This window comes from Bidens hawaiensis, unplaced genomic scaffold, assembly GCF_021521415.1.
Source record: "Bidens hawaiensis isolate Kalapana, Puna unplaced genomic scaffold, B.hawaiensis_p1.1 tig00018320_1, whole genome shotgun sequence".
In the NCBI taxonomy this organism is placed as follows: domain Eukaryota; kingdom Viridiplantae; phylum Streptophyta; class Magnoliopsida; order Asterales; family Asteraceae; genus Bidens; species Bidens hawaiensis.
In genome coordinates, this window is record NW_027492770.1 from 658 (window position 1) to 72,746 (window position 72,089).

Genomic DNA, 72,089 nt, shown 5'->3' on the forward strand with positions numbered 1-72,089 from the left:
TTTATCTTTATATGAAGTTCAAATCCTCAATTGAGTTATCTCAACTTGCGAACTAAATGTTTTATTTACCATCAAATATTGTAGAAGACTATATAGCCATCAACGTTTTTCTTTTATTTCTTAAGTTGTGTAGACAAAATATCATGAAATCTAATGCGACTAAAATGGGGAGACGTAGTGAACATATAAATGTTATCTTTAAATGTTTTATTTACCATCAACCGGCCTATAAATTTTAAATGAGGTATTGGGTAGCTATGTTCTAATAAAAGCCAACATTTTTCTTCCAACCGCACTTTTCTATATATAGATATTTATACAGGTACATGTCGGTGCTTATTTATGTAATAAATTTTAGGAAACCAGGGACTGTATCTTGATTTCATGTAGAATTTCTACCATCGTTTGGCGTGTGGTGAGTTAATGGTGTAATATTTCTCCTATCTTTACAATCTCTATATGGAAATTTTGAATTAAAAATTTGTAGGTGTCTATGAGTAGAAGAAACATGTTCCAAGCGATTATTCTTGCAACTAGAAATGAGATCATTTTTAATAAAAAAACGACCTTTTCATCTACCAAATCATAGAAAAAGTAAAACAACTCGAGCTTATTATAGGTAAAAGATGAAGAAAAACCGTTACCATGGAGTAGGTGGATTGGGTTATTATCTAAGGTGGTGTTTATTTTTTGTCTGAAGATCTTTCTGGCCTCTTATGTTAGCCCTTTAGACTTGCAGACTGTTTGTTTTTCTGAAGACATTTCATTAAAAAACATCTGCACGCTCTTTTCTAGTTATAGACTTGGACCAACTGCTTCTAACATCTTCTTCTTCCGGCCTTTCTCATCTCTCATATCATCATCTGTTATATTTTCCTTAAACCCTAAACTCCAGACAAACTTTCCACCGCCATCACACCTCCCCCCGTCGGGCACCCTGCACGGCCGCTGCCTCTACTGCCACACATGGCTCTCTTTGTCTCAACTTCATCTTCTTCGTCTAAAACCTGCAATTTCAATGGAGACTGATAAAACATGCATCAATGCCATCAACCGTACCTTCAGAAAGCGTCATTCTCCAAAAGTTAATCACAGTGGTTTGAAACAAAGAATGAAGAGTTTGTGAAAATTGATGTTCCAGTTTCCGTTCATTTCAATCGGTTGATTACACGTTGTTGCACCTTCATTCGTTAGAGGTATTCGATTCGGTTTTATTAATTGTGTGATTTAAATATAATATCTAGGTTTTGAGATGCTAAGGCTTTTAGGTTATGAATTGGAGCTTGAATTTCATTTAGATTACCTATAATTCAATTCGGTTCAGTTAATTAGTTCCGATTCGTAATCGCATAAGTCGATTTCCAACGACACAATTTGAAAAGTATGAAGCTCAATTGTCTTCAATTTTTTCACTATTTAGCCCTAAATTGATTTAAGTCCTAAATCTGCTTGTTAATTTGCTATATTAGATTATTGTAATACAAAATTTGTTATTTAGATTGAAGAAAAGAGAAGGCCATTTCCTAATGACATGAAGCAAATCAAAAAGATATTACACCGGGAATGCGAGAGATTTTAATGGATTAGTTGGTTGAAGTTGTTCACAATATCATACATTGATAAATTCCTATCTTCACATTGTTTAAGCGAGAACAAGCTCCAGCTTTTTGGTGTATCTAGCATGCTTATCGACTCGTATACTCTTGATACTTATTGAATCCGTTGTATTTATTATAAATGTTTTATGAATATGTTGTTATTGACTCTTTGTTTGACTATTATTTAAATTTCAATATTAAAGATCTTTTTATGTTTAAAGAAATCGGTTTATTTAAATTTAAGTTTATTTTAACAGTCTATAGATGTTAAAAAACAAACAGCCTTCTTTTTGCAGACCGAAGAGGTTAGATGTCTACAAATGTGATCCGCAAACTGTAGACATTTTACCTCTGAAAAAAAAACAGCACCTAATTGATCTTTTGTAGTTTGTAATGTTTTATGCTCTTGGTAGGTTGTGTTTTGTCTAGATCTTACTAGTTTTGTTTTTGTTTTTTTTCCGAATGAAATTTGCCGTTTAAATAAATGCCTTTATAACTCATATAAATAGACACCGAAAAAGAAAGACAGGTTGCATTAAAGATGTTCGAGCACATTTATTGAGCTTTATAACATCTATAGAGATATTTTGAGTTTTTTCTCAAATTAGTGTTGGTGGAAAAACTATTTACCATTTTAATGTTCATTGAAAATTATTTACCAAACTAGTGTTTTTTATCTATTGTCATTTTTAAATTAACATATTTATGTATTTTTATTTTTTCTATTGGTTAATCAATTATCTATTTTATATTTCTTATATATTTTCATTTAATTAATCTGATAACTTCTTTTTGATATTTGTTTTGTCATTCAACTTTTTCTTATTTTTTTTTATTATTTTATTTCTTCTCTTATTTTTTTAATTTAATATATTTTCTTGTCCTTTTCTTTTTCTAAGCAATATATATTCGTTTTATAGAATTTGTTTTTTGGGTTTTAGTTTAGGCACTATAACTAACCTAATTAATAAAGCTTGAATTCGCGCCGAATAGTCACCGCAACACCTGGTTTTACTGATGGTTAGTATTTTTTTTATAAATATGTTAATTTTATGAAATTATTTTTCCGATTTAGTTCCTGTACCGTGAAACCTAACCGATACTAACGCAAATTCCATCAGTAACAGTTAGGTTCGCTATAGTACCAGAACTAAACCAAAAAACAAATTCGTAAAATATCATATTGAAAGGAAAAAAAAAGAAAAATACACTGCGGGCGTTGGTAAATCCAAAAATTACGGCGACTATTCGACGCGAATTCGGCCAGTATTAGTTACATTATACGGTACTAGTACTAAACATGAAAACTAAATTTGTAAAATGAACATATTTAATACAAAAAATAACAACTTAAATTGATAAAACTCGGACGTTGGTAAAACCCATGCATCATGGCTACTATTTGGCACAAATTTGATTGGAATTAGTTATGTTCGTTACGATACTGAAATTAAACCCAGAAAATAAAAAATTCATAAAATGATAAATATATTTTAAAACAGAAGGAAAAAAAATGATATATTAAAAAAATCAAATAAGAGAAGTAATAAAAAAGAAAGATTTAAAACAGTAAAGAAAAATAAAAAAGGTTGAATGAAAAATAAAATATATATAAAAAACATGTTGTATTTATCAGATGAAAATATATAAGAAAAATAAAATAAAAATAGATAATTGATTAATTAATAGAAGAAATAAAAATACACTAATATGTTGATTTAAAAGTAAAAAGTGAAAAATAGGTGGAAAACACTAGTTTGGTAAATAGTTTTCAATGAACACCAATATGATAAATAGATTTTCCACCAACACTAGTTTGGAAAAAATTCGAGATATTTTTAATATATGGTCTGACTATTTCGGTTGCAATTCAATATATTACAAAAAAAAATATAAATACACAAATTGAATATTTTTTATATTTAATATTTGTCAAGTTTTATTGTTTTATCCACAAATATAAAGTATATAATACTCAAATAAAATATTAAGTAAAACTTGTGTGCTACACACATAATTAAAAAAAGTATTTCGTAAGATTCCACCTAATATTTTACACGTTTATTCGTTTATGAGGTGCTAATCTATAACGTGAAACCAACATAAACATAAAAATATTTCGTTTATGAGGTGTTCATCTTTGACATGAACTTAACGTAATATTGTTAAAAAAGTAACCAACATAACATAAAATTGAGTCCATGTTAATAAGTGTCGAATCCGAGGAGGTGAGGACAGAGGTAGATAGACTGGTTGTGTTGGATTGACCTAACATAAATTATAAGTTGACCCGTAGTTGATCTTCTGGTTTAATAGCATGGGGTGATGGTTAAGCTTGAGACCTTATATTTTTATGTTTAAAACCTGACTCAATTGGGTTTTCTTGTTTTTCGGGAGTCAAGCTTGAATGCCAAAGTCAATATGAACGGTTGGCATCACGTCCTGGTATGACTCACTCAAATATCATGGGTCGAACGTCATTAACCTAAAAAAAGAAGTTATAACTAGTTTACACGTTTGATTCATTTAATTTTAAATTATGTACGTTTTGTCATAGCCCAATCAGATTTAGTATTTTAAAATATCCTTTTTTGATGTTAGAGCATTCCCAACCCATTCCTTAAAATTATGTGAGGAGGGTTTGTAAATTACTAGTTTTGTTTTTGTTTTTTTTCCCAATGAAATTTGCCGTTTAAATAAATGCCTTTATAACTCATATAAATAGACACCGAAAAAGAAAGACAGGTTGCATTAAAGATGTTCGAGCACATTTATTGAGCTTTATAACATCTACAGATATATTTTGAGTTTTTTCTCAAATTAGTGTTGGTGGAAAAACTATTTACCATTTTAGTGTTCATTGAAAATTATTTACCAAACTAGTGTTTTTTATCTATTGTCATTTTTAAATTAACATATTTATGTATTTTTATTTTTTCTATTGGTTAATCAATTATCTATTTTATATTTCTTATATATTTTCATCTAATTAATCTGATAACTTCTTTTTGATATTTGTTTTGTCATTCAACTTTTTCTTATTTTTTTTATTATTTTATTTCTTCTCTTATTTTTTTAATTTAATATATTTTCTTGTCCTTTTCTTTTTCTAAGCAATATATATTCGTTTTATAGAATTTGTTTTTTGGGTTTTAGTTTAGGCACTATAACTAACCTAATTAATAAAGCTTGAATTCGCGCCGAATAGTCACCGCAACACCTGGTTTTACCGATGGTTAGTATTTTTTTTATAAATATGTTAATTTTATGAAATTATTTTTCCGATTTAGTTCCGGTACCGTGAAACCTAACCGATACTAACGCAAATTCCATCAGTAACAGTTAGGTTCGCTATAGTACCAGAACTAAACCAAAAAACAAATTCGTAAAATATCATATTGAAAGGAAAAAAAAAGAAAAATACACTGCGGGCGTTGGTAAATCCAAAAATTACGGCGACTATTCGACGCGAATTCGGCCAGTATTAGTTACATTATACGGTACTAGTACTAACCATGAAAACTAAATTTGTAAAATGAACATATTTAATACAAAAAATAACAACTTAAATTGATAAAACTCGGACGTTGGTAAAACCCATGCATCATGGCTACTATTTGGCACAAATTTGATCGGAATTAGTTATGTTCGTTACGATACTGAAATTAAACCCAGAAAATAAAAAATTCATAAAATGATAAATATATTTTAAAACAGAAGGAAAAAAATGATATATTAAAAAAATCAAATAAGAGAAGTAATAAAAAAGAAAGATTTAAAACAGTAAAGAAAAATAAAAAAGGTTGAATGAAAAATAAAATATATATAAAAAACATGTTGTACTGATCAGATGAAAATATATAAGAAAAATAAAATAAAAATAGATAATTGATTAATTAATAGAAGAAATAAAAATACACTAATATGTTGATTTAAAAGTAAAAAGTGAAAAATAGGGGGAAAACACTAGTTTGGTAAATAGTTTTCAATGAACACCAATATGATAAATAGATTTTCCACCAACACTAGTTTGGGAAAAAATTCGAGATATTTTTAATATGTGGTCTGACTATTTCGGTTGCAGTTCAATATATTACAAAAAAAAATATAAATACACAAATTGAATATTTTTTATATTTAATATTTGTCAAGTTTTATTGTTTTATCCACAAATATAAAGTATATAATACTCAAATAAAATATTAAGTAAAACTTGTGTGCTACACACATAATTAAAAAAAGTATTTCGTAAGATTCCACCTAATATTTTACACGTTTATTCGTTTATGAGGTGCTAATCTATAACGTGAAACCAACATAAACATAAAAATATTTCGTTTATGAGGTGTTCATCTTTGACATGAACTTAACGTAATATTGTTAAAAAAGTAACCAACATAACATAAAATTGAGTCCATGTTAATAAGTGTCGAATCCGAGGAGGTGAGGACATAGGTAGATAGACTGGTTGTGTTGGATTGACCTAACATAAATTATAAGTTGACCCGTAGTTGATCCTCTGGTTTAATAGCATGGGGTGATGGTTAAGCTTGAGACCTTATATTTTTATGTTTAAAACCTGACTCAATTGGGTTTTCTTGTTTTTCGGGAGTCAAGCTTGAATGCCAAAGTCAATATGAACGGTTGGCATCACGTCCTGGTATGACTCACTCAAATATCATGGGTCGAACGTCATTAACCTAAAAAAAGAAGTTATAACTAGTTTACACGTTTGATTCATTTAATTTTAAATTATGTACGTTTTGTCATAGCCCAATCAGATTTAGTATTTTAAAATATCCTTTTTTGATGTTAGAGCATTCCCAACCCATTTCTTAAAATTATGTGAGGAGGGTTTGTAAATTACTAGTTTTGTTTTTGTTTTTTTTCCCAATGAAATTTGCCGTTTAAATAAATGCCTTTATAACTCATATAAATAGACACCGAAAAAGAAAGACAGGTTGCATTAAAGATGTTCGAGCACATTTATTGAGCTTTATAACATCTACAGATATATTTTGAGTTTTTTCTCAAATTAGTGTTGGTGGAAAAACTATTTACCATTTTAGTGTTTATTGAAAATTATTTACCAAACTAGTGTTTTTTATCTATTGTCATTTTTAAATTAACATATTTATGTATTTTTATTTTTTCTATTGGTTAATCAATTATCTATTTTATATTTCTTATATATTTTCATCTAATTAATCTGATAACTTCTTTTTGATATTTGTTTTGTCATTCAACTTTTTCTTATTTTTTTTATTATTTTATTTCTTCTCTTATTTTTTTAATTTAATATATTTTCTTGTCCTTTTCTTTTTCTAAGCAATATATATTCGTTTTATAGAATTTGTTTTTTGGGTTTTAGTTTAGGCACTATAACTAACCTAATTAATAAAGCTTGAATTCGCGCCGAATAGTCACCGCAACACCTGGTTTTACCGATGGTTAGTATTTTTTTTATAAATATGTTAATTTTATGAAATTATTTTTCCGATTTAGTTCCGGTACCGTGAAACCTAACCGATACTAACGCAAATTCCATCAGTAACAGTTAGGTTCGCTATAGTACCAGAACTAAACCAAAAAACAAATTCGTAAAATATCATATTGAAAGGAAAAAAAAAGAAAAATACACTGCGGGCGTTGGTAAATCCAAAAATTACGGCGACTATTCGACGCGAATTCGGCCAGCATTAGTTACATTATACGGTACTAGTACTAACCATGAAAACTAAATTTGTAAAATGAACATATTTAATACAAAAAATAACAACTTAAATTGATAAAACTCGGACGTTGGTAAAACCCATGCATCATGGCTACTATTTGGCACAAATTTGATCGGAATTAGTTATGTTCGTTACGATACTGAAATTAAACCCAGAAAATAAAAAATTCATAAAATGATAAATATATTTTAAAACAGAAGGAAAAAAATGATATATTAAAAAAATCAAATAAGAGAAGTAATAAAAAAGAAAGATTTAAAACAGTAAAGAAAAATAAAAAAGGTTGAATGAAAAATAAAATATATATAAAAAACATGTTGTATTTATCAGATGAAAATATATAAGAAAAATAAAATAAAAATAGATAATTGATTAATTAATAGAAGAAATAAAAATACACTAATATGTTGATTTAAAAGTAAAAAGTGAAAAATAGGTGGAAAACACTAGTTTGGTAAATAGTTTTAAATGAACACCAATATGATAAATAGATTTTCCACCAACACTAGTTTGGGAAAAAATTCGAGATATTTTTAATATGTGGTCTGACTATTTCGGTTGCAATTCAATATATTACAAAAAAAAATATAAATACACAAATTGAATATTTTTTATATTTAATATTTGTCAAGTTTTTTTTGTTTTATCCACAAATATAAAGTATATAATACTCAAATAAAATATTAATTAAAACTTGTGTGCTACACACATAATTAAAAAAAGTATTTCGTAAGATTCCACCTAATATTTTACACGTTTATTCGTTTATTCGTTTATGAGGTGCTAATCTATAACGTGAAACCAACATAAACATAAAAATATTTCGTTTATGAGGTGTTCATCTTTGACATGAACTTAACGTAATATTGTTAAAAAAGTAACCAACATAACATAAAATTGAGTCCATGTTAATAAGTGTCGAATCCGAGGAGGTGAGGACAGAGGTAGATAGACTGGTTGTGTTGGATTGACCTAACATAAATTATAAGTTGACCCGTAGTTGATCTTCTGGTTTAATAGCATGGGGTGATGGTTAAGCTTGAGACCTTATATTTTTATGTTTAAAACCTGACTCAATTGGGTTTTCTTGTTTTTCGGGAGTCAAGCTTGAATGCCAAAGTCAATATGAACGGTTGGCATCACGTCCTGGTATGACTCACTCAAATATCATGGGTCGAACGTCATTAACCTAAAAAAAGAAGTTATAACTAGTTTACACGTTTGATTCATTTAATTTTAAATTATGTACGTTTTGTCATAGCCCAATCAGATTTAGTATTTTAAATTATCCTTTTTTGATGTTAGAGCATTTCCAACCCATTCCTTAAAATTATGTGAAGAGGGTTTGTAAATTAGAGGGTGAGGTTGTGAGTAGTTGTGAGTGTAAATTATAGGGTGGAGAGAGAAAAGATAGTGATTTTTTGTAAATTTAGGAAAAAGGTAGTGATTTTTTTGTAAATTATAGGGTGGAGAGAGAAAACTGTAATGAAAAAGGTATAAAAAAAGTATTATTTAATTAAACAGGAGAGAGCTGTAGTGTTTTTTAGTATAGTTATATAATATATATGGATATAAGGATAAGAAATGGATGAGAATGCTCTAATAAATGTAGCACGATATACGATAGGAAAACTATTTTTTTCTTTTGATAAATTTCCATATTCAACGCTTCTAGAAGGAATAAGTAAGGTTTGTGTACAACACAAGCCAAATTTTGTACATATAAATATATTGATGTGGTTCCAACTAGGGGCACAAACGAGTCGAGTCGAGTCGAGCCCGAGCCCGAGCTCGATTATGCTCGTTTAATTTACACAAAGCTCGAGCAGGCTCTAAAACGATGGTGTTAGATGTTCAGTTGATTCGAAAATAGCTTCTAGCAATCAAGGGTAGAACTACACTAAAATGATGCGGGCAGGTATCATTAACAAAAAAAACTAGTGTGTTATATCTGGCATACCAATCGTTATACATAAAATTTTGATTAAGCCTCCCCATTGTCCATTGAAAAGAAATCTTAGGTCCACCACTACTAGCAATCCACATAGTTTGGAATGAAAGAACACAACTTAATGAGATTCTTAAATCCTACTTTATATCAAATCTTCGTTCAATAATTGTAACTGGTATATGACATGGCATGTTGTGCCGCAATTGTCTGACGTGTGCATTTTTCACTAGGTCTGTCACTACAGTTGTCACCACCACTGCCATCATTACCGTCGTCACCACCACCATCGTCGTTACCATTTTTTTTTTTGATAAATTATCATTATTTTAAGGTGTGGGTATTTTAATAATTTGCATTTCATTTCTTCTTTTGTTACTGTCAACCAAACAATACAAAGAAATAATTTATTCCGTCCTCATAGGTTAACGAAACTGAATATTGAAATTAGTATTTATCAACTGCATTCGCTTGTCCATTCAGTTCCATCTTCTATTCAATTTCCTCGTCCATTCTTTACTCCATAGTCCATACCAAACGTACTCTAGCAACGTAGAAGCAACATTAATGGTGAGGTAAAGTGGATTGTCGTGGCGTGGAAGGTGGTCTAGTGCGGAGGAGTTTTGCTAGATGTGTAATGATGTTCGTTTAGAATTGTTTGTGAATAGCTATATAGCGCCTAAATTTCGTTTCTTGAACGATGATAACTGTTTGATCGGCTTTACATAAAAATAATACGAACAAACACCTAACAAAACCAAGTATTTAATAGCACTTTATAGGTTCACGGGTGACGAAGGGTACAACTTGTAACCCGTCTAACTTATAATATGCTAGGCGGGTTTGTGGGTCTACCATGGCGCGTTTGACAGGTAAAACCCATGAAATGTTCATTCCTATCAATTTTAAAAACACAAAAAAACAAAAAAAACAAAAAACAAAACAAAAAAAAACTCATTTTGGTCCTAGCGAAGTACATGCGTGTTTTTACTTTTTCCATTTGGTAACACACCTTAATCTTGTCACCCATTTAGGATATTATAGTTTAGAAATATCTGGCTGTAAAATAAAGTTTGATATGCAGTGTTTATAACTTTGTCTTTTACTTCGATAGTTTTTCTACATGGGCAACTGAAGAAACGTGGATCGACTCACTGGTAGACGATCAACTTTCCTCGGGTGTGATTATGCTATTTCACCGATGGTTCTCTGGGATCTGGATTCTTCCACCTACAAAATGAACAGCACCGTAAACTTACCCCTCAGAAAGGGACAGAGGGGTCCTCTTTGGGGTAACCCTCCGGTGTGAGAATAAGAGATTGTAGGAGAAGATAATAATCTGAGGGTAAGGAATTGGAATGTATTGCTTAATAATGTGTAATACTGTGTAATAGGGCATACCTCTCCTTGTGGAGTTGATGTGGTATTTATAGTGCTAGGGTTTCCAATGATTTGGCTCAGACCCAATTAGGGCCTTTTTGGCCTCCTCCTATTGCTTCGCGCCACGTGTCCTTGAGACACCTGGTGCTTTTTCATTGATTATTCTCTGACCCAGGTATTTTACTTGACCCATGTGCAATCACGTGGTAGCACATGGGTTTTGCTGAGTTGTCCACCTTTCATTGGCAGCTGTCAACATCAGCATATTCTTATTCCTTAAAAAGATACCTTCTGGAAGGTTGTCTGACGTGCACAATCAAGGTTGTCCTTATCCTGATTTGGATAAGGACGAGGTTGATTATGTGCATGTGTGATATGCGCCTATCCTGAGGATGCGCGAGGTCTTCTCTTTATTCTCACGCGCAGATGTTTCATGCGCAGATGTGATATGCACGAGCATGTGATATGCGCCACGCGCGGATGCGCCACGCGCAGATGTGATATGCGTCACGCGCGGATGCGTCACGCGCAGATGTGATATGCGTGAGCATATATGGTGCGTGAGCATGTGATACGCGTGAGCATATGTGATGCCTGAGCATATGTGATGCATGAGCATATGTGATGCCTGAGCATGTGATGCATGAGCATATGTGATATGCGTGAGCATATGTGATATGCGCCATGCGCATAGGTTTTGGCTTTGTGCCTTCATAATGTCTTGATTTCAAGCCTCTTGTCTATATCTTGTGGGTTGACCCGCCTCGCTCGGTGTTGAGGCGGGTACATACCTCTTCAGAATCATTCATCCTACATGCTGCGCATCCTGACCATAAAAATACCTAAGCACAACTAAGGCAAAGCACATGCCAAAACATAGTTGTTAAGGTCTCAGGTCGAGGTCGCGCATGAAATTGTAATGGATATCAGAGTAACACATACTGACACGTAAAGGCTAAAAAACTCATAATTCCCTATAATAAATGCGCGATAACGTCGCGCAAAAGAGGAATAATGAAACGCCAAAGCACGTGTTAACATAGTCAGGATATTGCAAAATCACTTACAATATGACAAGGATTAAGTATAATAATTTCCTTACAACCTTGTTCTTATTTCAACGTGCAAGCATATCTTATATTCAACAAGCAAACATGCAATATAAAGAGATGAATGGGGAATGCGCAAGATGCGAATAAGGGAAAAACAAAATTTCATTCCAAAGCATTGAAATTTACAAGTTTACAAGATGATGAGATACAAACTACAAATAAAAAAAAAAAACATGAAGGGCTTCTCAAGTCTCCACGTCGACGTCAGCCTCTTCATCGTCCTCATCACCGCCCTCAGCGACTGCAATTTCTCCCTTTTGTTTCTCGTGGTCCGTGAACACATTGGGGTCCATGCGGATCAACTCTAATTATGGTGGAGGTATTATATAGAAAAATGCATTTTCGATTGTTTTTATATGTACCACTAGGAGTCTTTTATGTCAAGTATAACAATAATGCAAATTTTTTGGACATCAACGTAGACTCGTAGATACACCAACGATATTTGTTTTCTGGTGACTCTTTCTTCTTTGATCAAACGACTTGTTTTTCTCCGACAAAGTTTTTGGGCATCAACCCGATGTTTTTCAATTTTGTTATATAACCTGCCTAAAACCTGCACCACATCATCATCATCGTACTCAGTATATCCCACAAATAGCAAAGCTATAGTAGGGTCTGAGGAGGGTAAGATGTAGACGGCCTTACCTCTACTTCATAGGAATAGAGAGGCTGCTTCCAGTGAGACCCCCGACTCGATAGTGGTTTTGCATCAAGCCTCGAGGTGGTTTTGCATAAAACCTGCACCACATATATACCTAAAACCTATGTTAACCAGTTTTGGTTGATAAATTCAATAAACACTTAAAAAAGGCTTAAAATGTTGCTTGATAAATGAGAAAGATAGATAAATGAACTCTCATAACATGTAATATATCATTTATAAAAAAAATTAAGGTTGTTATGATATTAATCAACTCGCCGAGTAGCGCTACGATTATATTCACTTAGTTGTGGCAACATAAAAAAACTAGTTTGAAGAAAAAAGACACTAAGGGCGCGTTCCTTTCACGGACTTTTTTTAAAGGATTTGGAATTGGAATGGAATGTTTGAGAATCCCTATCATGTGTTTGGTTGGTTAATATGTATTAGAATTGGAATTGGAATTGAAATTGGCTTCTAGCTGACACGAGTTTTCGCACTGGACGTGTTGGGTTTCGGTTTCCTTTGTTTCTTTTTGGTCGGTTTCGGAGCACTGGACGGGTTGGGTTTCGGTTTCTTTTGTTTGTTTTTGGTCGGTTACGGATTTGTTTTCGGCCTTTTGTTTCGTTGTGGTCGGTTTTTTCAGTTTCATTTCTATTCGGTTTTAGTTTTTTTGTTTCGTTTTGATCGATTTTTTTGGTTTCCATCAATTCGGTTCAGTTTTTTTGTTTCGTTTTGATCGATGTTTTCGGCTTCCATCAATTCGGTTCAGTTTTTTTGTTTCGTTTTGATCGATTTTTTCGGTTTCCATCACTTCGGTTCAGTTTTGGTTTGTGTTTCGTTTTCGTCGACTTTCGGTTTCATTTCATTTCTTGTTTTTTTAAGAACGAGGGCAAAGGCTGAAACGTTTTAGTTTTTTTTTTTACATTTTTCATTTTTTATTTATATTTTGAGTTATGATTTTTTTATTAATTTTTTTGAATATTTTTTGGAGGGGTTTTTATTGTTAATAAGAAAATCTTTTATTTTCCATAACAATCCTTTGAAATAGGTGGGATTTTAAAATCCCATGAAATGTGGGATTTGATGAAATTTAGTTTCCATGAGCTGAGTTCAAATAAGAAGTTTGATTTTCCTATGAAGGCTAAGAGTATTTTTGTCTAATCACATAAATCTCAAGTAATTTCAAATCTCATATCCTTAAATCAATGGAACTTCATTTCACTCCCACTGCTACGTACAACGCATCTTTCTACTTCAAAGACCCATGTGAATCACCAACCCAGTGATGGATCCAGAAATTTTAGTCAATGGGTGTCAAAAATGGTTAATCTAGAAAGGGTCAAGTCAAAATGGGTCAATCTAAAATGGGTCCAACCAAAATGGGTCGGGTAAAAAAATTACATTAAATAAGTCATGTATAAAAATGTAAGCAACAAATTTCAATAAAATATAATAAACAAAATATATATTACAACTAATGAAAACGTTTCCATATGTATCATAGCTCAAGGCTTTTACTAAACCAATAAAAAAGTTACATGGTTAAATAGCGTAGAATAATAAAAAGGAAATGATATTTTGAATATCTCATATTTGGTCCAATTTTCATAATGATCCAATTAGACTCAAGAATTTATCGCTATATAAATAACAAATTAATAAAGTGGTTAGACAACTAAATAATCTGGGCTTAATTGTTATTTTGTGAAAGCAAAATTAAACTTACGTTTGACGAGTTGGGTCAAAATGGTGGGTTTGGGGCACTAGAAAAACATGGAAGGGGCACTTGGGATCTTTGAACCTAATATATTAGAAGTTTATTGAAGAAAATACGATCTTGAGGGATTCCTACGCTCCCCCTAACCCAACACTGAATCCGCCTCTGCACCAACCACCGTCACCGACCTCCGCCACCCGCCGTCACCCACTTGCCGTTTCCATCCACCATCTGCAAGGCTACAACCCTATTTCCCCGCACCCAACCACCGCTGCAATTCTAGCCGAAACCCTTGAACCACTGCTCACCGCCGTGCCGCGTTCGCCATCGGGTTCTTTTCAATCAAATCCATGGTCATGCCCTCTGTCGTGGCCTGTTGCTCCATCAATTGTCATGATGGTGGTGGTGAATTTGAAGGAATTTGGATTTGTTATAGGTGGGGGTTAAAATTGTGATTTTATAAAAACACAATTGTGTTTTATGTATCTTTGAATATGTTTTTGAGAATTTTGTGATTCTAATAACTAATAATTTGAATATATATTACAAGGGTGATTTACTTGTTTACATTTCTCGAATTTGTATCTGGTATGGCTGGGGTTGATATTGTGTTTTATAAAAACACAATTGAGGTTTATTAGATGTTATGAGTGATTGAGTGAAGGCTATGAAAAGACAATAAAAAGTCACAGTGTTAATACAATGTTACAAGTTAATACGATCACAATGTTACAAATTAATATAACAAGGAAAAAAACACAATTTGTAAAAGGTCAAATACAATATGATCTAAAAACACAATAACTATAAACTATAGCACAATGGATAAAAAATCCACTAATTTTATGTCTAACTAACACTTCTTATTAAACCTACTCAATATAATGAAGTAACTCAAAAACAAAATGAAATAACACATTTGTAAAAAACACTATTAAAAACACAATTTATATAAGACATGAAGAAAAAACACAATGCCCATAACTATAACACAATATATAAAAACCCATTTATTTATTTTTATATTTTTTTATAACAATAAGGTACTCATATTAAAGATAAAAAAACACTCGTTATTATGGTGATTATTTTTTTTATCAAAAAATGTCAAATAAAAAAGTTATGGATGTTTTAAAATGATGGGAAAATTGGCATGTGTCTTGCATGTGGATAGAGAAACTCAACAAACGTGTGTTATTTCTTTTATACCCTTCCCTCTATCTCACACATGATTTTGTCTCAAACAAATCTCAACCATCCAAATTCAAAATCAATGGCCTAGATTATTTATTATTCTTCCTACACAAATCATACTTCTTAGTTTAACTTGACCCTAGTTTCCATTACCATTCTTTCATTTAATGAAACGAACATATCAATTCATTGAATTTAAAATCCCATTCCTTAGAATTTCTTCCAAATCCTTGAAACGAACAGGACCTAAGGGTCTGTTTAGTATGAGGTAATGGAATGAATGAGAGATTTGAATGGACGAGGTAATGAAATGAACAAAAAAATAAAATTGATCATTGCCATTTCATTGTCTTGTTTGGTTTCCATATAAGAATGAAATTATTTATCACTTTATTATTATTTTGTTTAAATAGTAACCTACACATACATATTATTTTCGTCAATTAGTAGAGGGGAAATATCGTAATAACGATATAATAATAAAATAGTTATATAATAATAGTTATATTATAACAGAAAGAAAAATAATAACGATAATAAAATAATAATTATAATATAATAATAACAATAATAAATATTATTGTTTGTCGTTAATTTTTGAATTTTTATTCATTCCCTTCTCCTTGAATGAATAAAGGAAAAAAAAAAACTACATTCCCTCGAAGAATGAAAAATATTAAAAATGGAAGGAATTGCATTTTCTTGGAAAGATTTATTTCATTAATGCATGACAACGAACATGTTTTGGTTCAATTATTTGGAATGATCCATTTCATTTCATTCCATCTCCATTCCATCATACCAAACGCTACCTGGTTTCATATATAAAATTAAAAGAGGTATATTATAAAATAGAGGTGCACAAAATACCCGGTTCTAAACTCGATCCTGATGCGGTTCCTACCCGTATCCGACCCGCGGGCACGGCTTAGTATTGGGTCTTTCCTCGAACCAGACCCAGACCTGCTGGACCGGTTCCAACTTTACCCAGTCAAAACTCAACCCGACCCTACCTGAAACCCGAAAAACCCAATCAAATACCCAAAACCGGTTTTCACCCGACCCGGTTTTGACTTTTTTTGATCATACCTAGAACTAGTTCCTAAAAACACGCAACTTGTGCACTAAAAACAATCTCATATTGCAACTTGTCAAAACAAAATCTAATTTGGGCTTTTACTACATTTGTATGGGCCGGGCCGTTTCTCTCAGTCCAGTCCAAGAGCTAGGGTTCTTCTTTCAACCTCTGTAGCCACTTATATACAAATCTATATACCCTAACCCCCTTCGTTAGCACCTCACGCCGCAGCCGCCGTTAGAAGGCTGATCCGGAGGAGCTTAACCGGAGAAAATGAGCTACAAGGTTCGTAAGCTCCTCTATAATAACACTACATGATTGTATCCATTGCTTAATTAATTATTAATTAAGTTAGGGTTTACGTGAAATGATGAATGTGTGTTGTGCGTGGTGCAGTTTCATCAGTTTCAGGTGGTCGGCAGGGCCTTGCCGACGGAGTCTGATGCGCAGCCGAAGATTTACCGGATGAAGCTTTGGGCGACTAATGAAGTCCGTGCTAAGAGCAAGTTTTGGTTAGTTGTTTATTTATTTGTTATAGATTTAGTGTTGTAAGAAGGTGTTGGTTATTGATTTGTTGGTGAATGTTAGGTATTATTTGAGGAAGCTGAAGAAGGTGAAGAAGAGCAATGGTCAGATGCTAGCTATCAATGAGGTAAAACTTTATGTTTTTTTTTAATTATTTTAATGTTTTGACATTTTTATTTAAATGGTTTGCTTTTGGTAGTCTGTTAACATGTTAGTAATTGTGTTGTAATTTTAGGCTTTGCTTGTCTATGAATTTGTTTAAATATATTTATTGTTAGTTTTATACAAATAATTATATGCAACACACTTAGGGGGTGTTTGGGATTCCTTATTTTTGCCTTCTTATAAGTTTTAGCTTCCTTATAACTTAGCTTATTAAAAAGTTATTAAAAGATGTTTTAGATTGCTTAATGTGTGAGTAGAAGAGTTCCATAAGTCACAAGGCTGTAACTTATGACTTATGGGTAAGTCGTAAGGAGTTAAAAATAAGGAATCTTGGTAGAGGTTTTAGAAGATAGGGACTTTGAGTATGTATGTTATTGAAGTTACTTCATATGTGTAGTAGTACTAAGGTAGAACTGTTGATGAGCTTAGCTAGAGATCGGTTAGCCTTGCGATTGGCTAGATTTGACTTAAAAGAGATAAAACTTTTTTTTAAAGCTTGAGCTTTACTTGCAAGTTGTCATTTCAAGCTTGAGACCTGCTCGAGGATTGCTTTATTTTATATTGTATGCATGTTTCATTTTTTTTTTGTATATTTTTGAGAAATGCTTTAATTGAGCACAAGCTTGGCTCGAGCTTCTGTTGGACCTTAAATGAGCCAAATCTTGGCTCAAGGTCGGCTGAACATTTTTCTATAGCTTGAGCTTTACTTGCAAGTAGTCAGTTTAGGATTGAGACTTGCTCGAGCATTGCTTCTTTTTATATTGAATCCATGTTTCATTTTTTTGTATATTTTTGAGAAATGCCTTGAATGAGCTCAAGCTCGGCTCGAGCTTCTGTTGGACTTTAAATGAGGCGAATCTTGGCTCAAGCTTGGCTGGATCGTGTGAAAATGTTTACATAGAAGTCCAAAAAAACAAAATTTGGAAATACGCAAGGCTTGAGCCCGAGATATAAAATACTAAATGAGCTTTTTTCATAGCTTCAGCCTGGCTTGTTTGCGGCCTGATATTCAATATCAATAGGTTTTCTCTGTTGACAAGTTAAATGATCTTGATCATAAATTTGATTCATTTCATTTATTATGTGTTATTTATTTGAAGGGGATTATATCTTGCTTTGTTTTAATTTTATTGTGGATTTACAGACTGTAATCCTGTATCATCGTTTTATGTTTTTATTTCACTATGATCACTTTGACTGATTGTGCTTTACATACTCTTCAATTTTCGTAATAGATTTTCGAGAAGAACCCGACAACGATCAAGAACTATGGCATTTGGCTGAGGTACCAGTCTAGGACTGGATACCACAACATGTACAAGGAGTACAGGGACACAACTTTGAACGGTTCTATCGAACAGATGTACACCGAGATGGCTTCCCGCCACAGGGTTCGCCACCACTGCATCCAGGTCATTAAAACCGCCACCATCCCCGCCAAGCTCTGCAAGAGAGAGTCCACTAAGCAGTTTCACAACTCTAAGATTAAGTTTCCGTTGGTGTTCAAGAAGGTTAGACCGCCAACCAGAAAGCTCAAGACCACATACAAGGCTTCAAGGCCTAACTTGTTTGTTTAAGTGGCTTATTTCTATGTTGGTGTCGCAAGTGTTCGAGTTACTAGAAATTTTGATTTGTTTTGAAAACTTGTTTGCTATTTCTTTCTTTTGGATGTTCTGTTCTGTTCTGGTCTTTAGAAACCTTGGATATTTGAGATCTTAATGCTGCCTAAAAATGCTATTATTTAACTACATTTTGTGTGTATGTGCAATTTTTCTGTGTTGCATAATCGAAATAAACAAGCTTTTAACATTAAATCTTGTACCAACAAACCGAAAACATACCTTAAAAGCTGTTTTCTAAGAAGCTTAACGAGTAAAGGCAATCAAGGAGTAAAGGCAATCAAGATGTGTCAAGGGGTGTTCTTTCGGTTTGATTTTCGGGTTTCGGGTTTTTTGGGTCGCGGGTTCTTCGGGTTTCAAAGTTTTAAATCTTAACCTGAAACCCAACCCAAATCTCTTATGGGTTTTTCGGGTTCGGGTTTTTTCGGGTTGGGGTAATCGAGTTTCGAGTATCCTAGAAAATGAAACTAAAAACAAAAAAATTTTAAAAACTTTAATGCTAAAATTAAAACAAGATATTCTTTTTTGCTCGTAACGCAAATAATCAAATAATAAACCAACATTATTTGATAAAGTCATAAAACAATTCAAAAGAAAAGTAAAACCAAGTAACTAACTCGAACCATAATCGTCTTAGATCAGACGTGATTTGGTTGTTCTATTACGATTGCTATTAATAAATGGAAAACATAAATTAACAATAAACAATCGATTCATAATAGTTGGAATGACAGCAGTCGATTATGTTCAAATTCTGATAATTTTAGTGACTAAGACTAAGCATATTATACCTAAAAATATATTTAATTTCAAAACTAAAAGTTTATTCGGGTTGACCCGAAATTTATAAATCAAACCCGAGAATCAACCCGAATTACTTCGGTTCGGTTTAGTCTTTTCTCGGGTTCGGGATTTTTGAGTCGGGTTAGTTCGGGTTTGGGTACGGGTTTTTTCGGGCTAGGTTTCGGGTTTCTGGTAAAAGCAACAGCCCTAGATGTGTGGTTTTGGCTTACAATGTTCGATGAGGCCGACAATTATGATAGTATAAGATATGTATTAAGAATTGAAGTTGTTAGGGGTTAGATCAAATTTAGTTGTGTTTGATACTTTGCTAGAAGCAAAGGGTTGGAACTCTTGAGTGAAATGGTTAATGGCTTAACGCGTGCGAACTGTTGCCTGGTTTGTTATCGGTTAACGTGGGTGTAGCCGTGTAGGGACTCGTAAGTATTCTCATGGGCTTCGGAGTGCATTTGAGTCACATTTTGTGAAACTTCATGCACCATATAGTATATGGGTACAAATGTGCAATCAAGTGTTTGATGTTTTTCAAGTAATCACTCAATAGATGGCTTTGATCTACTAACTTGTTGAAACCCTACACTTTTTATATTTCATATTACCCCCCTTTACTATATATGGAATAGTGATGCATACTACCACATTGTTGGGAAGTTAAAAGGCACCTTAAAAGTATATTCATTGTAAGTCATTGTTCGGTTCATCTTAAGAGGCCTTCACTATAACTTCTTTTATTAGTTTTTTCTCTAAAAATCTAATACTTTATAGTAATAATTAAGAGCAAATATGCTATGAAAGGCTCTTAATGACACTATATATTATATTTATATAGTATAAATAAGAAGTTTTGTGTCACATGGTTCATGATTGATCCACTTAATGACGTTTGGCCAACAATTTATGATTTTTTTGTTTTGAATTTAATTTTTAAACGGTTATTCGCGTCGACTTGTTGCCTCATTTCCCGGAACTGACAAAACTCGGGTTTTTCGAACTACTGGTCTTTACCGACCGAATGAACGTTAAATTCAACCATGCAACCAAAAAAAAAAAAAAGAAAAACAAAATGCAGGAACACCGTCGTTGGTTGGGCTGTAGTTTGAAACTTAGGGGTACAAACGAGTCGAGCCGTCAGCTCGTGAAAAAGCTCGATCGAGCCCAAGTTCGAGCCTAAAAGTAAGCTCGTTTAATAAACGAGTCTGAGCCTGAGCCCGAGCTTCACTTATCGAGTTCGAGACGGCTCGCGAGCCTAAGCAAGTTTGTCATTTATTTAGTTTTTAATGTATATATTTTATAATTAATAATTACTAGTATAGTAGCAATATATATAATGTTATCAAAAAATAACTAAATAATACATATTATTTTATACATAAGTTATAACTGAAAGAAAAATATAATAAAAATAATTATAAATATATTAAAATAAATAAATAAATAATAAACGAGTCGAGCCTGAGTCGAGTTTGAGCTTGAAAATCTACTCAGGAGCGAGCCTAGGCTTTGAAACTAAAGCTCAAAACGAGCGAAACTCGAGATCAAGCTCCTTGTAATTTAAATGAGCCGCTCGGATTTGGCTCGTTTGCACCCTTAAGTTTGATCGTGTATCATTAAGGAATAACACTTGTAAAAGTTAACAAGATTTCTAATAAACAAACTACAGGTACTACTTTCATCATTCCTAAATTCCACAAGGACAAACAAGCAATCAACCTTTATATATAAACCCCCAACTCCCCAACATAACGCCGTTACACAAACTTAACAAACCACCACGAAAACCTAGGGCTTCAGTTTCAATTTCAACACCACCGCCACCGCCACCACCATGCCGAAGAACAAAGGAAAAGGAGGAAAGAACCGCAAGCGCGGCAAGAACGAAGCCGACGACGAGAAACGCGAGCTCGTCTTCAAGGAAGACGGCCAGGAGTACGCACAAGTCCTCCGTATGCTCGGCAACGGCCGGTGCGAGTCCACGTGTATCGACGGGACCAAACGGCTATGCCACATCCGCGGCAAGATGCACAAGAAGGTGTGGATTGCAGCAGGAGATATTATTCTGGTTGGGCTTAGGGATTACCAGGACGACAAGGCGGATGTTATTCTTAAGTACATGCCGGATGAGGCGAGGCTGTTGAAGGCGTACGGTGAGTTGCCGGAGAATATTAGGCTCAATGAGGGGATTGCCGGCGGTGGAATTGATGAGGACGATGATAATGTTGGGGATGATTATATTGAGTTTGAAGATGAAGATATCGACAGGATTTAGGGTTTGTGATTGGTTTTATTGTGTTTTTGTTTAGGGAAGTTGGATTTTAATAGTTTAAGTTATGACCTATTAGCCGATAACAATCTATACTTACGGTTTTATTGGAATTATTATATGTTTATACTTGATTTTTACTCGATTTCAATGATTATGAACATTTTTTTAATAGTTTTAGTTATAACCTATTAGCCGATAACAATCTATACTTACACTTTTTCCAGTATAATTATATGTTTATACTTGATTTTCACTCGATTTCATTGATTATGAGCATTTTTTTTTTGATCATTTTAGTTATAACCTATTAGCCGATAATAATCTATACTTACACTTTTACTAGAATAATTATATGTTTATACTTGATTTTTACTCGATTTTGATGATTGTGAATATTTTTTTAATAGTTTTAGTTATAGCCTATTAGCTGATAATAATTCATACTTACGGTTTATCGGAATAATTATATGTTTGTACATTATTTTTACTCGATTTTAATGATTATGAACTTTTTTTTTAATGGTTTTAGTTATAACCTATTAGTCGATAATAATATATACTTACACTTTTGCCAGAATAATTATTTGTTTATACTTGATTTTTACTCAATTTCATTGATTATGAGCGTTTTTTGAATAATTTTAGCTGTAGCTTATTAGCCGATAATAATTTATACTTACACTTTTACCAGAATAATTATATGTTTATACTTGATTTTCACTCGATTTCATTGATTATGAACATAATTATATCCAATTAGTGGATAATAATCCATAGTTGCACTTTTACCAGAATAATTATGTGTTTGTACTTGATTTTCACTCGATTTCAATGATTATGAACGAAATGGAGAAGCATACTAGCGCAATCGAGTGTAAAATATGATGATTATGATATTGAGATTGGTTTTGGCAACAAAAGTGAAATTAGGATTATATTTGGTCATCATAGTTTGGACTATTGAAATCCAATTTTCTTAATTAATTTTAAAGAGAATTTTACTAACTGTTTAAATTTCTAAATTTTACAGTGTTTGAACTGGGATGGTAGCTTGGATTCGATTTACGGAATCGAGCTTGAAGAGAAGGTAATGGTTAGGGTTTGTAAAACATGAGTTTTGTTTAATGGTATTTTATTATTAGATTATAAAGTATGAAGATTTTTATCTGTAAGGTATTGAATTGCAAGGATTTATGCGTAATCGTTTTTGAGTTTTTGGTGATATCAGTTACTTACAAAAATTCAATAATTGATGAGGTGTTTTAAGCCAATCTCTGTGTGGCTGATTGTTGTTGAGCTAATTATAGTGTGCAGTGTCCAATTCGATCCCGTTTTAAGTAAGTGTGTTGATCTAGGGTATGTTCTGTTTATCGACCCGATTAGGATTTGGTATTTGGTTTTGCCTTACTTTGTTAATCAAACCAGGTTTGAGTGTCAGTGAACATTATGGTAGAAATTTGGAATTCAATCCAATGTTTTCAGAAGTTATTTGAGGTAAATGGCCGTTGAGGGTTCAATCTTTGGAATCTGATTATGTTTCTTAGGATTGATGTATATTTGCTAGGCTTTCTAATTTCTAGGCATTTTAATAGTGAATCATGTTCCATATGTTGTGATGCATGGAATAATATGAAGTAGTTGATCCGTTTTCATGCCTTGTGATGATCTTTTCTGGAACCGGTTCCAGGTATGGTCGGGTTTTGGGTTTTGGTTGGACTTGGTTTTGTTGGGTTTTTATTGGTTTTGGTTGGGTCTGATCTGGGTTTTGACAAGGTAGAGGTAGAGGTAGAACAATTGTACCAAGTATGTCAGTGAAATTTGTCAATGTCTGATATGGTGGTTTCATCCTAGAACAACAATTGTAGACGGGGTATAGTGGAGGGTTACTGTCGATGATGGTTAGCTCATTGTAGAGGAGATGAAATCCGTCGCAATGGTAGCGTTGACCCCAATGTTGTCTGTTCTAGGTGTGGTTTAAGAGTGCGATTATCGAAAGGAGCTGAAAGAGAGATCGAACGATGGAGTCAGGGAGGTCAAGGGAGATTAAATTTTAGGTACAGTGAGAATGGGGATGGTTACCAACTAAACCCCCATATATTTATTCGTGTCGTGTTCGGGTTGTATTTCGTGTCAACTCATTTACGTTCATATATGAATATGAGTAATACCCGTTGACTTAGTAATAAATTAAACAACTAATTACTCTTATTCATATTGTGATAGATCTAATTGTTTTTGCATATTTATCTCTTAATCCCAATTAACAAACTTAGGTTTACATATTTACCTGATGATAAAGAACAAATGAATGGAAATAACCAGAGAATAGACAATTAGAACTAGTAAACTAAAAATGTTGGAAGTAAAAAATATATTAAAAGTAATTAGTTTTACTTTTAAAAGTTAATTGATATATGAAAAATTAAAAATTTTTAGTTAACTATAAATTTAAAACTTCTTATCTCTAAAATCAAAATATTAACTTCTCTAAACTTCTTAAATGGGTTAACTGGTCAACCCACTTATTAACGGGTCGGGTTCGGGTTGACCCGTTTAAGAAAATAGGTCGCGTCAGCCGACCGAAAACCATATTTTCGTGTTGGGTTTCGGGTCATGTCAGAAATTGACACCCCTAGTTAATTTGGCATATATTTCTTTTAAATGTGAAGACAGATTGATAACTTTACATGAAGGTAACATAAAATTTAAAACACATCTATTGAGAAAATGTAACGACAAGTGAACACTAAGGACGATATGCGTATTTTTCCCTTCTATAATGCATTGAAATTTTCTATTCCTGTATAGTAGAGAAGCTCTTTTTTTTTTGAACGACTAAATTACAAAATATTCGCTTTCGGTGGGGATCGAGCCCTCGACCTTGTAACAACACCACAATCTAAAAATCTATTAAGCTTAAAACTGGTTTGCTAGTTTAAAACAGTGTTAAAAAAAAACCCAGGTGGTTCGACGCTCTAGCAAATAGCCTAAAATACAAGGCTCTAAATACCGATAGCGTGTTCGAACCCCATTATAATCGAGTCAATAGGCAGTTACGGACCAGTTTTTAAAACATCACACATGAGCGTAAGTTAGTCTTTCTACCATGTATATTATTTAAAAATATTTTTATTATATTATTTCATATATACAATACCCTATCTGTTTCACCACCCCACCACCAACTTTACTGCCTCCTGACCTAACCACCACCGCCGAACCTAATCAACATTGACGATGCCGATAAACCCCAAACACTTGTGTCGAAAAAACGAGCTTGAAGGGGGAGTCGTAACCGGCGGTGGTTGACAGATGGAGGCGGAGTCGATGGTTGTTGTAGGTGGAGGCGATGGTGGTTGCAGATGGATGCACAGCCTAAAAAGCCCAATCTATCTATGGTTTCAAAGTACGCATTAAGACTAGTAAAAACGGAGACCAAAATACACGTCATCACCACCATACACGATCACCATAGATTGTTTGCTAAATAATTTTTAGCCCATTTGCTAAAAAGTTAACTTAATTTTGTTTATCAACTAAAGTAATAAAAATCATTATTTCCGCAAAACAATAAAATCAAGTTTGTAAGCATAGTTTGTTCTTATGATGGATACTAAAAAGGATATTTCTAACGCCACTCTTTAATTAATTAATTAAGATAACAAATAATATTTTGTTTACTATAATTCATGGCTTTTAACAAGGCCAAACACATAAACAGCTGTCTCCAGACACGCACTTGCCCGATAACACCCCTCTTCTGATTGAGCATTGTCTTAAACAAGTAACAGGGTCACATGGATCACTATGCCATCTTTCATCACACGATTTACCTCTACCCATCACTGTCGTCTTGCTCCCTAAATTAGTTAGAGATATACAGAGCAATAAAAGTAAGTGACTAATTTAATATGCATTGACGATAAGCAATAAGTAATGTGCAGCTTACCGACAACTATACTATGAGTGAAACTACAAAACAAAACTTTATGAGAGACATGATTATGATATTTTGATAGTATTAAAATAAAAGGATTATGAGGTGCAATGTTACTTTTATACTCCAAGGAATTAGTTGATCACATTAAAAAAATATCTTTGATATTAAATAATAATAAGTGCATGATATTAATAACAATATATACATGATATTATAAGAATATTGAATTGGCAAATTGCATTTTAATAGTCTCAACTAAATGTATTCAAAGTGAGATTATTAAAATCGAATTTGCCTATTGAATAGTCCTCTTTCAAGCAATTGACATTTTGATTCAGTGGCATGAAGTGATGATTAAGTCTTGGAATCTTTGAGGTATCGGTATCAAAACCAGGCTCAAGGGTTTTCACCAATGATGGGTGTCCTTCTTGATAATGTTCTTGGGTGACTCAGACATAGAAGGTTAAAAACTGTATAAACCCACTCACTCGGGTATTAGGAGTTGTCTCAAACGATATTTAAAAATATAATTGTCTTAAAAACATAATATTGAATAACAATAACTAACTATTGTAGATGCTATTAATGATATTAAATTCGTCACATACTAAAGTTTTCGTTTAATAACTACGAGAAAATTGATAGATTAAAAAGATTCATAATTTAATTTAATGCATTTAATTACTAAGTGACAAAAATAATATAATAGTAATATTTAGTTTCTTAAATATTTTAAAAACAAATATTATATTATTAAACGTGATGCAATTATATAAAAGAAACAAAATTCAGCATACAATTATCCCAGAGTGTGAAAATTTAGAAAATCACAGTTTTTAAGCACCAAAGTTGTTGAGGAGAAACCTTATACAAATTAACAAACTTTTCAAAGATCTACTTTAGGACCGTCGATATTCTTGTTTTGAGTGGGTAGGGAGGAAACACGTTTGTGTGGATCTCACAGGAGTGTCTTATTTTGTTGGGCTCAGGGACAATGGGTTCATAGCATGTCAGGCAGCATTGAAGGCGGCATCGGACAAGGTTGTTAAACACGAGAAAGCCTGTTTGGAGAATCAATACTTGTTTATCCCCTTTACCTTTGACACATTTGGATTCTTGGTTCCGGATGCCGTGGACCTTCTGAACAGAGTTCAGAAAGTCGTGCATAACAATTTATCGGCCCATAAAAACCAAAACTTTATTTTTAGTATGATTGGGTTTGCTATCCAAAAGGAGGTTGCGGCGCAGCTTGTCGCTCGCTTACCTGCCACTTCATTGTTAATCGTTTGTTTTTTTTTTTTTAAATGAAGCCAGTTTTTTGTTATGAAATCCGTTAATTTTGTGAAACTAAAAAACAATAAATAAATGATCCACCTAAAAAGTGTATACATTAACAAATGAAGATATATCCATTAAAAAAATGGAGATATATGTTGGGAATAACATACAGTTAATGGTTGTAATCAAATATAATCATGTTACACCTAAGACGTATTTACATCATAATGAAGAAACCATATTAGAATTATGACTAATTCAAGATTCCGGTTGCAATGAATTTAAAAAAGATACTAAAGGTGTGTAATTGAATAAACCTTGAGTATGAAAATGATACTTAGCTCAAAATAGAAAATAAATAAAATAAACAAAATTACCAATATACTCTTGACTTAACCGATAAAATACACAGGGTAAGAAAAAGTACTAAAATGACATGTTTTAGAAAAGTGAAGTAGCCATTTGTACTAAATTCACAAATGCTACTAAAGTTGGGTCCTTGAACAAAACACGTGTATTAAAATGACACTCAACTCTAAATTTTAATAAGATCAAATAAAGTGTGCACCCCGACTTTTTTAGATTCATATTGCAATTAACTTGATCACCAAGTTAATACCCAGTTACACTAAAATCACTAAAATCATTTATATAATCTATCATACTTAATAAATGAAAATAATTTATGCCACTAATCATTTTTGAATTCTATCTGTGTCATACTTGCATCGAGGAGGAGATAGAAGTTAAGAAAGCCAGAAAGGTGGCTGATACGAATCCGCCAATTCTTCATATTTGTAAGCCTATATAAGGCATTCTTGTTTTGTCGAATGTTTAAGCAGAGAGTGAAGCAAATTATCATTTATTAAATTAGTTTGAATTAAGATTTAAGATCACTTGTGAAATAGATTTATCTTAACAATATCCTAATATAATATATTCGAATATATCTTATGATAGTTCTTCTCGGTTCGAGTAGCAGCAGGACGAATGCTTAAACTAGGCATGTAGCTTTGAAAATGTTGAATAGAAAGCCCATTCGTAAAAATATCCGCATATTGAAACAATGAGGGAGCATGAAGAACATGGACATGCCTGATTTGAACCTTTTCCTGACGAAGAGTATATCCATTTCCACATGCTAGGTATTGCAGGTAGACAGCAGAGACGGAGCCACAAAATATTATAGTCACCCTTCGAATTGGGACGTGGAACTCAAATAAAAGATTATGTAACCGAGGGGCCTGTGCAACTACATTTGCAACCCATATATACACGGTGTCACAACTTGTCATATTAGCTCGTATTAGAATGTCACGAGTGTACTGAGACTTAGAATAATATATACACGTTAAAAACTATCTGAAATGGTAAACACGTGATTCATGGATTATATGTTATTTGTATTTAATCCAACAATCACACATATTCATATTTATATCAATTGTATTCTTTTTCCACCAACACAACCTATCATGCTAAATTCTAAGTCTTCTCCCAACTAAAACTGTTCAAAACAAAACAACATATGGTATGGCAAGGTCATAAACCCTAGGTAAGTCACTTAAAACTTTTTGGTTATGTAGCCTATGGTTTAGACCCAACACAACAGAAAAAGAAACTGGATTCTAAATCAAGAAAGTGCATATTTGCTGGCTATTATTCTAAATCAAAAGCATATAGACTATATGATTTTCATCCAAAAAGAATTATAACAAGTAGGGATGTTATTTTAATATTTTTTATGAGGGGGCAAAATGGAAAAATGATGACAGTTATATACCGAGGGGGTTTAGGTATGAAAGGGAGGAATTGCTAGTAGAATATGCATATGAAAATGTTGTTGCAAGTATAGATCAAGAAAGTGAATCAAATGGAACATCTCCAAATGATTCACACATAAGTCAGTTGAATGCAACAGAAAAAGGTTCGAGCAGTCAACAAAGTTTGGTGGAAGCTCTCCACGTACTCCTCCAACAACCGTACCGATGGTGATTCAAGTTTTGATTCGGAAAACATAACTCTACGAACACGTTCTCTCAATGATGTGTATGATCACACACATGCTATTGAGGAGGATGTATATGGTTTGTGTCAATTTGTATTGTTATTAGTTGAACTAGAGTCTCATCACGAAGCAGCCAAATATGATGAATGGAGAAAGGCTATGGAAGAAGGATTAAAATCGTGAAAGAAACACAAGACATGGACTCTCCCAAATCTGCCTCAAGGAAACAAAGCAATTGGGTTCAAGTGGGTGTATAGAGTTAAAACAATAGCAGATGGGTAGATTCATAGGTGCAAGTCACGCTTGGTTGCCAAAAGGTATGCAAAACAGTATGGAATAGATTATGAAGATACAATATCACCAGTGTCCAGATTTGAAACATTAAGAAAGGTTCTATCTCTAGCTGCACAAAAAGGGTGGCAAGCCCAACAGCTTGATGTGAATTTGGCCTTTCTTAATGGGCCACTACAGGAAGAGGTGTTTGTAACTCAGCCGCGTAGGTTTGAGAAAATGGAACAAGAAGATAAAGTATACAAGCTTCAAAAGGCACTTTATGAGAAAATAGACACGTATTTGTAGCATAATAAGTACAAAAGAAGTGCAAGTGAACCCATCGTGTACATCAAGAGTACAAACGAAGGTGATTTTATCATTTTTATGTTTGTATGTAGATACTATATACATGAGCTCATGTGCAGATTTGTTAGCTGATTTTAAAAGAAAGATGGTAAGCAAACTCGATATGTCGGATCTTGGTGCCCTTCATTAATTCCTTGGATTTCAAGTCACTCAAAAGAGTAATGGATCATTTCTCAAAATAAGTTCGCAACTGATCTTCTCAAAGATTTGGAATGAAGGATTGCACACCAATTTCAGTTCCTATGAATGTCACACGAGACCTCCGAGGACTAGACGTATGACCAATAGTTGGTACATGATTTGTAAATATATATCATAGTTGCGTTGATTTAGCGAAAGTCTTTTAATAAATTATTCTTTATAAAATGTCGGGGTTTAATACCCGTTTGATAATTCAAAAGGTATCTTTGAAACATAGTTTACATTATTCCAGTCTCAAATATCTGGGCCATCAGATATCATCTAATGAATATATCTCCACTTTTCTATCAGTCCTTCTTGTTTGATTTAATCTTACCGATAACCTAGAAAACAGTTTTTAAAATACGTTAGCACACAGCTGGTGAATAACGTTGACTCGGTTTTAAATCTTTTCTAGTTCTTTTGTATATTCAATAATAATACCTTTATGAACTGTGACTACTCATTAGGTACCCAACTTCATCGGGGATGATTACCCTAAGTACTCAGTACAATTGAACATATACATAAAATCATTACTCTGAAACAACCTAACTAACTTTCAGAGACAGTGTTATGATTTGCATGATCTCATAGATCTACTGTGGAACCATGTATGAATGGATCATGACACACGTATATTTTAATTTTGACTGTCAGTTTGTTAAAACTGTATGCATAAAGTAAGGATTCATGGATCCTCTGCAAACTTTTTACCTCTTAAAAGTGGACACCGCATATCTATTGAGAAAATGTGACAGTTGGTGAACCTCAGGGACGATATGCGTAATTTTCCTTCTATTGATATATTCTATCTTGTGTAGTAGACAATTTTATTTAACCATTAAATTACTTCAAATCTGCTTTCGGTAGGGCTCGAACCCTTAAACTTAAAGGGAACAACAGCACAATAACACATAACTCCAGTGACTTTGTCAATTGGATCTATAGTAGACATGTTATAAGCCAGTTGTATAAACCCTTTTGATTTTGATGTTTTGTGGAGGTTGATTGACATTTTGACGTATTGATTAACTAGGTTAAAGCCCGTGTTACACACGGTTGAAAATATAATAAAAGTAAAAAAAATATTATATGTAATACGTAAATTCAGTTATTCCATATAATAATTTTTATTTATGTCTTTTTTAGTAAGTTTTTGATATACTTAATTATTTATACACTATTAATTTTAAGTTGCAAATCAAACCTTCATGTTTGATTTATTTTAAAAATAAAAACATTCATACCATATTCCAATAGAATATTTATAATTCCATCACATATTGAAAGGAAAGTGAATTCCTTTAATTGAAGGAAGATTTCACATTTCAATACCCTCACTTACAAACCAAACCTGCCCTAACACCATATAATTTCAAATTTATATAAATAATTTCCAAACATTATTTAACAAAAAAATATTAAAAGAAAATAAAAAAGTTATCAAAATATTAAACATGTAAACTTGTGGTTAGGAGTTTAAATTCATAATAACCATTTAACTACAAAATAATTTTCATTTTTTAAACGTTTAAAGTTTAGGGGTTACAAATTTAAAGTCATAATAACAATTTATATAGAAATTAAATATTATGGGTTAAAAGATTAACGTCACACTCAAATAAATGCACAAGTTAATATTGAAACAAAAGTTAGTTTTCTATCAAAAGATTGTTAACAAACTAATAAAAGATATAAATGGAAACAAACAGGTGTATGGATCATAAAAACTTAGAAACAAATAAAAAACCAAGATTAAAAATATTATTGATTCATCCATAAAAACCATTTCAATACAGTAGTCCTCACCGCATGTTTACGATCCTTCACGGTCCACACTCTTTAGATTCGAACCTTAATGGTGCATGGAGATGTTCAAAGTACATCCATTTCATTAAGCACTGTGATGTTTTGATTCTCCATTGACCTACTAAAAGATGAAACGATTACTATAAGAATTAATGGTATTTCATATTGAATAACTAATCATTAAATGCTTGAAAAATTGGCTGAAAAACTTACATACTTTTACATAGTAGCTTCTGACATTGACAGAAATGATGGAATTGATGAAGAATATGTTCTGATCGTGTGATCTTATATAGTGATGTAATTAGTAGTTTATTTTTGTTAAACTTGGTAAGCATAGAAATTATTTGAAACATAATTTGATTTTAAGACTAATAAACATAAATTAAGGAAAAATAAGAGTTAACAGTTTAAATTTTAGCAGTAATATGCATAAGTTAAGGACTTAAGGCAAAAACGTATTTTTATTTTATCAACCATTATTTGTTTTACAATTATGTTAATTTGATTTATAAGTATAATAATTTAGTTATTTTGTAATTATATATAGAAACGATAATTTATTATAGAATATAGACTGATTCAAGATTTCAACACACACACATATATATATATACACCCATCCTCTCTCTCTCTCTCTCTATACATATATATATATATGTTAGAATCATTTATAAGTTACATTTAGGCGTTCCTAAATATAAGAAGATAATTAAATAATGATATAAAGTCTCAAGTTAAGAATTGATTTGAATTCAACTTTATTAATTAAAAAATTATTGAATAATTAATGTTATTATCAGCGTCAATACTCAATTGTTTGATTAATGTTACCCAAATAAGGTTACCAATTTAAAAAAAAAAGTGAACATAAACTATATGTAACAACTAATTTTAATAACACGGTAACATTACATTAACATCTAGTAATATTTCAAAAAAAACAACCATCCCTATTTGTCAGACTGTTTAATGATATTGTCATACGTAAAAGTTAATAAAACTTGACTAAGTTGAAGTGGGTCTAAAAATTATATAGGAACACAAAAAAATATAAACTTAAACACATGTATACTAACGAAATGAATGAATGTTCACGAACATAGAATGCGTGTTCATGTTCGTTCGTTAACAAAATGAACAAAAGATTTTTTTCATGTCCGTTCTTTTATTAAATGAAAAAATCATCGAACAAATACTCAAAAGTAGTAATTATGTCTAAATACCATTACACCAAGATCATAAATATGAAATCCTACAAGCAAATTATCTCAATTATGTTAATACAAATAGTGAAAGCAAATCATAGCATAATGATTAATGAGCTTCCTTGCATCTTCCTCCATATGAATCCTAGAACAACCCCACGTCAAAAGGGAAAAGGATCTCTGCAATTTAGAAGAAGATGAAGAATCAATTGCCAAATGTGAATTATAATCTAAAATCAATCAACGACCAATTAGGGAATTCAAACAGGAATCAATTCCAATTAGAAGTAAAACGGTTAACAGAAAGGATACGCAGTTTAGAAACGAAAATTGAAACAGACAACGATAAAGAAGGATTATATCCAATTATACCTGAAATTTTATCAATTTGATGTCGTTTAGAGGGAATGGAAACGGGCGAATCTTAAAGAAGCTCATGGACAACGACGTTGATTATATTGGAGGCTTAGGGCTTCATGAGGAATGAACGTTGACAACATAGGTTTTGTTAATTGGATCGAGTCATGGGTTATACAAAACAGAAATGGGTCCGTTTGTTATGTATAATATTTTATGAATTTAGAATTTAATTTAAATATTAATGAGATAGATGAAATATTAAAAACAATTGTTTATGTGGCATCTTATGTGGACAACCTAGACGAATGCCATGTGTTAACATGGTTTTTCTTTAATATATTAGTAAGATTTCCAACTCCCTTTAACCACTTGCTAGAGGTTGGTTGGAGCATTTATTTTTGGTTAATAAATTGATGCATCTTATGTGGACAATCTAGACGAATGCCATGTAGACACATGGTTTTGCTTTAATATATTAGTAAGATTTCCAACTCCCTTTACCCACTTGCTAGAGGTTGGCTGGAGCATTTATTTTTGGTTAATAAATTGATCACTTGTTAGACAAACCCGAGTTCCCATTGAGCATTTATTGAAAGTTTAAAACATCGATCTAAACGACCCCCCAAAAAGTCAACTTTGAAGACTTCATCAAAAACTCCAATGGCCGACAATTGATGCATGAGAGTCAAACAACGACTTCTTCAAACATTTAATCTTACGTGGTGCCTCTCCCCCTACTAATGTATATATATATACTGAGTGATATTATAATAATCACATAAACACACATCTCTTCTTTCAACTTAGAGAAAAGCCGAAAATGAGCATTGAATTGGATTCTTAAAAACAATTCATAGACAAGTATTTCACAATGTCTTATCTAATGGGGGGTGGTTTTGGTCCGTATGCTCTTAAAGGAGCTGTATTGCTGGTTCTTTTGGTTGCTGCTTTTGGACTCCGTAATTATATGTTGTGTTTGTTCTGCGTGACTAGTTTCTTGCTAGTTCTGTCGTTTTATTGGAATGCTTCATTTTGGCTTTTAAAAAAAGACAGCATACAGGTTGGACCATGGGGTGGCAATGGTGGAGGTCCTTGGACATTCATACCCGATGGTAGGATTACGCAGCTCAATATCCGTAGTGGATCTGTTGTGGATGCTTTCACTTTAGCGATCGATGGGGTTTCACCCAACAAAGTGATAACTTTGGTGGTAGTAACGGCGGACTTCATCAGGTAATATTTGTTAAACCTTAGACAAGTGAATCAAGAATACCAAACACGATATTGCATAAAACGTTTTTGCGACTCTTTTTATTAATAAGAAACTAGAACGGAATTCATACTACTAACTAAAAATAAACTTTTGATGGGTTTATATAAGAGCCATAATAATAATACTACTTAAACTAAGAAACATAATCAGACTAGACTTCTAATTTATTTAATAATAAATAAAAAATAACTTTGGCACTAAGTTATTCAACCTGGTCCATAAGTTTTAGAACCCCACCATAATAACCCCATTGAGATCTTCTGTACCACCCTCATACTTTTCGTATTAATCATTCGGGTCCTTCAAGTTGGTATATTGCACCAAGTTTTAATATTATTAAATTTTATATGAATGAAATAATGCTGCTGCATATGTATGATAGTTGTTATTGGATAAGGTTAGAATAAAAACCCACTTGAGTTTTGAAAACTCTAGAAACTCATTCTCAATCACATGTTTTTAATTAAAAATTAAATCTTGTGGTCCACAATTAAAGTTAATAAAAAAATGTAAACACTTTCTCTCTCCTAGAAACATATATAAAAATTAGTAAAAAAATATAAAAAAATAGCAAAACATTTTTTTTATGTTTTCGATGTTTTGTATTAAACGTAACAACATATATTACATGTAACAAAAAAAAACGATGTTACATAGGGTTTTCACAACTCATGTGGGTTTTCATTCTATACTTTGCCAGTTGTTATTTGATCAAACATATATGCATTGTGTATACACTCAGGTTCACTTTGGCAAAGATGAGGAGATCATTAATATCAGCGGAAGTGTTGGAACTTTTGTAGGCTGCACCGTGATTACATCGTTGATTTTTGTGACAAACTCAAATACCTATGGTCGGTATGGCACGCGTATGGGGACTGATTTCTCCTTGCCTGTAACTAAAGGTAAGATTATTGGATTTTATGGAAGGCATGGTTTATACTTGGACTCTATTGGTGTCGTACTTGCACCAGAGGAGGAGAGAAATTAAGGAAGGTGGACCAGTGATCCCTTAAGATTACCTGTTGCTAAATTAATACGCATTTGTAACTTTCGTTTTATTTTTCCTTCTGTTTCCATGAAATGCATGGCATTTGTATTCTTGCACCATCTATACGAATTTAGATATGGTCCATATGGATATCACCACTGGATCAAAAGTGATACATTTGGACGGTTGTTTTCGTTTCTCATTGATGTTAATGTATGCTAAAATGCCACTTCCGACTTTTGTTCGCAGATCATATCATGTGTTCATGTATCTCAGAATTATCTCACTTGACCGTGGCACTTGGATATCTTACTTCATTCAATTAGCAAACACATGATACTATTAAACAATGTTTAAAACTTGTAGGTTGAACACTTTCTTTGTTGTATGGTGAAATTGGTTATCAACACAACAAAAGTGACCCATTACTTGGCAAATAACATAACAATGACTAACAACAGGCTGTCACTAAACCCGAATTTAGTGACTTTACGAAATGAGGGGAAAATCTTCATGTACACCAAAAAGATTTACAAAATAATTGTTACAACCTTGGTCCTTTAACTTTTACTTTTAAAAAATAATCACATTCAAAAAGAGGCAATCGCATCTTGACACGTTAGCAAATTCGGCTAAACTTTAATTAACTTTTGTAAATTTAAGTAATAGTTAAAACTTTGGTCTTTTAACTTTTAACCATATATATTCTTTTTAATTTCACATTTAACCCAACTTTCACCCACGACTTATAACGGTCATAATTTTTTCATACGTTAATATATTTTTTGAATGGCACCATAAAAATGAGAATTTTATTATTTTTAATTTGAATATGATATTGCTATAGTTTTTTTATTTAAAAAAGTTAACATTTTACACAGCACTGTTTGCAATCCGGTTTCAATGCTTTTAAATTAAACCATTTGTAGCGGTTTTTTGTTATCAAAAACCAAAACAGAACCGCTAAAAGTTGAAACCAAAGCATTATGAACGGTTTGTGTTCCTGCTGTATTGCGTGGGCACCGGTTTAATAATATTATAAATTAATATAATTAAGAACTTTGATGCCACAAAATGTGTTCCTTCTGTTTTTATATATGTAATAATAATGGTTTTCAATCTTAGCATATACGTTGGGGTTAGTTGGATGGTTGTGAGGAGTGTGCAAAGTGCCTCTATTGGCTTTCCACCAAGGATCAAACCTTAATCTTGTGAAACATTTTTTATTTTTTTTATCAAATGTGTTATCTTGATCTTGTGTAACATTTATTATTTTTTACCAAATGTGTCGTTTATGGTTATTTCTTTTCAACTGTGTTAAGGTTTTGGTTATATTTTTTTTTCAAAGTGTTATTTATGTTTATTTATACGTGAGAATGGTTGCCTTTCAACATTAACTTTGGTGTAGATCGGACAGGATGGTTGTGTTGTTAAGTGAAACGATCGAATTCGCGTAGAATCACTGCATTTTGTTTTAGTTTCGGTACCGTTACGAACTTAACGAAATCCGGAAAAATACCAATTTTTGTTTTTGTTTTAGTTTCAATACCATATTGAAGGTGACAGAGACCGACCAAACTTGCATAGACTTATCTCAACACCCGAGTTTTACTGACCGACGCCACCCTGTTGGCCACCTGTGTTGTTATATTTTTTTGTTTTATTTTTTTTCCAGTTCCGATACCATAACGAACGTAACTAAATTGACAAGTTCGCATCGACTTACCACCTGCTTTGGTTTTAACATCATCCGTGTTTTACTGACCTATCCGACGCAACGCGCCGGGTAAAACACTCGTGTGTGTATATAATACTCTCTCGCTCTACTACTTCATCTCTCTTCTTTTGTCTCTTAACACCACCACCACATCCAGAATACAACCTCCATCACCCAACTACAAAACCCTTGGTTGTTACCCTCTCCGTCGCACCACCCCCACCATCAACTTTTCTACCACCTGACCTAACCACCATCGCCCGACCTAAACAAAATTGACGATTTGACGCTGCCTTTAAAACCCAAACACTTGAGTTGGAAAAACGAGCTAACCACCAAAAAAACACGTTATCACCACCATACACGACTACCATATATTGTTTGCTAAATAATTTTTAACCCTTATACTAAAAAGTTCAACTTAATTTTGTTTATCAACTAAAGTAATAAAAGTCATTCTTTCCACGAAACAATAAAATCAAGTTTGTAAGCATAGTTTGTTCTTAGGATGGATGCCAAAAAAGATATCACAGACGCCACTCTAATTGAATGTAATAACATAATATATACATATGTGTGTATTAAACTTCATGCCTCTTAACAAGTATTTCCAGACACGCACTAGCCTGACAACACACATCTTCTAACTGAGCGTTGTTTTAAACAAGTAAAAGGTTCAAATGGATCTATCTTTCATCACAAGTTTTACCCATCATCATCATCGTGCTCCCTAAACTAGTTAGACATATATAGAGCAATAAAAATAAGTAACTAATTTAGGAAGCACGAAGATGTTTAAAAGTAAAAATATGCACCGACGATAAGCAATAAGTAATGTGTAGCTTACAACTGCGACTTTGAGTGAAAAATACAAAAACCTTATAAGAGATATGCTTATGATAATTTGATGTATTGTAATAAAAGTATTATAAGGTGAAATGTTACTTTTATACTAGAAGGAATTAGTTGATCACAACAAAAAAATAGAATTTGATATTAAATAAGTGCATGATATTAAGAATATTGAATCCATTTTCAAGCTATTAGCCTTTTGGTCCAGTGGCATTGGTGATGATCAAGTCTTGAGATCTTTGAGGTATCGTTATCAAAACCTGGTTCAAGGGGGTCTTCTTCAGTGATGAGTTTCTTCCTTGATGATGCTCTTAAGTGAGTCAGACCTGGAGCGTATTGGGTGAGTTAGACCTGAAGCGTCAAAATCTGTATGGACAGTTAACATCCCGTCACACACTGTGGTATTGAGGTGTTCCCAAACAATGTTAGAAAACAATAATAACTGTCTTAAAAAATATTGAATAACAATTAATAAATAAATAAATAGATGTTAATGATATTAAATTCATCACACACTAAAGTTTTCGTGTAACAAATACGAGAAAATTAATATATTAAAAAACATTCACAATTTAATTTAATGCATATAATTACTAAGTGACAAAAAAAAATATAATAGTAATATTCATTTTCTTAAAGATTTTAAAGACAAATATTATATTATTAAACGTGATGAAATTATATAAAACAAACAAAAGTCAGCATACAATAATCCCATAGTGTGTGTGAAAATTTTAAAAATCGTAGTTTTTAAGTATTAAAGTTGCTGAGGAGAAACCTTAAAAAAATTAGCAAACTTTATAAATAAACAATCCACTTAAAAAGAATATACATTAACAAATGAAGGTGTATCCATTTAAAAGCAAACAAATGGAGATGTATGCTAGGAATAACATACCGTTAATTAACAGTTGTAAGCAAATAAAATCATGTTAGAATTAAGACGTATTTTAATAAAGAAACCATGTTAGAATTAAGACATATTTACATGAGACCATGTTAGAATATTAAAGTTGAAATTGGTTGAAAGTATGATATATTTAAGTTTTGAAACTTTTATTGGGAGTTAGTTTAGCTAATAAACCTCTATTTTTTTTTCATCAAGCATTTGGAAAATTCACCAAGGTAACAATATAAAACTTCTATTATTATTTCCTTAAATTTAAATTGTAAAAAGTTTTTATTAAATTTAACAAAATCCACCCGGTTGCATAGTAAAATTTTGGGTTCATTGAATATTACAGTACGAGGTTAGAACAGATGTATCAAACATAGTGATATAAAAAAAATAATTAAATTTAATAATATAAATAGTTACAAACATTTTTAATTCATTACATAAAATTATAAATAACATTTACACATGTACTACATAAACATTTGTATTTTATAGTAGTTAGAGCCTTCACAACTCGTTCCTTATATATAAATATGTGAGTGAAATGTCGTATTCCCTATATATACAAATCTATCATCTATCACACTTAATAAATGAAAATTATTTATGCCACTTACCATTTTTGAACTCTTATCAGTGTTATACTTGCATCAGAGGAGGAGATAGAAGTTAAGAAAGGTGGTTGATACGGATCCATCTCATTCTTCGTATTTGTAAGCTTATATAAAGCATTCTTGTTTTGTCGAATGTTTAAGCAGAGAGTGAAGCAAATTATCATTTAGAGAAAATTACTATTTGTGTTACTGTGGTTTCAGGACGGAGGCATAATTAGCCTTAAAAAAAAATGAGTTCGTTGCGTCCTTGTGGTTTCAAAAATGAACCATCTGAGTCCCTATCGTTAACTGACCATTGACGAAAAAGATGGAATTACTAGTTTACCCTTTCTTATGATCTGTATGATTCCATGTGGTTTAAGTGATTGTTCAGTACCCTTTCTTATGACCTGTATGAGTCCACGTGGTTTAAGTGATTGCTCAGTTTTAATCCTTCATCAAATATTCCCTCTAAATTTAAAAATCAACCACCAAACTATAACCGATCAACCCATAATAAACCAAAAATCAACCAGCCGAACCATAATCAACCAACCAAAATAAACGAACCGAACTTATTTTTAACAAAGATAAGCTATCTGAACTTTTTTTTAACAAAAGTAAATGAATCGAAATGCATTTTTTACTCGTTGTGGTATTCATCGGTTCGTTTGGGCTTTCATTTCTTTGTTTGAAAAGTGATGCTTCTGTTTTCACTGAACGGGTCTAGCAACAACTCGTTGGCTTTTGTTTTCACTAAACGTGGTTATCATGGACTCATGGGATGATAAAGGAGGCGAGTCCCTCATTCTAGTCTTCTTTTACTCACTATGGTCTTCATTTGTTTGTTTGTGCTTCTATTTGTTCGTTTAAAAAGTCACTTATGTTTTCACTGAATGGAGCTCGCAGCAACTTGCAGGCCTTTTTTGCACTGAACGGGCGATCATGGACTTGTGGGATGATTAAGGAGGTAAGTCCCTCAATTTAGTCTTCTTACTCGATGTGGTTTCATTTATTCGTTTGGGCTTCCATTTGTTCGTTTGAAATGTTTCATTTCAGTTTTTGCTGAGTGAGGCTAGAAGTGACTCCTGGGCTTTTATTTTCACTGATCGGAGCTATCATGGACTCGTGGGATGATTGTGTTTTCACTAAGCGGGGCTAGCAGTGACTCGTGGCTTTTGTTTTTCATTGAAAGTGGCTGTCATTGTCTCGTGGGATGATTAACGTGAGTCCCTCATTCTAGTCTTCTTTTACTCGCTGTAGTCTTCATTTGTTCATTTGTGCTTCCATTTGTTCGTTTGAAAAGTGTCTCTTCTATTTTCACTGAACGGGGCTAACAATAACTCGTGGGCTTTTGTATCCACTGAACGGGGTTGTCATGGACTCCTATGATGATTAAGGAGGTGAGCCCCTCGTTCTAGTTTTCTTTTACTCGATGTGGTCTTCATTTGTTCGTTTAGGCTTCCATTTGTTCGTTTGAAAAGTGTCGTTTCGGTTTTCACTGAACGGGGCTAGCAGCAACTCGTTGGATTTTGTTTTCACTAGACGTGGATATCATGGACTTTTGGGATTATTAAGGAGGTGACTTCCTCATTCTAGTCTTCTTTTACTCGTTGCGGTCTTCATTTGTTCGTTTGTGTTTCTATTTGTTCGTTTGAAAAGCGTCGTTTCTGTTTTTACTGAACGGGGCTAGCAGCGACTCTTGGGTTTTTGTTTTCACTAAACGGTGCTATCATGGATTCTTGTGATGATTAAGGAGGCGAGGCCCTCATTCTAGTATTTTTTTACTCATCGTGGTTTTTATTTGTTCGTTTGAAAAGTGTCGCTTCTGTTTTTACTGTACGGGGCTAGCAGCGGCTCGTGGGCTTTTGTTTTCACTGTGCAAGGCTGTCATTGACTCGTGGGATGATTAATGAGGTGAGTCACTCATTCTAGTCTTCTGTTACTTGTTGTGGTCTCCATTTGTTCGTTTGTGGTTTTCATTTGTTCGTTTGGTTTTCTTTTTGTGCCTTTGAAAAGTGTCTCTTATGTTTTCACTGATTGGGCCTAGAAGCAACTCGTAGGCTTTTGTTTTCATTAGCGGGGCTAATGGGCTATCAGGGAATCCAAGCAAGTTATAGTGATGCTTAATAGCCACTCAGACACTTCTAGATGTTGTTATTAAATTGCTAAATCACGAGCGTTGTCGGTCTCGGGCGCGTGGTGGTGTGTCGAGGCGAATTAAGTCGGTTTCAGTTACGTCAGTTACAATAACGAAACTAATATAAAACGATCGGTAGAACCCACTCTGTCGTTTGTAAAACCTAAGTGTTGTTGGTCCTAGGCATGATAGCAGTGAGTCAACGCGTATAACCATTTTAGTTATCACTTTAAAAACGAAAAAGAAAAACAAAAAAAATAAATTACTTTACCTAATCAAATTTTGACAAGTGAAATCAATCATTGTATAGTAGCACCAAAGTTCTTTATACTATATAAATATAATAATATTGCAACAATCATCCATATTCATATTTATATCACTTGCTTGAGAAAAGATAGCCTCTTAATCATTCAGATTTAAAATTATATTTTAACAATTAAGAGACTATTAACTATTACAAGGTAATCTCTTAATAAATGTTAAAAGATTACCAAACAGCCCCTTAGTTCTTGATGCATGATAATTAAGTCCGGTAGTAGATATTATATTATTTTCCCACCAACACAACCGATTTGATTTGCTATAGTGTTAGGCGCTACCTAAGCTTCTTCATGACATCACTTACTTATTTCTACTACACAATTATGTAATACATACTTAAAATTAATTTGTTATATATATAGTCATATTAAGCGTACTAACGACCAGATCTCACAAATTTTAAATCATTCCTAAGAAATGATTGTTTTAGTTTTTCTTAACCACCACTCATCTTTCACTGTATTACTAACTAACTGTATTACTAACTAGGATAGAGCCTGTGTGACACACGGGTTGTTAAAAAGTAAAATAAAAAAGTTAAATTTAATAATATACATATTAACATATCTTATGAATTTATAAGATATAAATAATTTATTAAAATACATAGATTAGTAATAATTTGTATTTTCATTTTAAAAGTAATAAAATGGAAGGTTGTGAAAGTATACCAATTAAGAAAAAGAGAAGACTAAAATCAGTTAATCCTAGCTGAGTGGTAAGCCATAAACATTTTAAAAGTAAGGTATTGAGTTCAATTCCCACGATCAACATATTTTTCATTTTCTCATTCATGAAAGAAAAATTGTAAAAATGGAAACTTGTGGAAAAATTATGTTGCTTTAATATATAGGTAAATGTTTAAACCGGAGTTGGCCTTCTAGTTAAATGGCGTGAGAGTGATGGTGTTCATGGGGGAGTTAGACCTAGAGCTTCAAAATAGTATTGAGTTATATTAAGGGTAGTTCCAAGTGCTGTGAAAAAAAACGAATGTTTAAACTTTAATTTTCACAACAATTGATGAAGGTGATGTAATGGTTTAATACTGTTGAGCATCTATAATTTAGACTTTCAGTTATAAAACAATTGATGAAGCATTGCCTGAGTCTGCCCCATTGCATCCAGAATCCATCGAAACTATATTCAACGATGTGAAGAAGGATATTATTCCAGGTATAACTCATTGGCAAAGTCCAAACTTCTTTGCATATTTTGCATCCAGTGGAAGCACCGCAAGCTTTCTCGGTGAAATGCTGATCAACGGGTTTAATGTCGCGGGATTCAACTGGGAATGATCTCCGGCTGCAACTGAGCTCGAGATCATAGTTATGGAATGGTTATTAAAACTACTCCAACTTCCCAAATCTTTCTCTTTTTCAAATGGTGGAGGAGGTGTTTTGCTTGGGACTACTTGTGAAGCCTTCATATGCACTTTACATGCTGCAAGAGAGAAGATACTTGATCAAATTGGAAGAGAAAATGCACAAAAACTTGTGGTGTACTGCTCCGACCAAACGCATTTTTCTTTCCAAAAGTCGGTAAAATCGTTGGGATAAACCCGGAGAATATTCGAGAAGTTTCGACATCAAAATCCTCAAACTTGCAGCTATCTCCAGAGTTACTGGACAAGATGATTAAGAAAGATATTGAAGATGGATTTGTTCCAATGTACTTATGTGCTACGGTTGGCACAACGTCTATGATGATGGTGGATCCGTTGGGATCATTATGTGAGGTGTCAAGTGCATATAATATGTGGGTTCATGTGGATGCTGCATATGCTGGAAATGCTTGTATCTGCCCGGAGTTTCGACACTTCCTAAACGGTGTAGAGGGTGCGAGCTCATTCAGTTTTAATGCGCATAAATGGATGCTTACAAATCTGGCTTGTTGTTGCCTTTGGGTGAAGGACAAATCGGCTCTAACGAAATCGCTCTCCACAAATTCCGAGTTGTTGAGAAACCAAGCCACTGAATCCGGGCAAGTTGTGGATTACAAAGACTGGCAGATAACACTACCACGACGATTTCAAGCGTTGAAGTTATGGATGGTGTTAAGGAGCTACGGGGCGAGTGGCTTGAGAGGAATAATAAGAAAGCATGTGAAATTGGCTAAGGAATTTCAAGGGCTTATGAGTATGGACAAAAGGTTTGAGATTACGGTGCCTAGATATTTTTCGGTGGTTTGTTTTCGAGTATCTCCTTATGTGATTGGTCAGCGCTATGACACCGAGCATGAAGCAAACGAGTTCAACCAGAAACTATTGCAATCTGTGAATGCAACAGGGCGTGTATACATGACACATTCGATCGTTGGAGGAGCTTATATTATTCGATTTGTGGTTGGGGCAACTCTCACTGAAGATGCGCATGTGGTGATGGCTTGGAAGTTGGTGCGTGACCAAGCGACTTCCATGTTGTGTACACCAACGCCTAATTAAGGGGATCAAAACGCACCAAATTTGATGAAAGATGAAGAGCATGCTAATGCTATTGTGTATCACTTAAGGATATGTGGAGCGGTTATCCTGCATAATGAAGCTAAATCTATGTTATAAGTTATCTAAAATAACAAAGCAATTCTACTTGCTGCTTTTCATTGTATGCATCCTGAATAAGTTCTCATATAATTCAAATTTCTATTTAAATGATCACAATGCTATGTTCATATTATAATTTGATCCTTACATTCGAAAACTACGGATTTGATGGCGGAAAGTAAGCAGAACCTGAATATAGAAGGTTAGGGGGTGGAGTCAGCCTTAGAGCATAGAGAGTTACGCATAAGTCGGTTTAAATATGAATACATTTAGTGTAACTTTAGTGGTGCCAATGATTAACATGACACCCAAATAACTATTGAAGGTGAAGTCCTTAGGAGGAATTTTTTTTTATATTAATTGGCTTTGTATTTGTATGACCATGTATTCATTAACAAGTTCTAATATATGCAATTGCTAGTTAATTTGGTGAAGCTGTTTTTAATGCAATTAGCAAGTTCGGTTACCTAGCAGTGTTCTCTAACTTGGAGTGTTCGGTAAATAGATTATATAATTTGAAAGAATGTTAGATGGCATATTATTTCGTTCTATATGTTTTAACTGATTTCAAGCACTACTGAACCTTAAGGGTGTTAAGAAGCAAAACCCCTAGACCATAGCGGATTTTGAAAGGGCGCCCCTTTGCCAATTTTAGTTGGCAAAGTCGCTACCGATGATCAGGTGCACCAGTGATCTCGTGGATTATAATTAAATTGGCCAGCCTAAAAGACAATGGCCAAATGGAGATGGTTGTATTTTAAGAGTTTGGGTTGACACCCACTTGCTGTCAAATGATTATATATATGCCTTAGCTTTAAAAACAATATTTCCCATGTCATTAGCTGTTAGATTCCTCCATTAATCCCACTAAACACCTCTATAAAAGCCACTCAAACAAAGTTACAAACTACTAAAACCGATCTTTCTCTACAAGTTAAAATATATACACAAAGAACGCTCACCGAAATGAAAAGTGTGAAGCTAGCCACCGCTCTCGCCATTATAGCGATGGTCCTTACCAGTTGTGGAAACATGGCTCAGGAGTTTGGGGCAGCACCCGCACCTTCCCCATCAATGGAGAGTGCTGGAATGGCTTTGCAAGTGCCTGCTTTACTTGCAGCCGTTGTGTCTGTAGTGGCTTACCTCTTCTAAAACTTTAAGTTGCTGCATATTATCTTTCCTATATCAAATTATGATCTTTTTATGACTTCGATCTTTCAAGTTTGCATTAAAAACTAGAGTTTATAACTCGATCTTCATGTGTAATGTATGATGAAAAAAAAATACCATAACAATAACAAATTTGAAGGGGGTGCATGTCAAACATCTAAACAGGAATGTAAACTAGATATTCTAATACATAAAATAGGTTAAAAAGTTACAAACTCCTCAAACAGATCATTCATCAACCCCATATGGGATAAACAACTCCGCCATCGGCAATCATTATCCCTCCTTCCTTCTCCCAGCTCTGCACGCAATCACCATTTGTGTTTTTAGTTACTCATAATACGAAAACTAACCAAACAGAATTACCGAAAATAATCAAATATATACCTCTAAGAGGAGCATAATCTCTGCTCTCAAGTAAGGTATTGCTGCTCTGTCGTTAACAGCCACCTCGAGATCTGCTATGGTTATTTGCTCGAACCGTGTTTCATGTCTATGCTGCTCTAATGCAGACCTAAATGCAGCAACCCTGCACAACAACAAATCCATTATATTAAAAATAAAAACATAACTCTATTTTATTAATAAAAGAAACACACCTTTCAGGGGATATAGTTGGTGCAGCTGGAGTTTCATCTACTTCCATTGCTTCAGTTTCAGCTGCATCCCTGAATGAAAGAAAACAAGCATAATAAATCTAACTGAATATATAGTTATATACACGCATGTATATATGTAATTGAAAATTAATTTGATATTTGGTGATAAACTAACCCTGTTTGAGAAGCATCACTTCGTGCAGTTCTTTTGTTACCATTGTTATCATCTCCACTGGTGTCAGCCTTGCGTTTTCTTTCTAGCTCTTTTTCCAGTTCTTGCTCACGTTCTTCCATGTCAGTTAATTCTTGATGATAAATCGCAAAATTGAGAACCTTCAAGGCAGCTTCAACATCAGATTTTAAAACCTACATCATGGAACATGTCAAAAAGAGCCCATGTCAAATTGACATGTTTGAGAAAAAAAACACAAATCAAAGAAACATGTTTAATATTATGATTAAAGTACCTGCTTGCTTAATTTAAGTTTAGCATGTGCGGTTGACAGTCGAATAATGGTTTCCAGGGTTCTAGCAGTTATTGGAAGTGTTCCTCCAGTCTACAAATATTAAAAACACTAATTGTCATTAAGAAACCTAAGCATATTTAAAGTTAATTAAACAAGCAGATGACTGTTAATACTAACCCTGCTACCACCGCCGCTGTTTCTGAGCTCTGCATATGCTGTTGCAATGTACTCAGATGCCTGAACAAGAAAACTTATCACCATTACCACCATTAACAGACCAATAAGAAATTAAAATAGAATCTTTAACCAATTCAAGATGGTATATACCTCATCAGTGAGATCTGGCTGAATCCTGTGTTTTGCATAATGAATATACTTTTTAAGAAACTTGATTGTTAGAGCTTCATCATTGGATCTCCTGCCTTTTTTTCTTCCGTGTAGCATTCGATTATACTCAACAAATATAGAAGCATCTAACTCAGCTTCTGCTTCCCTTCTATTAATTGAAGCTGAATCATCACCTGAAAAACATGTTCAGTGATGTTAAGTGGTATAAAACTAACAAAATAATCAAATTCTTTAAAAACAAAATACAAACACATGATCATACCTTCTTTATCAGATCGGAAACGGTGCATACGCAAAACATGATCAGAAATTCTTCGATCAATCTCAGGATCCATTTGGTCCAATACAATAAACAGCAAATCAAAACGTGACAGCAAGGAATCAGGAAGTCCAATATTCTTTGTTGGAGTAATTGACCGGTCGTACTGCAGATGATCAATTAACATAGCACAAAGTTAAGATATGTCATATCACAATATAACATGAATAGATGTCACTAAAGTACTTACTGTTCCATAAATGGGATTAGCAGCTGCTACCACACTGCATCTGGCATTTAATGACGCATGAATACCAGCTTTTGCAATGGTTACAGTCTGTTGCTCCATAACTTCATGAATTGCTACACGATCTTGATCGTTCATTTTGTCAAACTCATCAATGCAGATCACACCTCTGTCTGCAAGAACCATTGCACCGGCTTCCAGCCTTCTTTCTCCTATAAAATAAACCATAAAAACATCAGTAAAAGAAATGATGTTTTCCAAATTTCTCATATTTATCACTATGTTTTACCTGTTTCTTGATCAGAAGTAACTGCAGCCGTCAAACCAACACCAGACGAACCACGACCAGTGGTTGAAATTGCCAGTGGAGCAATACTCATAATAGCTCTAAGAAGCTGTGACTTGGCAACAGAAGGATCTCCAACCATCATCATGTTAATGTCACTGCAAATATTATAGTAAAATCAACTTTAATACTTTTAACTACTGAAGCAAGACAAGTATCTTGACAACAATAGAGATTACAACATACCCTCTTAAGTGAGTCCCATTTTTAAGATTCTTCTCGGTTCCACCAAGCATAAGTAAAATAACTGCCTTCTTAATCCATGCATGCCCATAAATTGAAGGTGCCAGTGATTTAGAAAGCAAGTCAAATGTATCTACTCTCTCAGCTATCTGTTTAATATGTTTCAAGTCCTCTGAACTATAAACCGGAGCGCTTGCCTCTTTGTCAAGCAAATAAATATTGTTTGCTATAAGCACAGTCCTACATATTATAGTTAGTTAAAAAATGAAATGCGCAGTTAGACCAATGTAAAAGTGAAAGAAAATATAAAGTGTAGACATTTAAGTTAACCTGAAAACACCGTTAACACTGCCTTGACTTTTCCCAGGAATAGCTTTGTAAACTCCAACAATTGCCACACGGTCTCCAGGTTTGCACGAGTCAACCAGATCATCTTCTGCAATGACATCTACGGTTCTTGGGAGTTGGCCAGGAGCAGAATTTTCAGGCACTTCTTGCATTGATAGTGTTTGATGGTCTTTGTAATGGCACATACCAAACTCAGTTACCAACAAATTTCCATTGTCATCCTGCAGATAATATTATAAATGAGATAATAATATTCTATTATAATGATGAATTGTGACAAAAATGTATAGAACATAACATTACCCGCGTTGGATACACGGAACCTGTAGGCAAACCCATTGTAGAAGTAATATCTCGATACTCACGTGACGTAAATTGCTTAGTTGAAGGGCAGTAATGAACACTTTTGACAACTTTTGGCCTTACAAGAGAACCTATATAAGATTTAAAGCACGTGTGTTAAAAGTTTAAAACTACACTAACAGCCCCTTGTCAACATAATGATAGTTTTATCAGAAGTACTAAAGCACATTTCCAACAGCCAAAAAAGCCTAATCTAGCTTACAAGTGATTCTGCAAGTAAAAATTGGTTAGCTTTTGCTAGGGATAAGCAAACAGGTACAGGTACCAAATCGGTACCAACTTTTTGAGTTTTCAGTACCGGTACAGTACCGGTATTTTCCGAATTTTGCCTACGGTACCGGTACCAAACCGAAGATTTTTGGTATCGATACTAAGATTATGAGAAAATCAGTACTGAATTTTCGGTGCAGTGCTCGTCTCTAAGTTGTTGCAACTTCAATGGCCAAGTAACCAAATAAAACATTAACAAACCACACAAGCAGATTTGAGCTTCCTAGTTACATAACATTCATAAAACTAAAAAAAAAACTCCACACTTTTACTTGCAGAATCATAAACCTACTTTTTTTAACAAAATCAAACTTTTAACTCTAACCAAGTACAGTGTTGTAAAACTCGCTAAGCAGTCAGCGGTGAGGTACCAATTTTATATTTATATATAATTTTTCAAGAAAAAATGTATAATTTTATAAATACTTTTAAAGATGTTGACCAAATTTCAACCTATTTCCATCTAATTTAGGGGCCAATTAGGTAAAATCAAATCAATATCCCTCCAGCTTCCAATTAATCTACACCTAATCGTGACTTTTACAACACTGACCAAGTATTTACCCTAAATGTGCATCTAAAATTAATGTATCTAATTTCAATCAATTTTGCCTGCATTTGTTAATCAATTCATAACCAACTTCTAACCTAAACAACTCATCACAAAAAGCCACCTAACTTACACAACTTAAACACTTTACAAACCATAAACTCACAAAAAAAAATTAATAAACAAATAACCAAAAGACTTACACTTAGTAATAATCCCATTAACCTTGACCATGGACCCAATAAACTCAGACAACAAGTCTCTCGGCGTAACCTCCCTCGAAACAAACGGTCCGTCAATCCCAACCAACACCTGCTCGCCTTCGGTCAAATACTTCGGGTCAATACTCCGTGTTCTGTCCGTTATGAAGTCCGTCAACGACTGCATATACTCGCTAGGGTTTCGTAACAACCTGTAACAGTTATAACAATAATTAGTTAGTTAATTAATTAATTAGTGAAATTAATATATTAATTAATAAGATTGGAGACCTTTGGGAGAGATCCACGGCGTCACGGTGATGGAGGTGTGAGAGGTTGAAGATTAAACGACGGCGTTTGTTGTTGATCATGTTCCTGATGTCGTCATCTAAAGTATCGTACTGAGAAGACAATATTATTATTAAGTAAACATTAATAAGAAACTAATTGATTGATGGATTAATGATTACGTTTGAGTCGAAGAGGTCGGTGAAGGCTTTCTTGTTGGTGGCTCGTATCTCTTCAGTGATGTCCATTTCGATTTGCTGGAGAAGTGATTGAATTGGTGGTTGATTGATTGATTAACGAGCTATGAAGAAGAAGAAGAAGAAGAAGAAGAGATGCAGAGTGAGAGTGAAAGAGTGGTGTTGAGTTTTGCCCTAAAATTGTTCTGCGGTGGGGTTTTGGCGGGAAGTGTGAAGATATTGGAGATGTGTTTTGGCGGGGAAAAAAAGACGGGTTCCCGCTTAAAACGAAGCCCAGAGTTAAATTTATACAGTGGGCCGGGCTCTTAAGCTTTGGTAGTTTGGTCATGTTGCAAGTGTGGTCTGTACTAGAAGTGGGCGAATCGGGTTTTTTCATGAACTGATTACGGGTACGGTCATTAAAAGTGAAGAACCGGGTCGGTAGAACCGGTTCTGGGTATTTGACCGGTCTTTCCGGGTTTTTGTTGGGTTTTGGCCGGGTAAAGGGGGAACCGGTTCGACGGTCCAGGTCCGGGTACGATTTTTTTACAATGGGCGGGGCTCGTAAGCTTTGGTGTGGGCGAATCGGGTTTTTTCATAAACGGATTCCGGGTATGGTCATTAAAAGTCAAGAACTGGGATTAGGTAGAAGCCGCATCTGGGTATTGTGCTGGTCTTTCTGGGTTTTTGTTGGGTTTGGCCGGGTAGAGGTGGAACCGGTTCGGCGGTTTAGGTCCGGGTACGGTTTTTAGAGGAGCTGAAACATGGTACGCAACCATGGGTCGGGTACACACAGTGGCGGATCCAGGAATTTTTTTAGGTGGTGCACTACTTTTAGAGTCGGGTGTAAAAATTCCAGGTCGGGTCGAGGTTCGGGTTGGTTCGATAGTTCGGGCAAAGCTAATTAGATAATAAAAATGCGATAAAACTAGAAATCTAACAAATTAAAACTAAAATTTAACAAATAAGTTAACAACTAACGACATCAAGAACAATTAACAGATAACAAGAACCATTAACATTTAACAAATGAATCTAAAACCCTAAAATTGATACGAGGCTGAATTAAAAAAAAAATCTAAAAATTCGTAAGGTGCACAGATCGAACCAGTGACTTTCGATTTACAAAGCTTTGAACTTACCAACTATACCAGCACATACTTTTGTATTTAGGGTGGTTCCTTCCTAATGTATAATGTGGTTCAATCTAAATTTCTATATATCAATACACTATTATTTTGAAACTCGGGTGATTCCGGAGAACCACCCATTTGTTAACTGGATCCGCCCAGGGTACACTGAGACGTATCTGGAACCCCCTTTGTACTATGTAGTGACTATGAATCTCTATTATGCGTGTACAACTTTTTTTTCATTTGTTTGAACGACAAAATTGTGTCATATGGCAAATCGCTTCGATACTGGTATCATAGGCAAAAATTCCGTAAATATAGTTTCTTAAAAACATGGTGCCATTACCAAAATATTGTTTCGGTACCAGTTCGGTATCAGTATCCGGTACCAATTTGCTCATCCCTAATTATATTGCATGTCTACGCATATACAAAATCCAAAAGGCATATGAACTATAATGATTTTTTACGCATCCTGTATGTAGATATTACAACAATTATTTGTCAAAAAGAAACTTAAATGATTTAGATTTGTTCTATATGTTCTCATAACAATTTAGCACTTTAGTGACAACTAGTATTATTATCCGTGCGTTGCAGCGGAGTACGTTAAATGCATTACATGTTCCGATGCTTAAAGAATTTAAATAGAAACGTAATGAGCTAACAACAAACATCAACTCCAGAGTACTACCAATAGACATCACCAATGGACGCAAATGAAATACATACCTGCAAATGAAATACATACCATAAGTACATATTAGCTGGCATAATTAAAAAAGATAAAAAAAAAAAGTTAAAAACAATGCATCAGTAACCTATATTTTAGAGTCGCTTAGTTTTGCCTATGACTCGAACTCGGTCTAAAATGCAGAACTAATAGTAACAATAATAACAAAATTTCAGGTTAACGGTTCCTATTCGTGTAAACCCGCAAATATTCATGTTGTTTGGTAGTTTGTGTATGACATGATTTTTGGATTCATGTCCTATTCGGGTATTTTTAGGTTCAGGTTCGTGTCAGTTTCGATTCGCGAGTCACAACCCATTTAACAACCTTAACCGAAGTTTCAAAGCCTACACATGACATACAAATCATTCATGAAATAGACTATTACCGAGAAATAAAATATTTTTGTATATTTTAACATGAAGCTTCTTTTAAATTTCTTTTCCTTGGAAGAATCATGCTTTCTTTTGGCAATTTAGGCCTGTAAACAAACTGAACCAAACATTCATGAACAGTTCGTGAACCATTCGGTGGAAAATGTTGTTTTGTTCTTTTATTTAATAAGCGAACAAACATGAACAAAACTTATTGTTCATTTATTTAAATGAACGAACATAAACATGCCCTGTTAATGTTCGTTCAGTTCGTTTACAAGCCTATTTGGCATTCTTTTGCCTAACCTCTGAAAGCATGAACAATCTTTTTTTTTTCAAGAAAAGTAATACACTCACTGCCATCAGGGTTACATAGCAACATTAAGCTTCATAAGCACCCGTGACACCCTTTTTTATTAAGAAAAGTAATACCATCGTTTACGTATGTACGTTTATCTTTGTTCAATTCATTTATGTTCGTATATGTTTGTGAACTATTCGTTTAGATTTTAAATAAACGAACATGAACACATATATATGTTTGATTAAGTGCTCGTGTTCATTTAAAGTTATACGAACGAACATGAACATGAACATATATTTTCGTCTGATTAAGCGTATATGGTTATGCCTTTGCTTGTGTTCATTCGGTTTGTTTAGAGGACTAAACATGTGCCATGGTACGTGGCATCTACCGAAGAAACAAATAGATCATCAACTCATATGTCATCATGAAAGGTATACACACAACCAAAATCATAAATACTTACTACGAATAACACTAAAATGCAGGTTGTATGAATGGCGTTTGAGTCGGCCTGTATCATCGACAGAACAAAGACCCAAGCAACCGCACACACGATTTGTATGAGTTTAACCAACAAAAAACATATGATTGGCTAGCATTAAAATTCATCTGCTAGGAGTGGTGTAACAAAGAAGACATTCTTCAAAGATATGAAGTAATTTTTCCTGCAGTTACCACAAATATTTATTAATCCTATTATTATATCAATCTATTGTAATAACAAAACTTCAATGTCAAAAATACACAACTGCAATAAAATTTCCCCAAATTAAAAACTCTAAAACTCCATAACAGAATAAGAAATATATCAAATTGGAATCAAATATTTTACCAACGACTGGTCCTTCTGGTTCTGAAGCAGCGTGTCAGCTCGATTGCTCCAAAAAGCTTATCGGAAGTCGGACTGATCATCGGAGGCGGCGCTGCAGTGGTGGATGGCGGAAGACGGCAGAATCACAATAGTGGTGAAAGAGACGAAGGCGATGTAGTGACGAAGGTTAGTAGTAGGAGGAGCTATGGACTGGATGAGGGAGGAGGTCACATGTCATAACCGCAAGCACGTGACAAGTAAATGGCTTTTGCTACGTGTAGAAAAGTAATTAGTTACTCGTATGAACAGTACGTTTCTGTGAGACAACCGTCGTCTGAGATTGAGTATATATATATATATACAGAGAGAGGACAAGAAAGATGTGATTTAACAAAAATATATATATATATATATATAAAGGTATGGTGCCAGAGTTTTTGAACCCATAGCCAGCCTCTAAATCACATAAATAATGAACTCAACTCACTTCTAACAAGTCTAAATTGGCCAACAAACATGAAAAACAACAATCTCATAAGCCCTAAACATGCTCATCATCAAATCAAGGCTTGAAAGCAGAGAATGCCACAACAGAGTTGTGTCCACCAAAACCAAATGAATTCGAAATCGCTGCACATTGACAAAGCATTCTAATCAGTCAACCTTCCATAAAACCCACAAAGTAAAACTTGGTTATATTTTACATGCGTTGGTTAAATAAGTCGAAAGTTAAGTTTATATCAATTATCAGATTAAGGGAAAAAGGAAAACAATCAAACTTACCAACGTTGATTTCATGCTGCTGTTTTACGTTAGCAACAGTGTCGAACTCAACAGCAGGCTCCGGGTTCTATGCACACAAATAAAAGTTAAAACATTTAAAAATATAAGAGAATCATCATCATCATCATCGTACTCGGTATATCCCACCAATAGCAAAGCTATGGTAGGGTCTGAGAAGGGTAAGATGTAGACAGCCTTACCTCTATCCCGTAGGAATAGAGAGGCTGCTTCCGGTGAGACCCACGGCTCGATAGTAGTTTTGCATCAAGCCTTGGACATAAGGCACATAACACTCAACCATCGGCACACCGGTCGATTGGTGCATGTACCCTTGTCTTTTGGCTATCAACGCCACCACATGATGCCTGATTAACCTTCCGCCACTTTTTAATGTTATTTTCACGAGATTAGTAAAATAACGTCAAAATTAGTGCAATTTCACTTTTGCCCACCCGAGGATTCACACATATATATATTATATGCGCGCACCGCAAGCAGGGCGTTAAAAATATAAGAGAATAATATATATAATATCCTTCCAGATGCAAATGAAGATCATACAAATTGATTAATGGAGGGATGTAGCCATCCTGTTTGGATGGCTTTAACCGTAGCAATGGCTTCTAAACCTCCGGCTGCACCTAAACAGTGCCCTATCATAGACTGAAACATAACCAAATTAGTAACACTTCTAACTTAACTATTATTATTATTTATATATACCTTGGTTGCGTTCATTTTGATTCCTTCGGTGTTCTTGAATACCTTCTTTACCGCATTTACTTCAGCTAGATCACCAACCAATGTTGAAGTTGCATGTGCATTGATGTAATTAACCTAACAATTATGCACCATTAGTAGTCGAAACGCATTTCATGTAGCACCTTAAAAAAATAATAATCATCATCATCATCATCATCATCATCATCATCATCGTACTCAGTATATCCCACCAATAGCAATGCTATGGTAGGGTCTGAGGAGGGTAAGATGTAGACAACCTTACCTCTACCCCATAGGGATAGAGAGGCTGCTTCCGATGAGACCCCCGGCTCGATAGTAGTTTTGCATCAAGCCTTGGACATAAGGCACATAGCACTCAATCATCGGGACACCGGCTGATTGATGCATGTGCCCTTGTATTTCGGCTATCAACGCCACCACATGATGCCTGATTAACCTTCCCCCACTTTTAACGTTATTTTCACGAGATTAGTAAAATAACGTCAAAATTAGTGCAATTTTACTTTTGCCCACCCGAGAGTTCACACATATATACATTATATGCGTGCACCGCCAGCAGGGCATCTTAAAAAAATAATAATAAATAGTTAAATGCCTCCTCTGCTGACACACCAGCATCCTCTAGACTACTTTGAATACAAGACGAAACACCAAGTCCATCCGAACGTGGGTCGGTCATATGATACGCATCACAATTAATAGCGCCACCCAAGTATTCAGCCAGTATTGGCGCATCTCGTTTCATTGCATGTTCCAAACTCTCCATCACCTGCAAATAATGTAACCACATTTGATTATTCATACCCGTCTTGACTCAGTGAATTAAGAGTTATTTACATGGATGGTCGTTGTGGTATGCACTGATTTTGGTTTTGGTCCCCAACTTTGAAAAAAATACATCTTTAGTCCAATAGTTTGCACAACAACATGTTTGGTCCCTAAATTGGATGAAGGCTAACTTTGTCTGTTATTTAACGGCCAAAGTTAACGTCCGTCTATTTCAGAGACTATCTTCGTTACGTTTGTGCAAATTGTTGGACTAAAGATGTAATTTTTTAAAGTTAGGGACCAAAACCAAAATCAGTGCATACCATAGAGACCATCCGTGTAATTAACTCTTTAATTAACAAATAACAAACTTACCAAAACACCAGCACCTTCACCCATAACAAACCCGTCTCTATCTTGGTCCCACGGCCGTGAAGCAGTTTGTGGATCGTCGTTTCTCTGAGACAACGCTCTGCATGCAACAAAACCGCCCAATCCAATTGGAATAATGGCAGCTTCCGTGCCACCAGCAATCATCAAATCAGCTTCACCTCTACGGATATGATTTGCAGCAGCATGAAAGCAGTAGTTTGAGGTGGCACATGCGGTTGAGATTGAGTAGTTCGGGCCCATGAAGCCCAAATCAATGGCTAATAATGCGGATGCCATATTGGTTATCGCATAAGGAATAAAAAACGGAGTGATTTTTCTGTAACCTCTTTCGATGAGCGACTGAACTCCATCTGAAAAAACTGTTAGACCCCCCATTCCGGTTCCAACTAGCACACCCGCACGCTCTTTATCAATCTGCAAACGTCATATCGGTTTTAAAAATAAAAAATTATGTGAATTGTTTCATACAGGTTGTAAAAACAGCATTTAGAAAATGTAGCAATTATGAACGGGTTGGTTTAGGTTATGTTCTATCTCTAGTCTCTACGGGTCACATGAAAACAAATATAATATTAAAAAAACTAATAAGGCATCGGGTCGAACTTTGAAACTAAAGTAGTCTAAAATGTATTTTAATGCATTAAACCTCTTAAAGCATGTGTCTTTTTTTTTCAGAAAATGCATAAATTTATTAAAATGTGAAGAAGGTGTTTTGGGTCAACCCAACCCAACACACCCAACGTGTCCATTTTGCTACCTCTAAAATTTGGATTCAAAATGTCACGAAGATGGAAATGTTACAACTAATTTCATATCCCATAATCAAAATTACTGCAACTGTTTCTGAGACGAAAGAAATTTTTTTTAAAAGCCGCACGTGTTAACATTCATATTAACATCATGCACTAAGCATAGCTTTCCAACAAAAATAATTTACTGCACTTTACACATGATCCTTAGTACACGCATCACAAACTCTTTTACCGAAGGCACATGTATCTAGTATGCTTCAAATTCCTTGTTTACTATAACTTAAGTACACGCGACTTAAACAGTCACCTAATCATTTGCTTAAGGCTAAAATAGGTAATTTCACATTCATCTTAATAATCAATAATCTTATTACCACTTCATCCTAACACGATCATTTCAATCATGTATAATAAATAACATAACACAACAATAATTAGTTCACGCTAGGAATTCGAATTTCTGACACGACATGAACATAACATGAAATTCATGGGCTTGGGTTTGGTATAAACAGTTTCAGGTTGACCCGTTTAACCCATATATTTATATTTTACCTTTTTTTAAATATTTAGTATGTAATGAATAAAATCCATTGTGTATTTTATTGTCAAAATTTATAAAATAAAAACGAAATTGACATAAGACTTTCTAATTTAAATGTAATTGTTTTATATTAATTTGCATTTTTTTGTTGTGAAAATGTAAATTCAAATTATTCATGTATGAAATCAATAAAAATATAAAAGACTATCGGCAACCCGTGAATATGCTGGTTGTATGTCTCACATGATTTTCAGGCTCATATAATTAAAACGTAATCATATCATAAAAAAATCAATTTTTTTTGTCGAAAAATGTAAATCTAAAGTATTTATGTCATTTCAATAAACTATAAAAAACAATCGAGTCAAACGGACCGTGCTCACATTCAACGTATGCCACAACATTTTCGAATTCGGGTCATGTTGAGGTTCGACCCGCCAACGGAACACAACCCGATTACCACCTCTAGTTTACACAAACCCTAAAACTCAATCACTATTAACCAAATCCAATTACTAAAACTAAAAATAATAATAACAATAACAATAATAATAATAATAATAATAATAATAATAAAACAACCAATAAAAAGCACAAACCTTTGAGCGATTATCACCAGCAAGAGCAGCATCTTCAAGAGCTCGTTTACCGGCCACAATGCAATACCGTAAACAATCATCAAGCCTCCGGTCATTCTTCCCATCAATATAACCATCCGCCTTAAACCCACGAATCGGCCCACCGAACCGGGTCGGAAACTTCGACGCATCGAACCGGTCTATCAACCCGATCCCACTCTCACCCGCCAACAGCTTCTCGTAGTACACATCCAAGTCGTTCCCGAAAACCGATACCAGACCCATACCCGTAATCACGACCCGTTTTTTCGGATCCTTTTCTCGTTTCGGGGCGGCGGCGGCGGTGATGGAGGCGCGGCGGCGCGTGAGGGAAGGTGGTTTGGCGGTGGCGGGTGGTGTGGGTTTGTGGGTCGGGTCGAGTGGGGTGACCCGGAGTGGGGTTGATTGGAGAAGAGCTTGAGCTTGCATGGTGGATTGAATGTGGGGTGTGAAGAGGGTTTATTATTATTATTAGATAAGAGCTTACTCTTATCTAAGTTAGAAGTGTGTCAGTGATGATGTGTTTTGGTGAATGATGTGGATTGGATCGTGAATGGTGTAAGTTAGAAGTGTGTCAGTGATGATGTGTTTTAGTGGCGGATCTTTACCGAATCGTTGTTTGTGACAATAACATAAGCATGTGAGAGTTATGAATTAATGTTTAGTGTCACATGTGGTCATACTCACGTGACGTGAAGCGCCTATAGTGAAACCGAATTAAATATATATATCTTAGTTTTTATTTTTCGTGTTATAGGTTATTTTACGTTATTCGTTTATAATATTTATATATTTTTTTATTTTAATTTTATTTATTGTAAAAAAGTTAATAATATACTTAGAATTTAATGATGAAATGGTTTCACAAATAAATGAGATGTTGTAACCCGATTTATAAACTATCTTGGTTTGGTGAGATCCATAACCCGCTTATTTGTTTTACTGTAAAATTGTTTATTAATTATAAATAATATCTATTTTTTTTCAAAAAATCGGATATTTTTAGTGTATCCCTATTTTATAGGATTTTGGTATCAAATATTTGGTGAGATTAATTTTTAATTTAATGAGATATTATAATTGGTTTAAGGGCTATCTGGGTTTGGTGAGACCTATACCCGTGAATCCGGCTCACATGCATGAGAAGTCTCTATTTACAAATAAAATAATCTGGTGATTTGAGAGAATATAGGGAGCAACCAGGAAGCTTTTAAAGGTTTCGTTTATATATATTTAAGATTTTTACATTGAAATAAGCCCTATTCCCGAGTTTCACTTTAGAAAAGAAAGGAAAAAAAAGTGAAGGCTTTTATAGTGTAAATTCTTTCTTTCTATTTTGGAATGAATTGGATGGATGGAAAAGAAAATGGAAAAAAAAAAACAAAAAACTAAAAAAAAACATGAAGGAAAGGAAAAGAATGTAAATGCTTTCCTTTTATTTCCTTCGTCAAATGAACTCAGGAACTCAGCGAAAGGTAAATGGGCAATAAGTTGTATGGTTGGTGTTTTTAGATTAAGAAAGCAAGCCTTTTATAACCGAACATATATTTCTATTTGATTATCACTTAATTTTGCTCATAAAATAAGAAGGTAGTGTTTTTGTTAATAATTGTTCTTTTTATAATTAAACTAGAGTGTTCCCGACACGTTTTGCGCGGATAACTCGACAACGGACCCACATATTAAAACGCGAATACGTAAACACATTATAACGAATATCACTTCGGCACAACAAAATAAAAGTTTATCTAACTATCAAAGGGACTTGGTTGGTATTGGGTCTGCTGATTACGACATTGATGTGATACCGACACTCGGTATGTGGTTTCAATACAAAAAAAATATTCTATTGCGAAAAAAACTCCATTTTCATCGGAACTTACATAACTTGTTGCGAATACAACTTCGTTTTAACGGCATGACATTTAAAAATATGAGCATGTCGTAACGGCATACTAAAGTTTTTAAAATATCGTATGCTAAAGATTACCAAAGAATCAATAATTTAAATGTATAAGTAATAACAAAAAACTATACGGGAAGGAAAATACATGTTAAGGTACATACTAAAACCATGAAAACTTTGGGATGCTAAAGTGAAAAGCAACCAAAGTTTAGCAAAAAGAAATGTCATGAATCAAAACCAAAACAATTTAAAACTTGAGAGAATAAATTGAAACAATCAAAAATTCAAGGACCAAGTTGCAAAATTGTACTATATATTAAAGGAAACACTGTAGCAGTGTTTCTCCTTTAATATATAGTATAATAAGTGAAAATTAATTATAAATTTAGGGTATGTTTGGTTGGAGGTAATGGAATGAATGGGAAATGAAATGAGAGAAGGAATTGAATGGATAAGGGAATGAAATGAATCGTTACCATTTCTTTGTCTTGTTTGGTTAGCCTATGGGAATGAAATGAATTATTAAATTTTGTTGTTTGGCATCAAAAAAAAATTATACGAATTAATTAGAAATAATAAAAACACTCTTATTTAAAAATATTTTTTTTTACAAAAAAAAACCCGCAACGACGATGATGGTGATAGCGCTGGCGACGAATATGGTGGTGTCGGTGGCGACGGTGGTGGTGGGTGGTGGTGAGGGTGGGGGTGGTCAAGTGATGGTAGCATTGATAGTGATGGCGATGGTAGGGCAGTGGCGACGGTGGTGGTGACAACAACAACAGTGGCGGTCAGGTGGTGATGACAACAATGGTAGTGGTGGTGGTCGTTGTTAGGTGGTGGTGGTGTTGAGAAAGTATGGTGAAGGAGGAATGAAATGAAAAAAATAAGGAGGGTGGGAAGGAATAGTTTTGATGAAATGGGATTTCATGTGTAATGAATGATTCCATTCTATTGAGCAACCAAACACCACTTTTCTATTCCCATGTAATAAATCATTCAATTCCCACTGACATTCCTACATACCAGGCGCTACCTTATGATGGTGAATGAATGATATTGCCTTTATCAACAAAAGTAAAAGTTTAACTACCATTAAAGTATCCGTAGCGCGAACCCACGGTCTGCCTCTCTCTCTCCTCTCGTTCGTCCCTCTCTCTTCTTCCCCCTCACAAAATCCATATGGACGTTCGTTTTCAATCCGGAATTCCAGATACACTTCACCCTCTCAATTCCTTTTCATCTCACTCCTTTGCTTATGCTCCACGTCAGATTCGGTGGCCCGCCTTAAAGAAGCTCTTAATTAAGCTGCCATTATAAATTACTCTTGACAATTTTGGATTATTAAAATGTAATATTTTTACATTTCATTATATTACATGCCGTTTAAAATTTGGATGACATATAATAACTCATTTATATATCGTATTGTTTTAGTGAGATAGCTTTTACATAAAAATGATTCAATGAATACCTCTTGTATTACAAATTTTTGAGCTAATTCATTATCATGTTTAGAATTAAGAAAACACTTTTTGCCAGCAAAAGCAATATGTCATCAACTACCAAACACTTGGATATATTAATATGACTTAACTAACTTAACTTTAACTTTTTATGAATATATTAAACTAGCTCTTGAACCCGCGTATTACACGGGATTTGTCAAATGATAAATATAAATAAGGTCTTATTTTAGTTATGATTCTCACAATACTTATGAAGGTATTAAAGTTGTGTAGTTGATCAAACATAAGGTATGAAAATGATATTTAACTCAATAATAAATAAAATTCACACTATGTTATAACCCAATTGATAAAATAGTTTTTGACCCATGACCCATAACCCATGGATAGCTAGAATGAATAAGATGAGAGATTAGGAATTAGGAGAAATATAGGTTTGGCATCTAAGCTTCAACATTTTCTTTTATTAGTATTGCAAGATAAGATAAGATTTATTCCACAATTGTATTGTAGTTAGTGTTTTCAATGCTGATAATAACATAAGAAAAAGGATATTGTAAAAGGAATTTATTCCACTATAAACTCTTCCATAGTTTCATTCTTACGTGTACGTGAAACGAATTTACAATGGCTTGTAAACATATTTTTAAAAGGATCCATTGAAAAAATTGTGTTACATATAATATTAAATGAGATTATCGAAATATGTTTTTAACAACAAAATGTGATTCATGGAAAACTTATACAATATTACAACATGCATTATAGGAGTGGAAATACGTTTGCATAGTCTGCATTTCAACAAAATTAGATGAAAGTTGTAGATGTGATATAGAACGGAATTAAACGTATACGTGAAACTCTATATATGCGCATGCTATGACGAGAATAAATCATAGTACTACTGAATAATTTCTAAAGTACATAGTTCCTTTTTGATAGGAAACGAGTTGCCTAACTTTTCAATGCAAGGTTGCATACCTATTTAGCTAAATCATTTAAGTGGTGGTATTACATTTATGTTAACACACCACAACTTTTTACAAGGTAATAGGATATACATTCATGTCATTTAACTCCACACAAAAGTCATATCACACACTTCACCCGATTTTAGTACTAAATCTTATTTTGAGGAAATAATTTAACCCCAACTATCCCCTTCTCCCCTCCCACAATTTAATTTTAAAACAATTCTTAAATTATTGTGTAGAGAATTGTAAGCACGTTAACACTTTAACGTGTTTTGCCTTTAACACTCCTTAACCATGAAAGGAGTAATGTCCCACTCGTTAACCTTTGTCAAATAAGCCTTAACGCTCTGGGTGTTAAGGTATACCAAAGGCTCGCCTAATAATAATCAGCACGGCAACAGTACCCTAGCTAACTACTTATAAATAGTTATAAAATAAATTTGGAAAAAAAGATTCTAAAAGTCAACCGGCCAACTATATAAGAATAGTCGCAATCGACATAGTTGGTGCATGATATAATAAATTAAGAATAGTCACGAACGAGTGTGTATCCTCACCTCCTAACTCATATCACTCTATATTTTTATTTTCCATTAAAGTAAAACCCCATCACGCAAATATTTTCATGCCACACAAATCACCAAGAATCTATAAATGACGGTTGATCCTTGATAGTTGAAATAGGACTTGATACTTGATTAGATTCTTGAAATGGATTACAACAATTTAATACGGGCTCGGTCCATAACATAATATGGGCTCGCCCATTTAATTCAAGCAGGATCCAACAATGTAAACATAATATGGGCTCGCCCATTTAATTCAAAACAGGATCCAACAATTTAATTAATTGAACAGTTACACATTCACATAAAGAATTACATAATTATTTACGGGAAATATTAAAACACCAAAAAAAAAAAAAAAATAGAAGTGCGAGAAGCATTTGTGGGCATAAAATAACCCTTAACAAAAAATCAAAAATATAATAAAAAATCATAACTCAAAATATAGATAAAAAGCGAAAAAATTTTAAAAACTCAAATGTTTCATCCGTCATTCTCGTTCCAACCAAAAATACGACAAAAAAATACAATGACAAGATCAAAGGCACAATGACTAAAATGAACAAAATAAACAATTATAACTATAAAAAGACACAACAAATCGTAAAATGTAACACAATGCCAATGCTGAGTAATATAATACAATGTCAAGAAAAAAAAACACAATGTCAAGGATAAAAAGACACAATCAATGACGAAAATAAACACAAAACACAATGATAAACAAAAAGACGCAATGATCTTTTTTCTCAACATTGTGTTTTTTTTTAAATGAGGAAGACGGTAGAAACATTTTTTTGTTTTTACTTTTTTTCGTTTTTTTATTAAATGTTGAGTTATGATTTTTTTTATTTATTTTTAAGGGTTTATTTGTGCGACTATAAATCTTTCTCATCATTCACATTTTTATCCTCATTTATAGAATAAATTGACTTTTATTTACAAACATTACATACTTAATTACTAAACCTACTATAATTACATAATTATGCAACACTGTAGCTTTATGTCCCGTTATGGATATGATGGGTTGGTAATTTGTGCATTTTATTAATTCGTTTTTATATGCTTTTAACTCAAATCTTACGACGAATGTTGTGGTTTGGCATATGCCGGGTATTGGTGAAAACTAGGGAGATTCAAGTATCCAAATGCATGGACGGGGGGCGAAGACCAAAATAAAGGAAGTTAGAAAAGCCAGTGAGCCAACGTAACTTACTCTGGCAGCGTATGACTCCAACGTCTGGCCAATGTAATACAGAAGGTTGGCAGGGTAGGAGCTAGTTGGTACCTAGGGTACGCCATACACTTGGCTTGTAGCTTACAATAGGTTGCTAAAGTGTTCGGGTTTAATCGATTTTTCACGGGTATTTAATTAAAAAAAATTGCGTGACAAACTTAGTGTCATCATATTTTTTGCCTAAGATTATTTTTATCCACAAGCTTCAAGAGTACATTTTTTCAAGTTTTTGTATTTAGTACGATTTTCATGTTTGTTGTGTGATTTATTATTATTATTATTGTTGTCGTCGTCTTCTCTTAGACTCTTAGTGATGACTAAACTATTATATTTTGTGATGAAAATGAGATGTTAGAATCGTTTCATTTTCAAATGTGATGTATCCAATACTTACAATGAAGCCAATTCATATGCTCATCCAAAGAAGAACCAGACAAGCTAGTAAAACAACAATATATTATGTCTGATCGGCCAATGATGAACAGGAAAATATTCTTAAAAACAACAAGGTTTCTTGATATTTATGTTGGTCGGGCGGAGCAACCAGCAACACGATCCATCTGTCACACATCAGTTGAGACTTAAAATGTTGCATAATATTAATCCTAACTTAAAATTATTCGACATCATCAGCATCTGTCGGATATTATGTCTTCTAATAATCTAAATTAACTAACCAAAATCCTTATCATATAAACAAAGAAAATCCTTGTTCATTGGCTACTCGCATTCTCGAATTCACTGCTAAAGGCAGGTGTTTTCCACCCATGGAAGTAGGCGTATGTCGGGTATTGTGGTGGTGTATTTTGGTTTTACTCATGGTGGAAGTTCATGTGATCGTCGCCGATACTCATTCTGGTGACGGTAAGTGATCTTGTGGTGGTGTTGTAGTTTACTCTCTTTAACTGGCCGGAAACCATCATCATCATACTCGGTATATCCCACCAGTAGCAAAGCTATGGTAGGGTCTTAGGGTAGGATGTAGACAGCCTTACTTCTAACCTGTAGGAATAGAGAGGCTGCTTCCGGTGAGACCCCCGGCTCGATAGGAGTTTTGCGTCAAGCCTTGAACATAAGGCACATAACACTCAACCATCGGCGCACCGGCCGATTGGTGTATGTACCCTTGTCTTTCGGCTATCAACGCACCACATGATGCCTGATTAACCTTCCGACACTTTTAATGTTATTTTCACGAGATTAGTAAAATAACGTCAAAATTAGTGCAATTTCATTTTTGCCCACCCGAGGGTTCACACATATATACATTATATACGCACACCACATAGCAGGTCGCCTTTAACCGGAAACCAATAGATGAAAATTAAACATGAATGAAAAATTGCTCAATATATACTTGTTTGATTTGGTTTATGAAAATCTAACATGAGACTTCAATTTGAAAGGGTGATTTCATATTTAAACATTATTTTTGTTTTTCTTTAAAAAAGGTTCCGTTATCTCTTTAACTTGAGTATAGTATTGCTACACCTTTTTTAAATCATTCTTTTGCACCGATCTTTTTTAAAACGTCCATATATTGTGCGTTTAACGTGTGTCATTATGTATGCGTGTAGCTGTAAATATATGTCATGTAATTCTAAGCATAAGTTCGTAACTATTGACATAGTTTTGTAATTATAACTACTTATATGAGTTGCGTAATTATTCATATATTTTACATAAGTAGTTACATATGTTGCGTAATTATATATAAGCGCCATAGGCTAAATTAATATGTACAATTAATAATCTATCCCATACTAAGACATTTAATTAGTTTCCACCTCTACAACTTTTCATACTGGCATGTAAATTTGTTCACACATAAATTTACATATGCAGCTGCGGCACTTCGAGCATTGAAAGATCAGTGGCAAAACACGCCGCCGAGCTGGAAAAGGTCAAACGACCCGTGTTCATGGGAAGGTGTCAATTGCACCAACACTAGAGTCATTGGACTGTCAGTCTATCTTCCTTTACCTTGGTTCAATTATATCATTGTAATAATATTCTAAGAAATTAAACTATTTAACATGTGGACTGTTCTTGTTCTTTCACAGGAGCTTGTCAAGTATGAACTTAGCAGGTCAACTCGTTGGCGATATTGGTGGCCTCTCTGAACTAACATCTTTGTGAGTTTATAAAGTTTTTTTTTAATAAAATGTTATACTGAAATCGTATAATCTGACAAGATCTTGATGTTTATGATAGGGACTTATCGTTTAACCGTGGCCTAATGGGTCCAATCTCTTCGCGGATAGGAGATCTGAAAAATCTTGATACATTGTGAGTTTTTTATAAACTGTTTCTTGCATGCCTATATAGAACAATATATGCAGAAGAAACTAGTGACATAGAGCGGAGGGAAAAAAAGATTTTAGATACTGAAATTAAAGACGTGAATAAAAGCGTAAATTAAGCCAATCAGTGTGATGAAAACGAAGCTCTAACCGAAGGAATTTGTGTCTGACAGCTTGGTCAAACTGCCTATCGCATCGCATACGACACATAATTTGGCTCATCGGAACCTTTTTGTCCCGTAGCTTCACTCGTAGCCAAAGTTATACTATTTTTATGTTTGGGGGCTTTACTACCTTATATTTTTCAGTCAAAATGGTCCAAGTAAAAGTCTGCTAACTTTTGGATCAGCTCCGTATCACATAAGCTCAAATTTCTTTCTGTGGTTGCTCATATTGCAAAAAAAAAAATAATAAAAAATGAAACACCGCACGCGTTAAAAAACTAACTTAGAACAGCCACGAATTGAAACTTGTTAAAATTCTGGTTTCAGGATACTAATGGGCTGTGGCTTCACCGGTAGCATTCCATCTGAACTCGGAAACCTCAAGAAACTATCATTCCTGTAAGATTCTTCATAACAACGCTACAACTAATACGCAATCAGTTACTAAATTTTCACTGGTTTAATGAATATGTTATGATCACTAGCGCTTTGAACTCGAATTACCTAACTGGAGAAATCCCTCCATCGTTGGGATATTTGTCAAATCTTTATTGGTTGGATCTCGCGGAGAATCAGTTGTCTGGAGAGATTCCGTATTCAGAAGTCTCAAAACCAGGATTGGATATGCTTAAAAAAGCTAAACATTTGTGAGTACCAATACTGTTTTTCTCGCATGATCTTGCAAAAACGTCGTCTGATTATTGTGAATTGGCAGTCACTTTAATAAGAACAAGCTCTCGGGACCTATTCCGTCTAAAATTTTTGACAAAGACATGCCTCTAATACATGTGTAAGTTGGACCAACTCATACTAAATGTTTTTGAATCATTTCATCAAACATATTAGAATTTATCGGTTGTGCTCTTGCAACACAGACTATTCGACGGGAACCAGTTTACGGGACAAATCCCTGACACAATTGGACGTCTCCAGGCACTAGAGGTTCTGTAAGTACATATCAACATACTTTGTTTAAAAACTCGCTCAAACTTGTTCATCTTATCGTAAAAATTCAACGGTCCAAGATATAACAATGATGGTGATATTCATGTATATTTTGCGACAGTCGACTTGATAGAAACGCATTGGACGGTGAGGTTCCATCAGCATTGAACCAACTTACAACTCTTGGTGAATTGTGAGTACAAATTTGTATTGTGTTAGATACATATATATACATTGCCTTTGACTTTGACTTTGACTTTTTGATGGATAGACATTTAGGCTACAACAAACTTAGGGGAGCTTTACCTGATCTAAATGGGATGACTGCTCTAACTTTTGTGTAAGTGAATCATGTAACATTTAAACAATAAAAACCTTCATTTTGAACTTATTTTTCGTGTTAGATTACCCGAGATATGAAAATTTGTGAGACATGCTTTTTGTTTAGTGACTTGAGCAACAACCAATTTCAAGAATCTGACCCTCCGCTGTGGTTTACTACATTGCCGTCATTACAAGCACTGTGAGTTTTCAATAGTTGGTATATATAAGATTTATATCTCATGCATAAAAGAAAGACTATCTTATATGTGAGAATTTATGATGCCATGACTAGCATTATGGAATCTGGATCACTCAAAGGGAAGCTACCGGAAGCGCTGTTCGGTTTATCAGGAATTCAAACATTGTAAGTGATAAAACAATTACTGACAAAGAAACTTAAAGATAAATGATAAATCAAATAATAACTACAATAGAAAAGAAAAATTAGTAAAAATTAGAGCCATTCCATCTAAACTAAATTTATAATATGATCTTCTTTAATTAGAAATCACATGTTTAGTTATTGAAAGCAATCCTCAACAGTTCATTGAAGAACAATAATCTCAACGATACTCTCGATATGAGTGGCAACATAAGCGAAGACTTGCAGATTGTTGATTTACAAAACAACAAGATCAACAATGTAACACTCAATAGCGAATACAAAAACAAACTCGAGTAAGAACGACACTTTATATAAATATCTCTATTAGTATGTCATATTTACATGTCTTTTATGTGAATGTTTTAGACTTTTTGGGAACCCGATTTGCAATACAACTTTTGGGCAGACTCAATATTGCCAACTTCAGCAATTACCTTCAGGATATTTTACACCCTTACCTTGTGGGAGCATACCGTGTCCGTCTGATCAGAAACCGAGTTCTCTAAGATGTGAGTGTGCTTATCCATATGAAGGCAACCTGTTCTTCCGAGCGCCGTCTTTTAGGAGTTTAACAAACGACACCTTGTGGCATTCACTCGAATCGAGTCTTTCCACAAAACTAAGCCTCTCTACAGGCTCAGTCGCTCTCCAAAACCCGTTCTTTAACATTGATGATTATCTTCAAGTGCATGTGCAATTCTTTCCATCGGAAAGCAAGCATTTTACTCGAGTGGAGGTCCAGAATTTGGGATTTTATTTAACTAAGCAAACTTACAAGCCGCCAGCAGAACTTGGACTTGGACCGTATTTTTTCATGGCAGATCTTTATCCGTTCGCAGGTGATCGATTTAACAAGTTAAAAAATGGTGAGAGTTTGAATAAGTGTTGAGTTATGAGCTTATGATCATATGTTGCAGATGGTAATCGAGGTGGTCTTGGCGTTGGTGCTATAATCGGGATGTCCCTTGGTTGCACCCTTTTGATCCTCGTGCTTATTGGGCTCGTGTTATATGCGGTTAAACAAAAGAAGCAGGCTGCAAAGGCCATTAGTATAAGCAAAACTTTTGGTACTCCTATATATATATATATATATATATATATATATATATATATATATCATAGATTCATAGTTTAATTTATGTGTCAATTATATAACTTTTCATGGCTGATTTAACTGTTTTCAACAGGTTCATGGGCTCCAAGTACCAAAGACAACGGAGGTGCACCGCAGTTGAAGGGCGCTAGATGGTTCTCTTACGATGAACTCAAGAAAAGCACAGATAACTTCTCTGAAAGTAATATGATAGGATCGGGTGGCTATGGGAAGGTATACATATATATACATGCACACACGCATATGCACCTTCAAAACCAAAATATTGTAACAAATACATGGTTTCCTAGGTTTATAAAGGGGAAATCCCAGGCGGGCAGATGGTCGCGATAAAAAAAGCTGAACAAGGATCAATGCAAGGCGGATTCGAGTTCAAGACTGAAATCGAGTTACTTTCACGAGTGCATCATAAGAACCTTGTTGGCCTGGTCGGATTTTGCTTCGAGAAAAAGGAACAGATGTTGGTTTATGAGTATATGTCTAAAGGAACCCTTAGAGACAGCTTGTCAGGTATAGATATAGGGAACAACTAAATAAACACTACTTACATACTATCCAGACACCACTGGCTTGTCATATGGCCTGTAGGATCATTCTTTGCGATATCATACGTCCTGTATGATGTGACAAGAGTGTATCTTTATTTGAAAGTTATAAATTAAAAAAAGTGTCAACTGAAGTTTAAAACTAAATGAACAAATGATTTGCAGGTAAATCAGAAATTCATCTAGATTGGAAGAGGAGACTGCGTGTGGCTCTCGGTTGTGCCAAAGGGCTAGCATATTTACACGAGCTTGCTGACCCTCCTATAATCCACAGAGACATCAAATCAACCAATATTCTTCTAGACGAAAACCTCACAGCCAAAGTTGCTGATTTCGGGTTGTCTAAGCTAGTTTCCGACAGCGAAAAAGGCCATGTCTCGACTCAAGTTAAGGGTACCTTGGTATGCTACTTTTACCCCTTATTAGAGCATTCTCAGCCCATTCCCTAAAAACATGTGAGGAGGATTTGTAAATTATATGGTATGGTTATGAGTGGTTGTGAGTAGCGGAGAGAGAAAATGTTATATGAGAAAGTTAAATTTGAGGATTCACTATTCATACCCTATAATTTTTTAATATTTTTGAAAAGCGGATGTGAGTTGAAGAAAGAGAAAAGATAATGATAAAGGTATAAAAGGTATTATTTAATTAAATAGGAGAGAAAAAAAACAGTAATTTGTAGTGTAATTATATGATATATATGGATATAGAGTAGGGAATGGGCTGGGAATGCTCTTAGCACATTTATATAAAATTTAAATTCACATTAAGTTGTTAAAGTTGCTACCACTATTTGTATATGTTTGCAGGGCTATCTTGATCCTGAATACTACATGACACAACAACTAACGGATATGAGTGACGTTTATAGTTTCGGGGTTGTGATGCTTGAACTAGTAACCGCTAAACTACCTATTGTAAAAGGAAAGTACATTGTGCGTGAGGTGAGACTAGTAATGGACAAAACTGATGAAGAAGCGTACGGATTGAGGGAACTAGTTGATCCAAATCTTAAAGACTCAGGCCTCTTAACGGGGTTCGTGAGATTTATACAATTAGCATTGCAATGTGTTGAAGAATCCGCTTCAGATCGTCCAACCATGAGTGATATAGTGAAAGTGCTCGAGAACATTTTGAAGAGTGAAGGGATCCACACGTCTTCATCGTCTATTTCTTCATCTGCAACCGAGTTTGGATCCAACCGAGGCATTTATAATGAAGGGGGGCTCAGAAAGATGGATAGTGGTGCATTTGACTACAGTGCTGGATACAATATCACAGCCAAAATTGAACCCAAATAACTTGTGTTTATATATATTTATACATATATAAGTACTCTTTGTTACATTCTTCCATGTATTGTTACTATAATTGGGTATGCTCCAAAGGACTAGATTTTGGGACATTTTGTAACATAGTTATCTACCATTAATTTGGATATAAACTTTGGTTTGTAATGAACTGTTAGATTTATAATGTCTCCTTTTAGCAGTTTTTTGAATTGATGAACTAGCATCAGACTGAGTATTTATGCTAATAATAATCATATCGCATATAAATACTTTGTTTCATGGACTCACTTCTTATCAAGATTTTGCTCTTACATATATAAACCTTTTATACAATTTGTTAAGAAGTACAAAAAACTAACATTACACAAAAATCCATACAACAGTAAATTGTAACAATTTTAACATCATAATTTTAGCAACTATTATATTATCACCTAATAGCAACTTATCATGATATTAAGCCACAATTTTGTTTGCAAAGTTGTTATTAAAAACAAATAAATGGCGCAGAATGCGGTAAGCCCTTGTTTTAAATTATTGAAACAATGGCCTCTTT

The 72,089-nt window shown here is 33.9% G+C and overlaps 4 protein-coding genes and 3 pseudogenes across 6 annotated transcripts; 5 read left to right on the forward strand and 2 right to left on the reverse strand.

Annotated features, from left to right (window-relative positions):
* The first annotated feature begins 16,681 nt into the window (after positions 1 to 16,681).
* On the forward strand, positions 16,682 to 18,711 carry LOC143555813 (large ribosomal subunit protein eL20y). The gene is made up of 4 exons (XM_077045302.1): positions 16,682 to 16,693; positions 16,805 to 16,920; positions 16,997 to 17,060; positions 18,334 to 18,711. Exons 1-4 carry the CDS (start codon positions 16,682 to 16,684, stop codon positions 18,673 to 18,675), a joined length of 534 nt encoding a protein of 177 aa, XP_076901417.1. The 3' UTR covers positions 18,676 to 18,711.
* A 2,631-nt stretch (positions 18,712 to 21,342) lies between these two features.
* Positions 21,343 to 22,984, forward strand: LOC143555814 (eukaryotic translation initiation factor 1A pseudogene; annotated as a pseudogene). The gene is made up of 2 exons (XR_013139264.1): positions 21,343 to 21,804; positions 22,832 to 22,984. The product of XR_013139264.1 is annotated as a eukaryotic translation initiation factor 1A pseudogene (transcript).
* An 11,052-nt stretch (positions 22,985 to 34,036) lies between these two features.
* LOC143555829 (protein GOS9-like) lies at positions 34,037 to 35,470 on the forward strand (annotated as a pseudogene). The gene is made up of 2 exons (XR_013139266.1): positions 34,037 to 34,439; positions 35,222 to 35,470. The product of XR_013139266.1 is annotated as a protein GOS9-like (transcript).
* A 4,943-nt stretch (positions 35,471 to 40,413) lies between these two features.
* LOC143555830 (tyrosine decarboxylase-like) lies at positions 40,414 to 44,434 on the forward strand (annotated as a pseudogene).
* A 1,389-nt stretch (positions 44,435 to 45,823) lies between these two features.
* On the reverse strand, positions 45,824 to 50,419 carry LOC143555815 (DNA replication licensing factor MCM3-like). Its single transcript, XM_077045304.1, has 16 exons — positions 50,354 to 50,419; positions 50,175 to 50,284; positions 49,887 to 50,095; positions 48,804 to 48,934; positions 48,483 to 48,721; positions 48,156 to 48,392; positions 47,913 to 48,067; positions 47,627 to 47,835; positions 47,380 to 47,542; positions 47,097 to 47,290; positions 46,947 to 47,006; positions 46,770 to 46,859; positions 46,478 to 46,668; positions 46,303 to 46,371; positions 46,091 to 46,232; positions 45,824 to 46,004 (listed from the first exon to the last, which is right to left on the reverse strand). The coding sequence occupies exons 1-16, from the start codon at positions 50,417 to 50,419 to the stop codon at positions 45,939 to 45,941; spliced, it is 2,331 nt and encodes a 776-aa protein (XP_076901419.1). The 3' UTR covers positions 45,824 to 45,938.
* A 3,681-nt stretch (positions 50,420 to 54,100) lies between these two features.
* Positions 54,101 to 58,735, reverse strand: LOC143555816 (3-oxoacyl-[acyl-carrier-protein] synthase I, chloroplastic-like). The gene is made up of 7 exons (XM_077045305.1): positions 58,289 to 58,735; positions 56,376 to 56,807; positions 55,828 to 56,001; positions 55,212 to 55,325; positions 55,050 to 55,151; positions 54,489 to 54,555; positions 54,101 to 54,335 (listed from the first exon to the last, which is right to left on the reverse strand). The coding sequence occupies exons 1-7, from the start codon at positions 58,733 to 58,735 to the stop codon at positions 54,268 to 54,270; spliced, it is 1,404 nt and encodes a 467-aa protein (XP_076901420.1). The 3' UTR covers positions 54,101 to 54,267.
* A 6,493-nt stretch (positions 58,736 to 65,228) lies between these two features.
* LOC143555817 (leucine-rich repeat receptor protein kinase HPCA1-like) lies at positions 65,229 to 71,575 on the forward strand. The gene is made up of 19 exons (XM_077045306.1): positions 65,229 to 65,325; positions 66,307 to 66,424; positions 66,525 to 66,596; positions 66,676 to 66,750; positions 67,256 to 67,327; positions 67,414 to 67,575; positions 67,644 to 67,718; positions 67,804 to 67,875; positions 67,995 to 68,066; positions 68,145 to 68,213; positions 68,322 to 68,396; positions 68,490 to 68,561; positions 68,741 to 68,875; positions 68,949 to 69,421; positions 69,500 to 69,649; positions 69,770 to 69,909; positions 69,987 to 70,206; positions 70,407 to 70,642; positions 71,051 to 71,575. The coding sequence occupies exons 1-19, from the start codon at positions 65,229 to 65,231 to the stop codon at positions 71,540 to 71,542; spliced, it is 2,877 nt and encodes a 958-aa protein (XP_076901421.1). The 3' UTR covers positions 71,543 to 71,575.
* Positions 71,576 to 72,089: the final 514 nt, after the last annotated feature.

What these genes read in the sequence shown, in the direction of transcription:
- LOC143555813 (XM_077045302.1), top strand. An exon ending in CGTGCTAAGAGCAAGTTTTG is followed by an intron (nt 16,921 to 16,996) that starts GTTAGTTGTTTA and finishes GGTGAATGTTAG; the next exon opens with GTATTATTTGAGGAAGCTGA. An exon ending in AGATGCTAGCTATCAATGAG is followed by an intron (nt 17,061 to 18,333) that starts GTAAAACTTTAT and finishes TTTTCGTAATAG; the next exon opens with ATTTTCGAGAAGAACCCGAC.
- LOC143555815 (XM_077045304.1), bottom strand. Translation starts at nt 50,419, where the DNA reads ATGGACATCACTGAAGAGATACGAGCCACCAACAAGAAAGCCTTCACC. An exon ending in TTTCCGATCTGATAAAGAAG is followed by an intron (nt 47,291 to 47,379) that starts GTATGATCATGT and finishes CATGTTTTTCAG; the next exon opens with GTGATGATTCAGCTTCAATT. An exon ending in ACAGCGGCGGTGGTAGCAGG is followed by an intron (nt 46,860 to 46,946) that starts GTTAGTATTAAC and finishes TAATATTTGTAG; the next exon opens with ACTGGAGGAACACTTCCAAT.
- LOC143555816 (XM_077045305.1), bottom strand. Translation starts at nt 58,735, where the DNA reads ATGCAAGCTCAAGCTCTTCTCCAATCAACCCCACTCCGGGTCACCCCA. An exon ending in CTGGTGATAATCGCTCAAAG is followed by an intron (nt 56,808 to 58,288) that starts GTTTGTGCTTTT and finishes TGACGTTTGCAG; the next exon opens with ATTGATAAAGAGCGTGCGGG. An exon ending in ATCCCTCCATTAATCAATTT is followed by an intron (nt 54,556 to 55,049) that starts GTATGATCTTCA and finishes TTGTGTGCATAG; the next exon opens with AACCCGGAGCCTGCTGTTGA.
- LOC143555817 (XM_077045306.1), top strand. Translation starts at nt 65,229, where the DNA reads ATGGAAGTAGGCGTATGTCGGGTATTGTGGTGGTGTATTTTGGTTTTA. An exon ending in AGATCTTTATCCGTTCGCAG is followed by an intron (nt 69,422 to 69,499) that starts GTGATCGATTTA and finishes CATATGTTGCAG; the next exon opens with ATGGTAATCGAGGTGGTCTT. An exon ending in GATCGGGTGGCTATGGGAAG is followed by an intron (nt 69,910 to 69,986) that starts GTATACATATAT and finishes ATGGTTTCCTAG; the next exon opens with GTTTATAAAGGGGAAATCCC.